Source organism: Talpa europaea (genome assembly GCF_964194135.1).
Source record: "Talpa europaea genome assembly, chromosome: 8".
NCBI classification, from domain to species: Eukaryota; Metazoa; Chordata; class Mammalia; order Eulipotyphla; family Talpidae; genus Talpa; species Talpa europaea.
Window position 1 is genome coordinate 51,180,911 of NC_140075.1, and position 72,089 is coordinate 51,252,999.

General features: G+C 42.8%; 3 protein-coding genes across 5 annotated transcripts in view; 1 reads left to right on the forward strand and 2 right to left on the reverse strand.

Moving 5' to 3' along the window:
• Positions 1-2,238: 2,238 nt before the first annotated feature.
• Positions 2,239-29,573, forward strand: ANKDD1A (ankyrin repeat and death domain containing 1A; the record flags this gene model as incomplete). The annotated part of the gene is made up of 14 exons (XM_084239902.1): positions 2,239-2,272; positions 6,354-6,457; positions 9,090-9,188; positions 12,736-12,834; positions 15,321-15,425; positions 16,079-16,177; positions 18,208-18,306; positions 18,851-18,949; positions 20,476-20,574; positions 23,953-24,051; positions 24,382-24,477; positions 26,589-26,793; positions 28,803-28,934; positions 29,512-29,573. The coding sequence occupies 14 exons, from the start codon at positions 2,239-2,241 to the stop codon at positions 29,571-29,573; spliced, it is 1,431 nt and encodes a 476-aa protein (XP_084096028.1).
• A 6,100-nt stretch (positions 29,574-35,673) lies between these two features.
• SPG21 (SPG21 abhydrolase domain containing, maspardin) lies at positions 35,674-48,272 on the reverse strand (the record flags this gene model as incomplete). Of its 3 annotated transcripts, XM_084239661.1 has the most annotated exons (8): positions 35,674-35,790; positions 37,201-37,341; positions 39,661-39,768; positions 40,488-40,596; positions 42,591-42,736; positions 43,703-43,783; positions 44,919-45,080; positions 48,210-48,272. In XM_084239661.1, the coding sequence occupies 8 exons, from the start codon at positions 48,270-48,272 to the stop codon at positions 35,674-35,676; spliced, it is 927 nt and encodes a 308-aa protein (XP_084095787.1). The 3 variants fall into 3 exon arrangements, with proteins under 3 accessions (XP_084095787.1, XP_084095788.1, XP_084095789.1); XM_084239662.1 differs by lacking the exon at positions 43,703-43,783; XM_084239663.1 differs by lacking the exon at positions 37,201-37,341.
• Positions 48,273-59,541: 11,269 nt separating this feature from the next.
• Positions 59,542-72,089, reverse strand: part of MTFMT (mitochondrial methionyl-tRNA formyltransferase) — a gene marked incomplete at both ends in the record, with an annotated part of 16,423 nt that continues 3,875 nt past the window's right edge. The window contains 6 exons of the mRNA XM_084239490.1: positions 59,542-59,742; positions 60,875-60,957; positions 61,779-61,857; positions 65,995-66,086; positions 68,861-68,936; positions 70,143-70,245. Of these exons, the coding sequence (XP_084095616.1) occupies positions 59,542-59,742; positions 60,875-60,957; positions 61,779-61,857; positions 65,995-66,086; positions 68,861-68,936; positions 70,143-70,245 (634 nt within the window). The remainder of the gene's footprint in view (positions 59,743-60,874; positions 60,958-61,778; positions 61,858-65,994; positions 66,087-68,860; positions 68,937-70,142; positions 70,246-72,089) is intronic.

Below are 72,089 nucleotides of genomic sequence, written 5' to 3' on the forward strand. Positions count from 1 at the left end.
ATGCTACTTTGGCGCATCTTGGGGTGGCCTGATCTGGGACCTAAGAGTGGGCAGTTCTACAGAGGGGTGCTCCTTTTCACTCACAAATGGGCACCTCTCCAGTGGCTGCCACCGGCCACTCCCATCCCCACTTGGCCAGACCTACTGCCCGCTTCCCACTCCAGACCTCTCTCCCCTCACACAGCTGATGTTCTCAGCAGAAGCGTCCGGTGCAGCCTCTGGCTCCCAAGTGCTGGCACAAGACCAGCAGATATTTTACCACTCTGTGTACATTTTTTTCTTTTGTTGAAAGGGACTAGCAAGTGATTCCAGTGTCATCTTTGGGGAGATAAATTATGGGTATTTTTTTCTTGTGTGTATTTTAAATTTTCTTTGGTAATGAGCAAACATTATTAATAAGACAAGAAATAATAATTGTTTTAACATTCGTTTAAGGCAACAATCACAAAGTATGAGTTGGATAAAAATGGATTGTTCCTAGGAAGAAAACGAAAGTGGTTATTAAACAAAGAAAAAGAATACCAGCTTTGCTTGTGCTGATAGAAATGCAAATTAAAATTACACTGGTTTGTCATTTCTTACCTAGCATGTTGGCCAGAATCCACGTTTGACAGCCTGTTCTGTTGGGAAGGCTGTGAACAAACACGCTTTTTCATATGTGCCACATGGGAGTGCAAAACAGCCCCTATGGGGGGGAATAGGTAATAGCTAGCAAAACTACACATGCATTTGTTTGCCCTTTGAGACACCAATCCCACTTCTAAAAATTGATCCCCTAGAGGCATGGTAAAAATGATCAAACAATACATGCTTGAGATTGTCCACGGTAACTATCGTGATAGCAAAAGACTGGAAACAGGCCCATGTCCATCAGAAAGGACTAGACTGGGGGCCTCCCCGGTGGCGCAGCGGTTGAGCGCTGGGTTGCGAAGCTGCCCGCGGCCTCTGCGGTTCCGGTTCGATCCCCGGCTGCTCCCCGAGGGTCCCACATGGCGCGCAGAACTCTCCTGCCGCCCGCTGCTCCCCTCAGCAGTGTACTTCGGTCCTTCTGCCTGCTCTGCTCCCCGCTCTGGCTCTGGTGAATTCTCTCACCCTCCCGCGCTTCTGCGTGTGCCCAGTGCTTGTATAAACAAAACAAATAAAATAAATAAATAAATAAAACATGCCTCTATAAAAAAAAAAAGAAAAAAAAAAGAAAGGAGTAGACTGGTTGAAGAAGCCTCATTATGAACCACTCTGAGATTGCAAAAAGAACGTATGACACCTCGACAGACATACAATTTTTATTGGTATCATGTTAGTGGTCTTACTTAATTGGTTCATTTTTTCCCTCTCAGCAGTAGGTGTTTAAATCATGCTGCTGTGAATACCTCTGGTCCCCTGCCCGGCTAGTGGCATAGTACCACATTTTATCCATCCACTACCCCAGCGTGGACGCTAAGGTTGTCTCCAATTCCTGGCAACCACAAATCAACGACAGGGCCGCAGACATCCTCTGACACGTCCCTGCCTGAGCTTGTAAGAGCAGAGCTGGATTTCAGGACCACCATTCTCTTCGTTGACTTCCTTCATCACCGCCAGGCTGTTTTCCAGACCAGCTGCCCCAGGCTACTCCCACCAGCGGGGCACTGGCTGTGAGAGCCCCACATCCCCCCAGCATTTGACATTATTCAGCTCTCTGTTTTTGCTAGTCTAGTTGGTGTGAGAGCTCACTGCCACTTTAATTAGTATTTTTCTTATCACGAATAATGTGATCTTCCTTTCTCATGCTTTCAAGCCGAATGGGGTTTCTCTTCCTTAAACGCCTGCTCAAGTCCTTGGGGTCTGATTTTGGGTGCCTGGGGGCGGCCTGACCAAGGTCCTGAGCCCTCCGGGAGGCCTTGAACGCCACGCCAAGGCCGAGAGAAGGACCAGGTCCCAGACCCCGCTCATCCACGTGGCCTCGACCTCGGGACTCTGGCGTAAAAGCTCGAGCAGGTCGAACGAGCCAGAAGGAATCTGCAGCCGCTCGGCGGTGCCGGGAGGCCGCCTCGGCTCCCCCACAGCTGTCGGGAGGCCGGGCCGCGGGCGAGGGGTCTGCCAGGGCAGCCCCTAGGAAATCCCCTAGCGCTCTCGGGAGCCTCCCACCGCCCCGCCCCCAGCTTAGCGCCCCCTCCCCAGGGCCCCCCCAGCCCTGCACGGGCTGCAGCTGCAGTCGCGGCGGGTAGACGCGCGCTTTGGGGCTGCGGAGCCGGCGGGATGGAGGAGACGCTGGCGGGGGAGACCGATGGCCGTGAGTGCGCGGGGTCTCGGGGCCGAAAGGGCTGGAGGTGGCCGGCAGAGGCTGTTAGAAGGTCGCCCGCCATTCTCTGGGGGCGATCAACGCTGCGGATGGCGCGGCCCCTTGGCTACCTCCGTTTTGGGCTTTTTTCGTGTGTGGCGCCGAGAGGGACGCGCACCGGGCGGAGGGGACCTTGGTTTCTCGAGTGGGGCTCGGGGGGCGCCACCCGCACCGAGAGCTGGGAGCTGTGGCGGCAGAGGCTTTAGCTATAAATTAGGGAGCAATGTGACCCTTTATCATGCTCTTACTTTGTACTCTGTGAGCGGGCCGAGCCTATACAAGCACGGATTTTGATTTTCTCAGCAGCCCTGTTGGCGCCATTTTGCAGAAGAGAAAGCTGAGGCATAGGATGGTTAAATAAATTGCTCAAGGTCACACAGCCATTAAGTGGTAGAAACGATGAAGGCCCCAACTCCTACAGAATGTTGGGGCTCAACAGGGAATAGAGACCTTGTCAAATGGGGAGACTGGAACCCAGTGGAGGAGCTGCGGTAGTGAAGGTGGGTGAGGGCACCCTAGGGCATGCCTCAATGAGTGTACCCAGTGCCAGGGCTCCAGGCCGAGCAGCAGCATCTGTGTGCACACAGTCGGCATTGGCCTACTGCCGGCATTGGCCCCACTGACTGGGAGAAGGCAGAGAAGGATTGTCCTCATTGGGGTGCAGGTGGAGGTGGGGATGGGGACTCTATGGAGATGCTATTTCAGAAGGTACAGGGTTCTACCTGGGACAGTGGGTCCCTTTAGCTGTCCCTTAAAGAATGTGCAGCAGTGGGGTTTAGGGGTGTGTGAGAATTCTGGGCAAAGGCTCAGAGATAAGAATGTAGTGAGTATTTGATGTGGCAGGAAAGAAGGTGGATGTTGAGATGGAGGGAGGAGATGAGACTGGACTTGATTTCTTGAGCATTATGCGGGGTGGGTTTGCTTCCATTTTGTTTCTTGGCTATTCTTGCCAGGCACTGCTCCTGGTCTTCAGCTGAGATAAATGGTGTCAGAGCTGGAAGGGATCTGTGCAAATTACTTTCTTCACCCTCCCTCACTTTTATAACAGAAGAAATGGAGACCCCCCCCCAAGGGGTGACCAGTCCAGAATCCTGATGCTGGAAAGTGGCTGAGTGGACCCTGGAAGCCAGGCTTCTCTGAGCTCACACTGAAGCAGCAGCCCTTTTCTGGAAACTGGATCTTGGTGGGTTAAGGAAAGAAAAGAGGTTAGGAAAAGAAAAGTTAGGGACACAGATGTTTGGATTTGAAAGTATTACAGCGCAACCCCAATGTGAAATGGGTTGGCCTGAGTGTGGGTCCTCACCTGCATGCTTAAAAAGAACATACAATGAGACTCAACTGCAAATACACACAAAAAGGCAAATAAAGGGTTTATTCACAAAAAGGGAAATGAAGAGAGGAATAACCCAGTGAGAAAGAGAGAGAGCGGTAAGTTGGTGAATGTGTCCTACCAGTTCCAATGAGCTGGGATCCCAATAGTACGCTGAAGGCCAGTGAAAAACCAACAACTCCAAGGCCCACACATCTGGTTATATACCAGGCCTGGCTGCTTAACTCCACCCTCAGTTCCCAGCAATACTCCCTTCGTTGGTGATGACATTATAGGATTCGCAGTCCCTGGTGTCTCGGATCTCTTTGGTCTGGGGTGGGGGTGGGATACATAAAACCTGAGTTTGTGGAGTTCACTCAGGACACCCTCTCCCTCCCACAAAAGGGACTCGTCAATATCCTATTATGTTATCTTGAGAAGGGCTCTCTCTTTACCTACAAGAAGGGCAGACCTCTTTGGGTTTTGGGGAGGGTAGAGCATCTGTAGGTACCACACTTGGAAGATGGTGTTTTCCTCCTTCCCCTGAGTATTGTCCTGAAGCTGCCTCCCTCTCTGAGCTTTGATTTTCCAGGAGAAAAATTAATTTCAATTGGGACAGCATCTTACAGTTCAAAGAGATTTAATGATTTGTATGTCACTCTTTTATTCCACTAATAGGTGCTAGTGCCTGAATTTGGAGATAGAGCAGTTAAAAAATCAGACAAAAACTGGGCCTCCCTGGTGGCGCAGGGGTTAAAGTCTCAGTGCTATCAAACTATTCCCCAGCCACTGCGACATGGGTTTGATCCCTAGCCAGGGAGCTAACCCACATGGCACAGCAGACCTCTCCTGTCTACCCGCTGCTCCCCCGGTAGATTTACCTGTTCTGCTCCCCACTCTGTCTCTGGTGAATCCTCCCACCCCCCCACCTCTGGCTTACACCCCTGTTCTTGTATGCATAAATAAATAAAGTAAATCTTTTTTTTAAAGCAGGCAAAAGTCTCTTCTCTCGTGGACTTATAATGGGGGAAGCAGACAACAAACCTAATAAATATGTAAGTGTAGCCATGCCTTTGGCGAGTGGTATTATGGAGAATAACAATGCAGAGAGGTGTGTAGGGAGGGTGCTTCCCTTGATTGGGCTTCACTTACTCAAAAGGTCCTGAATGAAGGAACCACCTCCAGGTCTTTGATCTTCAGAATCTATTCTCTGCCCCTGTGGTATAACAGTGGAGGGCTGCCTGGGAGGAATAATAGCGACAGTGACAATGATGACGGCACTGATGACCCTTTTTCCAGATACCATGCTAAGGGGTCTTCTATCTTACTTCTAATCATCACAATGACCCTGCAGGGCAGCTCATATCCCCATTTTGCAGATGAGGAATTGAGGCATGAGGTAATTAAGTAACTTAAGTCACAAAGCCGGGAAGTGGCTCAACAGAGCTGAACAGCACACAGATTGTGTGCTGAGCTCCACAGATTGTATCTAGGAAGCCCTAGAAGGCTATATGGAATTATCTGAAAAAACAAACTGCCTGCAGTTATCTTAGTGCATCCTAGCCTTCCCTGCCAAGACACTGGCCACCTGGACCTGGCTGCAAGGAGGGACTGGGTCCAGACATTCACTAAACATTCAGGATGTGGCTTTGGTAACAATAAAATCACAAGATTACCTGTCATGTGATGACTTTGCAAAGGGTCAACAAATATTTTTTCTTTGTGCTAGTGTATCTAAGGCTTTCTGGAGGAGGCAAGGGTAGCCATTACTGTGAGGATTGTTAGTGTCACTCATGGAAGCAGTTTTGCTACTTATGCCCACTTGGGCCCACTGCAAGCTGTGGGTAAATCAGGAAGGGTCAGGGTGCCAAATCCCCCCTGACCAATAATAGTGACAGTGACAATGATGATGACAATGATGACCCTCATCAGCCAAGGAGACCTGACATCTTCATAAAGCAAGAGCTGTCAGGATGGTGGTGGCTTGGGGGCAGGGGAGCTGCCCACCCTGGGCCACATCAGCAGAATCTTCCTGGCTTGACTACCAACCCCCTGAACCCACCTGCGGCAGGGGGCCAGTGGGGGAGGCTCTGAGGTTCCCTCTAGTCTGTGAGATAAAGGAGCCAGGTGAGGGTGAGAGGAGCACAGAAAGGGAGCACAGCGAAGGCAGATCAGGGTGCACCCAAAGCTGGGAGGCAAAAGCTGGCTAGAATTTGGGGATGAGGAGAGAGGTGAGGGTATAAAGACATCAAAGCTGGTTAAACAAGCTTACCTGGGCCTGACATGACAGGCAGTCCTATGGAGCCTTGCTGCCTTCTACACAGAGCTGTGGAAGAGGTCATATTGACTCCAGTGGGAATGAATCCATTCCCATGCCCAAGAGCACCTCCTGGGCCTCGAGAATTGGATGACTGGGGGGAATTGGATCTCTGAGGGGGCGAGGGGCACACACCTGGCTCCTGTGGATGGTCTTGCTCATGCTCTCCTCTCTTTATGGTTTTGCCAAGCCCTGGTTGTGTGGTGAGTTAGAAGGAAAAGCAGCTGTTTGGGGATGACCCCAATATTAAGAGGGCTGAGAGGCATCCCCCACCCCCAGCCACTGTTCCTAGCTGGGAGAGTCCTGCTTGGGAAACACTCAGGGTCAGAGAGGGGCTGTTTGCCTCTTCTCTCTACACAGTGTGGGGAGCCCTCCCCTCTCATTCCACATCCCTTTTCTCCCCCCAGTGCTTCCCTTGGAGAGGCAGCTCCATGAGGCCGCCCGCCGGAATAACGTCGGCAGGATGAAGGAGCTGATCGGGAGGAGAGTCAATGTCAGGGCCAGAAACCACGTGTGTAAACGCGCTTCTCCAAGTTGGGGTCCCGGGATAGAGACAGTGCCACAGTGACGCCTCCACACTTCAGGGACAGATCATGGGGCCTGCATTTGCATGTGCTAACTTGGGGGGCACTTCGTTGTCTACATTGTTGCAAGGTCTCTGGGACCTTAACCCCTGGGATCCATTCAAAAACTGGGGGTTGGGGGGGTCAATGGTCAGGAGTTAGAGGTGACAGATAGGCAGCCTGGTACAGACACCTGGAGGAACAGCGATGGAGTGGTGCTTGTGGTCAGAAGCCCAGGTGTTCAGATCAAGAAAGGCTACGCATGAGTGAGGCAGCAACTGTGTTCTGGTCTCAGGTCTTGCCTTGCCCGCTGAGTACATAAGGCTGCTGTAGGCCCAGGCTTGCCTCAGGGGCTCAAAGACCAGGTCGAGAGGCAGACACAGTCCTCAGATCCGGCCTCAGGGAAGGTCACACATGTGTGGGCACAGCCCTGCTAGAGAAGTGGACAGAGGGAAAGTCTTGGCGCTTCTTGCTATCAGGAGTCTCTTAGAAAAGACGCCCCTGCCTCTGTGACAAGACGGTGGATGCTGAAAGGATTGGATGCAGGATTCCTGACCACAGCAGAGGCTGCTCTGTCTAAAGTGACAGGGTATGATCTGGGTCTTCAGAGTCTGCCTGGGGCTCAGAAATAGTAGCAGGAATTCTAGGGTGTCTCTGGTGCATTTGGTTTTCCTGGTGTTCCTCAATCACCCTGGAGAGGTGAGGGGGCAGGAGATATTAGTCCTGTTTATAGATCAAAGCAGGCACAGAGGAGGGGCAGCAGTCACCTTAGGTGACCGGGCATGTTATTGGTGAGGGGCATCCATCTAAACTCCTAGATAAGCACTTGCAAGTAGCATGGACTTGTGGGACATGAGGATGCTAATGCCAGATTCATTCACTCATCCATTCATCGATAAGTATGTATGAAGGGCTTACCCCTCAGGCACTGTCCTAGGTGCTGGGGACAGAGCAGGACCCAGAGCAGATGGGAGAGGACAGATTTTAGACAGAGTGTCTCACAAACAGTTCACTTCCACTGCGATGAGTTGAGAGGGCGTGTGGTGGGAGAGGACCTGCCTTGCCTTCAGGGTTAGAGAAGGCTCCCTGAGGAGGTGGCATTTTTGTTGGTGCCTCAAGCAGAAGGGAAGGTTCCAGGCAGGGAGATGCATGGGCCCAAGCCCTGAGGATGAAGGAACAGCTGGTTCCCAGAGAGACCACACAGAAAACTAGTGTTTCCTCTTGTTGTTTCCTCACAAGTAAAAATCTATGAAGGCAAGAGGGTTCATGGGAGGGAGGCTGGCTCCCTCCAGGCCTACTCAGATGTTCTGAGAGTGGGAGACCATGATGAACTGCCAGGGGGGTTGACAATGAAGTGCGGGATTGGGAGGCTTCATCCCCATTCTGAGTGAAGGAGGGAACAGAACCCAGGTACTCAGGGCCTTCAGGGACTTGGTGAACAGGCCACATGTAGCTTTCCAGCAGAAGGAGTGTTACAGGGCAGGGAGAAGGGCAGCCCAGACCCCACAAACCTGCCTGCTCTAATAGGTTCTGCCATCTGCCATATCAACACAAAACACATGAGACTTTAATGGGAAGGAACTTTAATACATTAGGAGACAATACAGGAAAGGCAAAGCATCTAGTTTCTAAATCAAGTTCCCAAAGTTACCCAATCCCTCGTGGGTAAAAGTCCACCCAAATGGGATTGGCCCAGAGCAAGTCCCCAAAACCTGCCACAGGTCTAAAGCATCTTTCAGAGAGGAGACTGAGGAAGGAAAGAAGCAGGATGGAGCCAGAAGGAGAACTGGAGGAGGCACATGGAGCCGAGAGACACGTGAAGAAACTGCGCTTACCTTTTGGTCGTGGACTGGGTGACACAGACGTGGGTGAGACCCGTGGGGAGGTGACAATGGCGGTTTTTGTCTTGATTTTGATTTTGCTCTTTTCCTCCCAGACTTGTCTGGTTGTTTCTGATCCTTTTCTGTGGGTCCCCACTGGAAAGTACTTTAGACTTGTGGCAGGCTTTGGGGCCTTGCCCTGGGCCAATCCCATTTGGATGGAGTTTTACCCACAAGGGGACGGGTAACTTTGGGTGCTTCATTTAGAAACAATATTCTTTGCCTTTCCGGTATTGTTTCTTAATTGTGTTAAAGTTCCTTCCCATTAAAGTCTCATGTGTTTTGTGTTGATGCGGCAGATGGCAGAACCTATTTAGAGCAGGCAGGTTTGCAGGGTCTGGGGTGTCCCTCTCCCGGTCCTGTAACAGGAGCAGCAGGAACAAAGACTTAGAGAGGGAAATAGTTTGGCACTTCTGAGAAGTGGTGGGAAGTGCCCGGCCTCACAACTCTACAATTATGAGTTTGTCCTAAGAGCGGTGGAAGCTGTGAAGTGTTTGGGGAAGGGTCAATGGATGTGGACATTGTGTTTTATTGCCTTCATTTCCTTTGCTGTAGAGGAGGAGGGAGCCAGTGCAGGGCCAGGGGCCCAGCTAATAGTGACCAGAGCAGTAAGACCCCTTGACCCTGCAGACCAGCTGTTCCAGCAGGGAGGTAGGCCTGGCAGCCAGCCAGTCCTCACAGGCCCCTCTCCCTCTGGCAGGTGGGCAGGGTGGCCTTGCACTGGGCCGCAGGCGCGGGGCACGAGCAGGCTGTGCGGCTGCTCCTGGAACACGAGGCTGCTGTGGACGAGGAGGACGCGGTAGGGACACCTCGTGGAGGCATGTCCATGTGTGCATGTCTGTCTGCCTGTCTCAGGATGGGGGCTCTCCCCTGGTCTGTGAGGTCTGAGGTTGCCTCATATACAGACACACAGGTGCAGAGTGAGCGTGGGTCCGTCTCCAGGGGCCAGTCAGGGATGCTGCCCTGATCCCACCCTCCCTGCACACTCATAAAGGCCATTCCCTTTTAAGGACCTCTGGGTCTCAGAGAGTCTTTTCTGTCCCTCGTGAGACCATGTGGTCAGGGAGAAATATGGGCCACAGAGCAGATAACTGGAGGGACTGATAACGGGCCCAGCAGGAGGCAGGTCTCTCGTGGAATGGCCACTGGGCTCTGTCCTGATGAACACTTGGACCAACTGCTTGGATGAAAACTAAGTCTTACTTAACAAGTCAATAGGCAGCACGTTGCAGAGAGCGCACTGAAGAAGAATAAGATCTACAAAATTATCTCTACAAGTTTGGGGAAAGGACTGAGTGACAATAACATTTGACAGGAATACATTTAAGAGTCTAAATTTAAATTTTGTAAAAAGAAAAAAAAACCCACAAACTTCCCTGCAGAGACTTAGCTTCCATGGCAATGCTCTGTCCTGGTTCTTCTCTGCTTCTAGGCCCAGCATGAGGGACTTGATGACAAATGGGGCTAGGAGTGAAGCAACAACACCTACTCCCGCCTCTGCACCCCTGAATCTGCCCTTTGTACCTGCTTAGGTCTCATTTAGAAGAATTTCTGGGATCTTTTGTCGAAGCTTCTCACTAGAACACTGGAATCTCTTGCACTGTCATCACTGCGTTCTATTATTTCTTCCTTGAGGGACCAAGTGAGAAAAGAAAACATGAGAATAACGAGACAGCAAATTTATACATTTTCTGTTTCCTTTGCAAGTAGCAAAAAATAATTTTGAAAAATAAGAAGGGATACTGTCGTTCAAAATAAAATTTAAAAAGTAGACGATTTATCCAAAAAGAAAAAGGAGAAAGAAAAGCAAAATCTGTTGGGGATGCCTCTGTTAGTTCCGGGAGGGTGGGGGAGACACTGGAGGCTGCAGTCCTGCTGTTGGGAAGGTCTCTAGTGACAGGCCCCAGGCATTTCCTGGACCAGCACTCCTGTAGCCCTGGGTCTCCTGCTAGCTGGAGGCTCTGGCTCCCCTGACCTCCCAATGCCCTGAAACTTGACCCTTTTCATTCCTAGGCTCTGTGGCTTCTCCCCTTGGACTATGCCCTGTGCTTATTCTCCCCCGCATCCACCCAGCCCACAGTTACTGATGTGCTACTGGGGGTAGAGCTCTGAGCCAGTGCTGGGCCCAGACCAGCTCTAGTTCTACAGACTGGATTTCAGGAGGAAGGACTTAAGTTCTCATGGTCCTTGCTGGCTCTTCTTTGCAGTTTCTGCTCAGCCTGTCTTTTTACTGTCTTCTTGACATTTTGCAAACAGTCCTTTGTCTTTATCCTGGCTTCAGCCCTAACATGGTTCTTTCCCCAGTTTCCAGAAAGGACCCATTCACACGAGGTTTTTGAAATCACATGAAAACAACATAAAATTTCTAAAACTCTATCTTTGACATTCTATTCTTTAAAGTCCTTTGGCTTTCTCCTTGTTTTGGCCTCAGTCTTTTGCCCCTCCCCCTTCAATACTGCCCTTGCCTGTATCCCCTCCCTGACCAAATTCCTGTCCATTTCTAAAGCAGGGCTGTCAAACTCTTGGGAGGCTCAGGTGCCTGCCCATCAGTCAGCTCTTTCTGGGTTTCCCCTCTCACCCCAACCACTTGTCAGAGCTTTAACCCAAATGTAGTTCTGTTCCTCAGAGGAATCCTGATGCCAATCACTGAGACCCTCTTCCTGACTTCCTCACAGAAGCTCTTCAAGGAGCCATTGGGAGGTGGGCATGAACTAGATGTTCCATGCAGTCATGGGGTTGAGGGCCCCTGACCAGGTCCAGGCTGTGAAACTGAGTCAGATTCAGAACTAGAAACCCACCCATTCCTAGGACCCAGGCAGTTTGGAGGTGCTGAGGATGGGACAGGTTAGGGAAACACTGACCCTTTGCCTCATCTTGAGGTGGATTCTGCATTTCTGCTCTCAGCTGGGATAAGGAGCATTTGCCCAAAGCAGGTCTGCTTCTTATTTCTGTGGGAAGATTCTCTGGCTGCCAGAATGAGGCCATACTGTGGGCACCTTGTGTCTCTGTCAGGCCTCACCCAGGGACCTGGAATCACACATGACCCTGTTTCTGCAGAAAGTATGTTCTGGCCTAATGAACACCTGACTTATACTCATTGAGGGTGCCCCAGACTGGGCGAGGACAGCACAGCCACTAGGCCAAAGGGGGTGATGTTTCCCCAGGCCTCTGTTCTACTCAAGCCTGTACCACCTGATACCACCACATCCAAGGCAAGAAGGCAGGAAACCATGCCCAGGAGGGCACCTGGCTGGCATTGCATCCAGGGAAGGGAATTTGGAATCTTGAGGGTGCTCTTCACAGGGAAGGGAGGAATCAGGGGAAGTGGGAGCAATGTCTGCCCTCAGGATACAGAATCTCCTGAGAGCTGAGGTCAGTGAAGGGGCTGTAGTGACCCTGGAGTACTTCCCAGCTGTTGAGGAAGAGTGTCCTGCTGGGCCACCACAGCAGGAAGGCCTGCTCAAAGGGCATGTGGGTGGAGAAAGGGCAAAGGGCTGCCAATTTCAGCGCTGCCCAAGGAGGGACTTTCCAAGGGTGAGCTGAGCGGTGTCTGACTGTGCAGGGCGCTGTCATGAGGCCGAGGCGAGAGGTCCTGCAGTGCAGACATAAGCCATCTCCCTGGGGGCTGTTCTGTAAGGAATCAAACAGTTGTTTCTCAAACACCAGCCTGAGACGAGGTCTTCACCAGCCTTGGAAAATCAGAACAATGTAGTGTGCTTTTCACCAAGCTGTACTTGGAAGGGTCATATTCTGAGATTCCTCATTTGTGTGTGTTAAAATGACCTTTTTTCATGAAATGATGGTGAGAGTAGATGGCAGCTAAGTCATTTTTTAATTTTATTTTGCAAAAAAAGTTTGCAATACTGTTACATATGGTATATATTGATATATTATTTATTAATTAAATAGATCTTTTCCATTAACCTGTAATTCTACCTCTGAAAATACTGTTTCCCAGATACATGGGTCTGTGTCAGGACTCTGCTGCATGGCTTTATTTGTTGTGCTGTGATGTATTTCTTTCTTTTCCCCCCTCATCACCATCCCCTAGACACTTTCTCCCCTTTGACACATCCTTTAACACTTTCTCCCCTCCCATTTCATCCTAACCTCAAAAACCTCTCTTCATTTATTAATGATCTCCAGTTTTTATAAATATTTCATTTTGTTGATATCAGCTATTTTTAAGATAGTGCTGGCCTTTAAATTCCTGAATTTAAAGGCTTCCCAAGCTCCCTGGACTGGGTGGCCCCAACAGTCTGTATGATGTTACTATGCAGGTGCGGGCCTGGGCCCAGGCCCACCTTCTCATGTTCCCCTACCTCCTCCCTCCGCCTCTCCTCCAGTTTGGGATGAACGCGCTTCTCCTCTCTGCCTGGTTTGGCCACCTGCAGATCCTCCAGATCCTGGTAAACTCTGGGGCCAAGATCCACTGTGAGAACAAGGTAAGGCCTCAGCGGGCACACTTATTCCCCACCTTGGTTGATGCTCTGGGTTCCCTTTCCATAACTACACAAGGCCGTCTCCACCTCTGCCGCCTGCTCCCCAGCCTCCGAGTACCTCTGCCTGCTCAGCGTGCCTTAGCCCTCTGAGAACCCTCTTGAAAACCCAGCTGATCTCAGCCTTGTGTAGCTGGTATCCTCACTGCTTCCACGGGTGCTGGCAGAAGGGTCTAGGGGTGCCTTTACCATCAGCATCAAAAGCCTCCTTCTTCTGATGCCCCCCCCGCCCCCGCACCCCATCCTTTACAGTTCTGCAACACTGAGATAATCCCGGCCCTCTGGCCAGGCTTTTTTTTTTTTTTTTTTTTTAAAAAAAACATAAGAGAAGCCAAAGTAGCATAAAGATTTAAAGAGAGGGAGGTGGGCCTTCTCCTCCCTCCAGCCGTGCCCTGCCTCCCTCCTGGCTGTGTGGTGGGTAGGAGCAGAGCACCATTTACCAAACTCCTCCTTCACCATCTTGAGCCTGGGTTATGGAATTTGGGGACTAAGACCCCAAAGGGCATGCGGCCTTTTCATTGCCTCCTGTCAGGGGCATGAGACCAACATGACTTGTCTGGTGATGTTACCTTCATCCAGTTGTGACACCAGTTCCAATATGTATGTGTTTTATTCACACACCAAGCAACCAACCCAGCTGTCCCTGGGTAGTGACCAGGAGATAGTATCGGATCCTCTAGGTTAAAGGCTCAGACCCCGTCAGATGCGAACTGCAAGTCTAGGTTGTTACCTCTGCTGTGACCCATTAGGTCTGATTAATTTGCTAGAGTGGTTCTCAGAACCCACGAAGCCAGTTTACTTCTAGATTATTGGTTATTATAAAGGATATTAAAGGATACAAATCAACCCAGATGAAGAAATACACAGGCCCAGGTCCTGAACAAAGAGCTTCTGTCTCCGTGGGGTCTGGGGCCCCTGGCACATTGGTTGTGCTCTTGTTTCCTTTTTAAGGAGGTCTCATTACATAGACACAGTTAATGAAATCCTCGCCATTTAGTGATTGATTCAAACTCCTGCCCTTCTTCCCTTGCTGGAGGTCCGGGGGTGGGACTGAAAGCTCCAAGCCTCTAATCCTGAGTTGGTCCCCCTAGCAACCAGCCTCCATCCTTACTTACCTGGGGGCAGCCCACGTCACTTTATTAGCATAACAAAAGACACCTCTACCGAGAAGAGCTCTACCACAGGGATGGGATGAAGATGAAACATAATCTCTTTCTATAATATATCACAGTATCACACTTGATCATCTGGGTAGAGTGGTGTGAGCCAGCTGTGTCCACTGGCTTGGTAGCATTTTTCCCTTTCAAACTCAATTGTTAGAAACATTGTGGTTTTTAGGGTGTATCTCCACGATGACGTCAGATAGCTTTTGTCATCCATATAGATATCTTATTTGGGATTCAAATTATATCTTAATTGGGTCATTTAATTTCTCATTGATGAGTTTTTAGAATTGTTTATAAATTTGTATTTTCAACTTAGTGATGTATTTCAAAATAAATCACAGACATCAGCATGCTGTTCTTCAGCATATGCATGTTGGCTGGAGTTGAATTTCTTTACATACAGTGAAATACACAGATTTCACATATATATTCACTGAGATTTGACAGGTGCTACTCTGGGGTAACCCAAACCACTGCCAAGATGTACATTATTCTTTTGCTCTTTATGACTCATTGGCAGTGAAATCTAATTGGAAATCAGTGCTGCAATCTAACTCGGGTACAAAGTCAAGGTAGGAGCCCTGGGCAGTAAACATAGGATTTACTACCTTCCCCAGTTAAATGTTGCTTCTGGACCCAGAGACCTTCTTTCTGCCTCTCTCTCTCACCCAGGCTACTTCTCTCCTAGTCCATCCAGAGCACACTGCTCTCTGCTCTCCTCCCAGGTCAGGAGGTCACCTTCTGGTGACAGACAGTGGGCTCTGCCATTTCCTTTCTCATTTGCAGCTGTATCAGGAAAGCAGAGGCTAGAACCTTCGCAACAATGTTCTATGGGGCATGTTCTGGGAGAGATTAGTGCTGTATAAACTCATCTTAAATCCTTCCACCCTACTTTAGTTTATAAGATACTTTCCTGCAGGCAAAGACGTCCAGTCCTCTTGGTCACCCAGCAATAGGATAATAGTCAGGGATTATAATCTAACTTGGCCTATGAGAAAATGGAGGCTTAAAGGTACAGATAACATTCCCAAGATCATAGGCGATAAATTCCGGGCTAGGGTTTGAACTCTGGCGTCCTGATCCCTGCCAGCACCTGTGAGGCTGAGTGGGCACCTGCCATTATCCCAGGAGCCCACCCCCATTTTTCAGTTTCCATGGGAAAGCTATGTCCCAAAACACTGGATCCCAAACACTCACTTTCGGGAGACCGGCAGAGTTGAGAAGGGCCTCCCCTCACTGCAGGGGCCACCCTGGGCTTGTTTCCAGGATGGCCTGACCATACTGCATTGTGCAGCCCAAAAAGGCCACGTGCCCATGCTGGCGTTCATCATGGAGGACCTGGAGGATGTGGCCCTGGACCGCACGGACCAGGTGAGGATGCCTCAAGGCTCTTTGACCACCCCATTGGGCCTGGTGTTCCCCCTGCCCATTCTGGGAGTGACTCTTGGAACTGAGAGTGCAGACTGGACCCTGCTTTAGGGAGCTGCCTGGCCAGAGGGGCATTAGGGTCCTAGCGAGCTGGACACAGGCAGAGAGAAGCTAAGGTGAGGCCTAGACTGGTTGGAGTAGGGAGCCACTGCTTTCTGCTTCCTGGAGGAGGTGATATTTGGTGACTGTATTTGATTTGGCTGCGAATGTTGGGAAGGGGGTGGGGGTGTGCATTCCAAATGGAGGAGAGAACATCACTAGAACCTTAGAGGTGTGAGTTCTGGTGGATTGAAATCTTAGGAGTAAGGGCCAGAGGGACAGCTGGAGGCCCCTCACGGAGACCCTAACCCCCAGTTCTAAGGGATCTGTTGTACATTCGTCAGGCAGCATGGGACTATAAAAGGGTTTCAGTGCGGGGAGGGACCCCACCAAGTGGCTCTGGTTGGGAAGTCGGGTCTGAGCTTTTCCAGAGAGGGTGTGTGGGGCGAGGTGAGGGGACAGTGTCTGAAGCAGGAGAGACCACTGCAAGCCCAGAAGGTTGGGGAACAGAAGCCAGGTAGGCAGCACGTGGAAGTTCACTCTCTTCTCCCCGTCAGCTGGGAAGGACGGCGTTCCACCGGGCTGCTGAGCACGGGCAGCTGGATGCTCTTGACTTCCTTGTGGGCTCTGGCTGTGACCATGGTGCCAAGGACAAGGTACTGTGAGTGGGGCTCCCAGAGGAAGACCGGGCTCTGGGCTCCTGACCAGGGTGGACACTGGCAGCTCACCTATGCCTACTTCTGACTCCAGCGTGCTAGAAGGGCAGGGGACTGAAAGTCCAGAGTGTCGGCTATTGATCCAGCAGGCGATTTTCAAGCACAAGCCATAGGTTGTCTCATGATGCCCAAGACACAGTTTCTTATTCAAGGATCTCAATGGCGCAGTGCTCGTAAAGAGCTCTGATCTGATGAGGTGGTGGGCGGGGGGTGGGGAGGTGGGGTGGGGGGGTGGGGGGCGGTGTACTTTGGCTGAGGCCACACAGCAAGACAAAGGTCAAGCTGGGTTTGGAACCTGCATCCTGATGCCTCCTCCTCTCTCCTCCCCCTCTCCAGGCTCCCTCCTGGGGCCCTGAGCCCTTGGAGTCTGTGCTGAATTTGTCCACACTTATCCTTTCAGTTGAAAAGGTTGAATTGGGTCCTGAGAATCACATCAGGCTCATTTGCTTTGTACTGTAATTGGGCTGAGCAGGTTGTGCTCTGAGCCAGCACAGAGTGAGGACAGAGGGGTAAAGAGCAGCCCCTGCCAGGACACAACTACTCAGGAAGCAGAAGTGATTGTACTCAGGACCCCAGGGGATCAGGAGCACCAAGAATTGCCCAGCTTTGATGCTCTTGCCCAGAATCTTGCAATCAGAAATTCTAGAGAGATGCTTCTAAATTTGTGCGTTTTTGTTGAGTTTTGTATTTTCAGACAAAGTATTTTCACTTGAATTGCACGTGAGGTAGGGCACAGTTAGCTTTTTGAGGCTCTGGGCCACTGAAGGTGGTGTGACTCCTGCCCCCTCACCCTCTCATCCCCGCCTGCTAAGGTGGCAGACCTGTCAGAACCGGTGACAACACATGTCAAGCCAGAGGGGCTACAGTGGTGGGGAGGCTTTGGGAGCCCAGAGCGATTAATTCCACTGGGAATGTCAAGATGCAGCAGGGCCTTACAGAGGGGGAGAGTTTGGGAATGCCCGTAGATGGAGGGAAGAGGCTTTCTGCCCAGCTCTCCTGCCCTTGAGCCCTCTGCCTGCCTAGGCAGAGTTCAAGGGCCCACATTGGGGTCTGTGCCATCTGCTGCTTCAAAGGGCAGGATGTGGATATTTGTAGGCCAGAAGGAAGATAGCCTACCTTGTCTCTATAGCCCTGCTAGTCGGGGGCATGTGCTGCCCCCCCCCGCCATGTTCACGTACTTCCTTCATGTCTCTGTGGTCACAGAGACTTCATGCTTCCATCACTTCATTGACTCACTGAGCAAATGTCATTGAGTGCCTGTCTCATGTCCTGGGCCCTATTCTAGGCTCCTGGAGAAACTTCAAAGAACGAAAGAGACAGATATCCCTGCCTTGTGGTGCTTAAGTTCTCCAAAAGGGGTCAGATGACAAACAATAAGCACAGCAGACAAGCAGGTTAGAGTGTGTCAGGTGATCAGTGCTAGGGGAGGAAAGAAAAAGAGAAGTCTAGCAATATAAGAGGGCCAGGAGTACAGGGAATAGTTTCAGTTTGAAGTAACATGGTCAGGCTGGACCTCACTGTTCAGTGAGAAGCTAACACTTGGGACAAAGATTAAGGAGGCTAGCAGTGGAGCTGTGCAGCTGCCTGGGAACAAGGGAGCCCAGGGAGCGTCCCTGGGACCATAGCCATGAACAGTGGAGGGGGTGCAGGGGATGGATCTGGGATCTCTGAGGAAGGACTGGCATTGGGAAGTAGGAATTTTTGCTTGTTGTTTGTTTGCTGTGTCTGCCTTTAATTGTAAGGAAAAAGAGACCAGCACTTGTGGTTTCTGCCACATTCTCAGGGCTAGGGTGGTCTTGGCCCAGCCTGCAGGCTGCAGCTCATCACCAACTTACTGTGTGACCCTGGGCATGCTGCTTCCTCTCTGGACTTCAGCTTCCATGTCCAAAATGGGGAATGTCTCCATTGGTTCCTGGTGTCCGTGAGGATCTGTGACTCTGCCAGCCTCTCAAGAGCCTGTCTCCCTGCAGGAGGGGAACACAGCCCTTCACCTGGCTGCCAGCCAGGGCCACCTGGCTGTGCTGCAGCGACTTGTGGACATCGGGCTGGAACTGGAGGAACAGAACGCAGTGAGTCACCACCTGGGGGATGCAGAGATGAGTGGCCCTCACTAGCTCCCTGTCTCCAAGGACCTGCAGCCTGATTTGCTCCTGCTAGAGACCCTGAAGCCAGGAAGCTGAGGACATGTCCCTGGACTAACAGTCCACCAGGAAAAGATAAGCAGCAACACCAAACTCCAGGCTTAGAGGGGGTCTTGGCATGATGGATTGCCAAGAAGTCAAGCACAGGAAATCATGTATGCGGTGTATGTTCAAAGAAGGGTGACCAGGATGGTCAAGGATGACTTCCTGGAGCAGGAGGGAATACACAGAGAGCAGGGGTGAAGGTGCTTGGAGGGCCAGGAAAACATGAGCAGAGTGGGGAGGAGGGAGTGAATGTACCATGTGCCCCACAAAGTGATTCAGGGAACCACACACATCCAAGGTCATGGTCCTTGCAGCAGGCAGTGGAGAGCTCATAGAGCCCTGCAGCTGTGGCACAAGAGGGGTCTTCTCGCCTGGGTTCTCACTTCTGCCTTCCCGAATCCTTGTACCTCTCCCCGTGTGTTTTCAGGAAGGCCTGACTGCCCTTCACATGGCTGCTGAAGAGATCCACCCTGAGTGTGTGCAGCTTCTCCTCAGGGCTGGGAGCAGCGTGAATGCCCTCACCCAGGTAGCCAGGCCCCCCCACATTTGACATCTGTTCTTGTCAGTTGGCTGCTGAGCCACAGCCACATTGCAACAGTCACAGTGGCTCCTGAATGTTTTGTGAACAAGGGCCATGAGACACAGGCCCATATTTAGGTCTTGGGTTTTCCGCTGCTAAGCTCTGTGACCATAGGCAAGTTGCTTAACCTCTCTGAGCCTTTTTCCCAATTATAAAATGGGAATGATGTATACCTACCTTTTTACATTGCTATGAGAATTAAATACTTAGCACAAATGCCAGGACATAATAAGAGCTCAGTACTTACTAGTGCTTCATATTTTTGGGTACTTAATAGTTCACAAACCCCTTTAGAGTCATACTTCAGAGAAATATGACCTATTTTACACATGAGGAAACCGTCACTTAGAGAGGTTTGGTGATTTCCCCAAGTCACAAGCTGGTAAGAAGCAAAACCGAGTCTATTCCCCTGAATCCAGAACTCATGGCCTGGAGGGTTTGCCCAGAGAGTAGGGCCCACCCCCCCTCCTGACATGGAAGCCACCTGTGCAGGGGCCACACCAGTCCTCAGAGTTGGGGCTGCGTGGGACTCTGGGACAGGCCTCTTTCTCTCTTACCATTGTGCTCCTTGTTTGGCCATTGAAATTTCTGTGTCCTGGGAAAAGGGTTCATGACCTTTCTTTAGGCCGTTTGTTTTGCTTTTAATTTTCAGACAGTGACAAACAATCTTGGCTGGTTGGATGCTTTCAGGATCTGATATCCTCTATGTGTTCCGTATTTTAGTATTATAACACAAATTTTATAAAAAGCGAAAACATAGTTAAAAAGGCAGATGAATTAAAATGGACTGCTGCAAGTATTTAACACAAAAGGAGTCCAGGAGAAGACGAATAAAGACGGCAGACTTAGAGAAAGTGCATAGCAAGATGACAAATACAAATCTACTAGAACCACCATCAAGCTCTCTTAAATGTGAATGATGCCTTAGAGCCACAAAGCACTTCATTTGCTGACTTCCCCTGGAAGGTGGGGACTACAACCCAGGCCTGGGGCGACAGCAAGGCCTGGAGAGGGAAGGAGCTGCCCAGGGGTCCAGTGTCCTTCTGTTGCATGGGCTTGCTCTTTGCTCCCTTTCTCCTGGGCACACCCAGGCCAGCTCCAGAGGGTGGGCATGCACGTGGGCTTTGGCCTGCACTGGCAAATCTCATCTGCCTCTTTTTGAAAACTATCTCCTTAGTCTGTACCTTTGTGGCTTTACCAGCGAGGAACTGTGCGGGCTTTGGTCTCTATTCCGGAGTTTGTGACAGGAGATGAGGAAAAGCCTGAGGTCATAGTGAGCCCCTTTTACTAGTCACCAGGCTTGGGCAAGTGACTGGTTTCTCCAGCTTCAGAATTTAACGGGGATGATAGTCCAGGGGTAGGGCTGGTGTGTGGGGCTATGAGGGGGAGTTGGAATAACCAATCCCAAAGTGCTTTGTAAATTCCATTTTGAGGGATCTTTAGGGCATTGCAGTAATGCCTGTTTCCTTTAGAAAAAGCAGAGCTGCCTCCACTATGCAGCCCTCAGTGGTTCAGAGGACGTGGCCCGGGCCCTTATCCATGCAGGAGGCCGCACCAATGTGGCTGACCATGTAAGTGTGGGGACCTGTAATGAAGGGGGTCTCCACTGCAGTCTTCCATGACCTCACTGATGAAGCACAGTAGGGAGAGATGGGGTGGGCTGGGGTCAGGACCAGGGTTGCTGGAGCAACCTGGAGCAAGTAGGAGAGTTAAGTAAGTTTCAGTGGAACAGAATTAGAAATCCAGCTTGTATTTCCTCCCAGATTACTGCAAGGCATGAGTCACACATATAACAAGTTTCTTTGTCTATTTATCTTTCTTTTGAACAATTGAAATTCAAAATAACCAGGAACACCATGAAAGAGGAAAGTGGGGTAGAGGAGGTTGGCCTAAACCCATCTACCAGAAAAGATCAATAAATTTGATTATATAAAAAATAAAGGACATTTTATCTAGCAAAAGGACTAAAAGCAAGGTCAAAAGACAAATGATAAAGTAGATTCAAGGATAAAGGACAGAATCTTTCTAATATATAAAGAGTGCTTACAAATAATTATAAAATTCAAAATAACCCAAGAGAAAATGACTGAAGCATATACAGGGGGCCTCTCTAGTGACATAGGGGTTAAGTTGCAATGCTATCAAGCTATCACTGCAGTGGCCTGAGTTCAATCCCCAGCCAGGGGGCTAACCCACATGGCACAGCAGACCTCTCCTGTCTCTCCTGCTGCTCTCCTTAGCAGTGTATTTCAGTAAATCTGCCTGTTCTGCTCCCTACTCTGTCTCTGGTGAATCCTCTTACCCCCCCCCACACCTCTGGCTTACACCCCAGTTCTTCTGTGAATCAATCAATCAATCAATTAATCAATCTTTTAAAAAAGAGAGAAATACAAACTAATACTTCTTGGAGATACAATTAATCACTCAGCAGACTGAAGTTTTGCCCATCCAGAAGTTTTGCCAATATGTCGATAAAGCCTTAGGGAAGTAGGCAACATCATATATTACTGGAATAAGTATAAATTGGCATTGTTCTCATAGATAGCAATTTGCAATGTGTATAATAACTGCAAATACATGTGCCCTTTGACACCAAAAGTGCAAATATATGTGCCCTTCTAGGAATTTATTCTACATTTATACTTCCACATGTGGAATTATCAATATTTATACATATTATAAATATAGGGGATCCCCCTGGTGGCACAAGGGGTTAAGTCGCAGCACTATGGAGCTATCTGCAGCCACTGCAGCACAAGTTTGATCCCCAGCCAGGGAGCTACCCACATGGCGCAGCAGACCTCTCCTGACTCACCTGCTGCTCCCCTCAGCAGTGTATTTCAGTCATTCCGCCTGTTCTGTTCCCCACTCTGTCTCTGGCGAATCCTTCCCCGCCACACCTCTGGCCTGTACCCCTGTTCTTGATTGCACAAATAAATAAATCTTTAAAAAAATAAATATATATAACATATAATTTATATAGCAATATTATCTTATATATGTATAATATATAAATACAATAGTTGTATCATATATGCATGTATGTATATATATAAAATATATAAATAGTTCCACATTTGGAATTTTTTTAAAGATTTATTTATTTATGCATACAAGAATTGGGGTATAATCCAGAGGTGCAGGGGGTAAGTGGATTCACCAGAGAAAGAGTAGGGAGCAGAACAGGCAGATCTATGAAATACACTGCTGAGGGGACCGGTGGGAGAGACAGGAGAGGTCTGCTGTGCCATGTGGGTCAGCTTCCTGGCCAGGGATCAAACTCATGCCCCAGTGGCTGGTGATATCTTGATAGTGCTGAGACTTAACCACTTGTGCCACCAGGGAGGCCCGGAATTTTTTTTTTTACACGCATATATACATACACATACATACATATGGTGGAAAGCAGTCTGGCAGCACATAGCAGATACTTTTAAAATACTCAGTTTTTGCAAATCTGAGAGTTGAACCTCAAGAAATATATGGAAGTTCATACACAAGAGATATATATATATATATATATATATATATATATATATATATATATATATACTTCCCTGAAATCACACACTGAGTTCCTGGCATAGCAAGCCCTCAAGCTTAAGTCTCCAGGCCCCTGCCTACCTTGAACATCAGTTTTTGGCTCCCAGGTTTCAGGCTTGGTGTTGGTAAATGCCTCAGGCCACTCATGACAACTGAGAATCAAGAAGAACCAAACCCAGAACTCTTTCAACCTCTTCCTCCCCAGTACCAGCCTACAGCTGGACAGTCCTAAGATGCCCCAGTGACTGACCTGTGCGGCTCCCCTCCCAGCAGGGCGCCTCTCCTATGCACCTGGCAGTGAGGCACAACTTCCCTGCCCTGGTGGAGCTCCTCATCGATGCTGGCAGTGACCTGGATGCCACCGACAATGTAAGTGGTTGCAGAAACCACCTGGGGCCTCCTGGAGTCCTTTGGGCACCCTTTTAGAACTGGCAGGACTTTTGGGTTTTAGCTTATCAAAAGCTTTTTGAATATCTGTTGAAGATAGTTTTCATTGTATTAACCGTGCCTCTATTTTGAATATTTGGGTCATTTCCAAGTGTTTGCCGTGGTATATAGAGCACTGAGGTAAACATCTTCCTACATTCCACCTTGCCTTTCATGGATTTTGTTTCTCCTTAGGGAAGATTTTCAGGGTAGTGATAACTGGGACAGTCTCGTGTAACAAGAGATCTCTGAGGCCTGAAGTTATGATCAGTCAGGAGTCCTTTTAAACCCTGTCCCCACAACCATCCCCACCAGGTGGGATTCAGTGCTGGCACATGCACAGACACAAGCGGTGGAAAGCAGTCTGGCAGAACATAGCAGATACCTTTAAAATGATCAATCTTTGCAGATCTGAGAATTGAACCTCAAGAAATATACAGAAGCTCATAAACAAAGATATTCACTGCAGCATTGTTTATCAGTCTTCAGTTTGAAAATGGCCCAGATATTTAATAATAAAGAAGTGATTAGGTAAATGACAGTGCAGAAACTATTATGGAGCTAATTAAAAATGGGTTTATCAGAGTTGACAATATGTAGAAAATAATACGTTAGGTAGAAAAATAGAGACAGAGGTATATATATATGAAGATCTCAAATACGTAAAGCCAACAAACTAAAAACATTTTGCATTAAAGAAAAAACTAGAAGAAATATACCTGAATCATTATGGAGGTTGAATTAGATGGGCTAACTAGTGGTATTTTGTTGTTTCTCTTTCTACTTTTTTATTTTTATCAAGTTTTCTCTGTTGAGTATTATGTTTATTATTAAACACAGCTAACCCTCCCCCATAACTTCTTAAGAGAAACTTTAAGTCCCGGTTGGGAATGTGCCCACCTTGGTCCTGTCCTGGCTTGGAGCCATGGGTCCCCTTTACAAGCTTTTCTGCTTACCTATCTCCTTGGCTTCTTCTCCAGAGGCAGCAGACGCCCCTCCATCTTGCTGCAGAACACGCCTGGCAGGACATAGCAGAGATACTCCTCGTCGCTGGCGTTAACTTAAGCCTGAAAGATAAGGTGCAATCAACCTCCCTTTTGAACTTTCATGGCTCTCTCTTTGCCAGAGACCCTGATCCAAATGCCTCCTGCTCTTCAATTGCCTCCTGCTCTTAAAGTGTTCAAAACCGCCTATTCTTTATAAACCAGTTCAAATGCAGCCTCTTCCACGAAGCTTTCATGACCCTCCACCACTTTACCCTGCCTCCTCCAAGGTCCTTCAAACCTTAGCCCACCCCAATCCTAGTCTAGGGCTGTGATGTGGTTGTCTTCTGTTTCATGGTTTGTAGTAAGTGTTAAAAACCACGCTTCATTCCTCCTGTAGAAACTCTGGCTAACCTTCTCTTACAGCAAGGGAAAACTGCCCTGGCAGTGGCCGCCCGCAGCAACCATGTCAGCCTGGTGGACATGATCATAAAAGCTGATCGATTCTACAGATGGGAGAAGGTACCTTGCACTGGGTCTTTCCGTTTTGGAAGGGAAGTGACCTTGGATCCTGGAGAAGCTAGTTTTGAGGCCCAACCCTAATCAATTCAGCTGCCCCTCCCTTTTCAAGGGAGTGATACTCCCTCCCTCCCTAGCACCAGGGTTGTTTGTGAGGATCTGGAGATGGTCAGTGCCCTAAGCACACTGAAGCCTTTGGAGACACTGCTGTCGTTCCTAGTTGATGGATGAGTGCATGCATGCATGCGAGAGTGAATAAAGAAATGTTAACTTGGTTCTATTTCACTGCCATCTCCAGGTGATTGGAAATGCTGCTTGAGGTGTAGTGTTCAGGCAACTTTTTCAATCTGGGAAGAAAGCTGCAGGGATTGATTAGTTTTACCTGCTGTAGAACTGGAAAGAGGAGTAGCAGAATGTTAGACCAGCATTTTGCTGATCTAATTGTCAGCAAATGTGGGTAGGTAGGGACATTTTTACTGTCTTTGAGAGGTTTTTTATTTTACATTTTAAAAGGACAGTTTATTAGGAAAAGGAGAAAAAGAGAGGCACCTGCTTAGTCATAGGTGAGCAGGAGAGCAACTGCTCCTGATTTGCAAAGGAGTAAGGCTTGTAAAAAGAAACACGTGCATAGTCAGAGGTGGGCAGGAGAGCTGCTTTGAGAGATTTTTTTTTTTATATACAGAAAATAGTTTTCACCTTCAGCTGTAAAAAGTAACATTGAGTTTATTAAATTATAAATTAAAAATCTAGTTTTCCTTAAACTTTGAAATTCATATTATTTGTCTATAAATCTTGATCATAAAATCTATTTATATACTAGTAAATTTTAACAGTCACTGCCAAGGAAGCCTTTTGATTAATGTTTGTTTCCATGTCTGAAACGATATTAAACTTTTTAAACTGTGTGAATAAATTTCATATAATTTAATTTTTAGCATCTAAAATATTTCCTGAATCCTTAAATTATCTTAGTGAGTGCAAAAAATTAAATCTGTAGATAAAATGAGTCTCAGATATCTTAAACATTCCAATGTTGTTTACAACCTTAGTAAATTCTCTTATACATCTCCAAAAAAAATCACTTTTCCAGAATCAATTGAAAACAAATTTCAATAGGAATCATAATCAAAGCTATTCTCTTTCACTGATATACTAGATTCTTGTAAGCTTTACAACCCCTTGGCATACAGCAGGTTACTCCTAAATGTAACCCCAAAATATTAATATCAAGGTTTGATGAACTGATTCATCTCTGTGTTTGATTCTAAACCACCTCAGGCTTAGAAAGTTCTCAACATTAAAGGCAGGGGTGCATATTAGAATCACAAATCCTCTTTCCCCATCCTTAGACCAATACAGTCAGAAGGGTTAGGGCTAAGCATTAGCAGTTCTTAAAGCCCCGGGATGATCCCAAAGTACAGACAAGGCTGAGAACACTGCTCTAGGGAAGTGGTTTTTACCAGCCCAGGTGACAGCCAAGCTCCCCGGTCATCTCACAGGACTGACTTGGCACTGTTGACCCCGATATCAGAATCAGAGCTGTAAGGCCATAGCGATTTTTCTCAGCCTGCGCTTTCTAACCATCAGAATTGCACCCACATCTTCTAGAGGGGCTCACTTAATCTTCTGTGGGTTTGATTTACGCTATTACATAATTATTTCATAACTTCTCATTTTAGCACCTGCTTTGTATAGAAAAATTCTGTCAACTGCCCTTCACTATTTGTTTGGATCCAGCAAATTCAGTGCCTGGTTCTTGCCTTGCCTGATTTTAGCCATAGCTGCTGAGTCATTCTGACACCTATGCTGGGATTGGTACACAGAGAAAGGAGAGGAATTGGGAAGGCTTCCTGGAAGTGGTGGCGTGTAAGTGGTCTTTGGACTGTGGCAATGGGGTTGAGGGGCAGGGAAGCAAGAGAAGGCATTCTGGATGGAAGAACAGAGTGAGCAGCTCAGGTTCCAGAGGTCAGTCTAGTCACAGAGTCAGAAACCAGAGTAGTGGACACTAAGTCCCAGGCCCAGGATGATACTAGTTCCTGGTCCAGGCTCACAGGGGAGAGCCTGGCAGGGATTTTCCCCAGGCAGTTCTATACTTGTTGGCATCTGCCCCACAGGACCACCCCATGTGCAGAGACCCCAGTGACCCTTCTGGGCAGAGTTTGACCTTTAAGCAGGACCACCAGCAGGAAACACAGCAGCTCCGCTCTGTGCTGTGGCGACTGGCCTCCAGGTACCTGCGGTCCCATGAGTGGAAGAAGCTGGCATATTGCTGGGAGTTCACCGAGGCCCACGTCCATGCCATTGAGCAACAGTGGACAGGTACAGCCTTGCCTCTCCCACCCCAGAGCAACCAGCAGCTGGAGGGATGGGAGCACTTGTTCATACCTGTGTTTCCAGGAAAAAGTCTTGTGTAGCCCACAGCCCAGCCTCACCAAACATGTGCCATTTCCAACACACTGTGTGCTCCTTTGGGGCTCAACCTTTGCACATGCTGTGCCCTTTGCCTGTCCCTTCCCTTTGACCTGTGAACTTCACATTCTTTATGAGTCAGTCTATGCTGATACCCACCATCCACACACTAAAGTAAAGGAATCCCCTGTAAAAAAGGAGGTGCAGCTGTTTCCACTATTATTTAACATCTATTTAGAAAAGTCCATCCTGCCCCTCAGGAGTGAAGTAGAAATAGAAATAAGAAGTATAAATATTGAATAGGAAAAGAGATTTATTAATTTCAGGTGTTATAATTAATATATAGATGTCCAAAAGAAACTGGAAAACTCTTAGAATAAAATAATTCAATGAAATGGATAACTATATGATAAAATATACAAACACCATAGTATTCCTATGCATCAGCAATAAGTGGACAAGATATACAGAGGGGCATTTTACACACTGTTTACAACAGTGTGTGTCTCTCCTGGAAAATCTTAAAAAGGAAATATGAATGATGCATATGAGTAAAATAATAAGAATTAGTTGACCTATGAAAAAAGACTTGGGTAAGTAAAATGACATTTTGTATTCCTGGCTAGAAAAGTATTATATAAGATAGTGATTTTTTCCAAATGAGATTAAAACTTTGATCCAGTTTTAAACAAATCAAAGAAAGAAGTGTTTGAAACTTGACTAGAGGATCCTACAGTTCATCTGAAAGAATAAATAGGGATAGAGAAGGTTCTCATAGAACATTGTTTTGTTCAACATCGATTCATTACCATGTTGATGACAAAAAATGAATCCCAACCTATGTTGAACTAAACAATGTCACTTGATGGCTTTTGTTATACAGCTTTTCACTTAGTCATAATTTCCAAGAACCTATCAAGGATGTTAAGTGAGGACTTAATATAAAAGCATGAACATTCTGGGAAAAAACAGTGGAAGGGAGTCTAACCCAAACAGACTCGACCTTTCATAAAGCTAAAATAATTAACACAGAGAGATAACTGATACAAAAATATGCAGACTAATTAGTGGACTAGAGCAGGGAGTCCCAAAGTAAACTCCATGACAGATAAGCATGTTCATAGATGATAGGAGAGGGCAAAGTCTACGGAATAAATGGGGTCAAGACACCTCAGTCCCAAGAAGCTGTGATACCAAGGGCAACACTGTGAGGAAGTGCCTGAGAGGCCCAAGAGGGACAGAAAGTCAGGGACTGTTGCGAACAGACTGCCCTGGCCCTGTGGCTGTGCCTGCATGCATGTCTCCAGCTGGGAGAGCTGACCTAGTCACAGAGCTTAATAAGGGGTTAACCCACCACCCGCTCTAAAGGTGGGGCACTTCCAAACAGCTGTACCTTGGAATCACCAGGCAAGCTTTAAGACTGTTCTGTGTCCAGGCTCCACCCAAACCTGAGTATATGGGGAACCCTGGGGTGGGACCCAAGTGTCAGTAGTTGCTAAAGTTTCCCAGGTGTTTCCTGGGCTGAGAACCGCTGGAGCAGGAGCAGGAACATGGCCAGCTGCTCTAAGTCGTGTTCTCATCTGTAAACCAGGCCACTAGCAGCCAGAGAGATGAATGCACATGGTATGAAACATGGGACACCAACAGCATGTTGTGTTGAAAGCCTGGGACTGGGGAGGGTCTAGGGTCCCTGACACAAGAACCCCACCCCTTCCTATTTGAGGCTGCTGCTCCCATACTCTCCCTGTCTCTGGTCTGTGCTTAGCTGGAGCATAGAGCGGGGCCTGCTGAGACTCTGCTGGTCTCTTTGCCACCTGGGCATGTTCACACAGGGCGTGCACAGATACTTGCTCAGGGCTGGCTCTGCTAAACTGATCTAGGTTGGCTTCTTCTTCCTTCCTCTCCCTCGTGGGCCTCAGGCACCAAGAGCTACCGGGAACATGGCCATCGGATGCTGCTCATCTGGTTGCATGGTGTGGCCACAGCCAGCGAAAACCCCAGCAAGGCACTGTTCGAGGGCCTCGTGGCCATTGGCCGGAGGGACCTGGCTGGTAAGGGTCTCCTGCCCATCTCCTGTTCAGCACATTGTGGCCCCCCGGGTCAGAGTTTCAAGGAGCTGCTGGGATGTAGCAGGGCCCTCCATGGGCTCCTTGGACCTCCATGCCATGGAGCTGGCTCTGAGCCTTCCAGAATCCTGATCCTGGCTCTGCCTCTTGGAACTCTGGCAGAACCTTGGGTAAATCACAGAGCCTCCTGGCTCCAGTTTCCCCATTTGTTTTGACCTTGAGGATCCCTATGACCTTCACAGTCCTAAAGCCACTGCTACCCTTATCTTTATCATGTCTGCCTTTTATACTTTGATTTTCCCCTCTCAGTTTGGAATAAGACTAGATTTCTTTTTCACAGACATTATTAATACATATAGGACAGAACTGGCTTCATATGAGCTGAACCAGTTAGATTTGGTTAATTAAAATTTCTGAGGCCATCACACCCTATTTGAGTCTGTCAACCCCCAAAGCTGTAACTTCTTTAAACACAATCTCTGGTAGGCAATTAAAACATAAAACTGGCCCTATGGGGCAGAGCTCAGGCAACATAAGGCTGTGGAATTCTTGTCTTTTGCAGAAAGCATCAGGAAGAAAGCAAATGTCAACCCGAATGTCCCCAGGAGATGCATAGCCATGTAACTGGATTGCGGGGCGTCGGGGTAGGGGAAGGAACCTCTGGACATTTGGGACCTCATGCCGGGGCCACTGAACAGAAGAGAACCACCATTTAAGTGCTTTTAAAAAATTACTGTTAGCAGACTTCTGGCTGCCTCTACTGAAACATATAGCCATGTAGGTCCAGCAGACAGAGGCTTGTGATCTTCCCACAAGGATCATCGGGAAGCCTTTTTCAGGTTTTGTGGAGAATCCCTTCCCACAGGCCTGCCTCTTGCAGCCCTCCTGTCACTTTCATCTCCCTGGAGCCTCTCAGCAGTCCCCTGAGCACAGGGGCACCATTTCAGAGAGGACACTGGGGCTCAGGAAGCTTAAGCAGTTAATTGGGTGGTTAATCAGGTACCAAACCCAGCATCCCTGAAAGTAACTTATGAAAGTAACTTATGAAAATAAAAAGAGGTTTTGAAACCAACCCGTTTTACAGGCAATAACCTGATGGTCTGAGAGGTGTATGTGCCTGAGGCCTCACAGCTGGCAGTGAGATTCAGAGACCCCCTCAAAACTCCCCCCACAAAAGGTGGCCTTGTGCACGTGACACCTGTCTCTGCAGGTGCTGTGCTGAAGTGGGAAAACCCCCTCTTCCCTCTACTCTATAGGGAAAGGTATTTTGTATCACGTGGCACTCAACTCTTCTACAGGATGAATTTTACAAAGCGAATTTTATATTTGTTTCAAGACAGAAAAGCAAGTTCTTAAAATAAAAATATTGTACCATATCTGTCAAACTCAATACTTGTTTTTTTTTCCATTGGTGAACTCGACAGCAAAATTTCAAATCAGACAAACTGCTGTGGGCTAGTTCTGTGTAAGCACAACTGCTCAACTCACCACCCCCAGCCAGTAGTTACTCAGTGTCTTCCGTGTCGGGCAGTCTGCTAGGAGCTGGGGTGCAGAGCTCAGTGCCCATAGTTCCTGCCCTCCGGAAGCTGTGGTGCCGTGAGCATGGGGGTGCGAACAATAATGTAGTAAATGTGACTGTGCTGTAATGGGTGTGGGCAAAGGACTATGAAATTTATTCCTTCTTGGGGAAGGGAAGGCAGGGAGGGAAGTCTCAGAAGTTCATGGAGAAGACAGAAGTGTGGAAACACATCTCAAGCAAAGGGCACAGTCTGCGTGGTGAGGAAACGTGGAGAGGAGCACAGAGATCTGTGTGGGGAACACTGTGGCTGGCTACAGGGAGAGTGGAAGGAGGGGCGGGATGACATGAACTGGAGGGGCAGGAAGACGGTAAGGGCCCTGGATAGTGCTCCCCAGCCTACAATACAACCTTTACGTTGTGTATTGTACTGAACCAAAAAGACTCCTCTTTGGAGACACACACCTGCCTATCTTTTTTTTTGTCTTTGCCAATAATTTATTTGCAGGTCACTCCAGGAATTATAATTTATAATAATAACACAAACTAGTCACATACAACATGATGTCTCTTAAGTCAATAAAGAATTAATATACTCCAAACTAATGATGACTAATTGCACTGTTGTTTCAGGCAATGGACAAATGAAAGACATGAAGTTCAAGTTTAATTGACACATACTTCTCTATGAGCTGGCTCTCTGTAGAGTCCAACTAAAAACTAGGCAGCAGCGGCCAGCTCAGGGCATGTAGCTAGTGGGCAATAGCATAGGTATTGGCAGATAGGGTGGGCTTCTCCAAAGATTATTATTTTTTTTATAATAAATTTTATTTTTATATTCCCCATACAATTGCAACCCCCCATTTTGACCCCAATCCCTCCCCTCCCGCCCCCCACCCCTAAAAAAGTGTCTCTGGTTCATAGTTTTTTTGTTGATTTTGATTTTCACTTTCTTATAGTTATTCATTTTCCTTGTCCCTTATTTAAGTTTTCTAGATTCCTGCTATGAGTGAGACCATCCGGTATTTTTCTTTCTCTTTCTGGCGTATTTCGCTATGCATGATCCCTTCCAGCGCCATCCATGTTGCTGCAAATTGCATGTGTTTATCTTTTTTGAATGCTGAGTAATATTCCATGGTGTATATGTACCACATCTTCTTGATCCAGTCATCTATTTTTGGGCATTTGGGCTGTTTCCAAAGCTTAGCTATTGTAAACAGTGCTGCTATAAACATAGGGGTGCAGGTGTTCTTTGGAATTGATGTTTCTGTGTCCTTTGGGTAAATACCTAGGAGTGGAATTGCTGGATCATATGGAAGCTCTATGTTTAGTAGGTCCAGAAATCTCCACACAGCTCTCCATAGTGGTTGGACCAGTTTGCACTCCCACCAGCACACCTGCCTATCTTTGCAGAGTGCTTTCCCCGCCTAATTGTGACTGTTCATGTATATTTAAGTTGTTTTTCAAAGTACATTTACTTTTTTACTATTACTCCCTTTTCAAGATGCATACTTAAAAAATTCATTCAAGAAATATAAACTTTAAGATATTTACTATAAGTCCACATACTTACAGTATAAGGTCTTTCTCCTGTGGATCCCAAGGCAATTTGTGGAAAGACTGGGCAGCCCCTGGGGTTATATAACGTGTCAAAACCAACCCGCGCGGCTGGTATGAGAGTCACCTCTCATAGGTGAAGTTTGCTCCCCTCATTTCTTCTTGCATGCAGCTCTTCAGAAAATGGTAAAAGTTCTACTTCAGAATTTCCTAAACTGTGGTCTAATTTCCAAAGAGAGGTCCCCAAAGGTTCATACACTGGTAAGTGACCAAGTCAGACCTATTTGTGGACAACTCGGAAATGGAAGGGGGTGGGTCAGGGCAGTGGTAGTCTGTGAGTAGTCACTGAAGTCTTGGGCAGGAGATGCCATAGTCTGGCCTACAGCTTGGAAGAGTTTTCAGGAATGTTGGCAGATCTCTGCGAGGGTGTATGGGGTATGGAAGATGTGGAAATTCACTGTTCAGATCCCCCTTCAAGGAAGGCCTTACTGCCTGCTAATAGCTATCAGCCTCTCAGGTTGGCCTCAGCTGCAGAGAGCTGCCTCACCCCTCACCATTCCCTCCCTAATGCAGCCTATATTGGGAGCTGAGCAAGATGGAAGCATAAAGGCCCAATTTCAGCCCAGGAGACCATTCCAATGGGCCCTGCTGGCTCTGATCTCCCCACCTGGTTGGCCACTACTTGGTTGGGCCTGCATTACAGCTCATCTTCTCTCTCTGCCCAACCCACCCTCCTTCCACAACCTTCCTTCCTTTGATCCTTAATAAGCATTCTGTACCCAAAGTTTCATCTCCACATCTGCTTCAGCTTGTGACATGGTATGGGTGGGGGTCCAAGATGGCTGCATTTCTAGCTGGGGAGTCTGAGGAACAGTGATGCTAGGAACTGAGATTATGAAACCTAAGAGAGAAGGGGCAGGTTTGGGCCATGGAAACATGTGTGTGGTGCTGCCAGGTAGAGTCTGGGATGCCTGCAGAAGGCTGACCAGATAGGCCTGAAATGATGTTCAAGGGCCAACACTGGAAACAGCACGTTGTAGTGATCAGGGTATAGAGCAGGGAGTAGTGAAAGCTGTTAGAGGGCATAGGCCCATGTGGGAAGAATCAGAAAAGTGGAGGATGGTGAGCCCCATAGCTCGTCACTACATCAGGTGAGGCCAAGCAGCTCCTGCCTACGGGAGCTCCCTGTGCATTGAGAAGTCAAGACACATAATGCAAATGGCAGCCTCAAAGGAGCCACAGAGGCTAACATCAAGCCCCTGCCTTCACGGTTTGCCAAGGGCTTCCATCTAGCCATCACTACAGCCATCTAGCCTCAAGGTAGAGAAGACATTGTGGTCTCCGTGGAAAGATCCCTGGCTCAGGGGTAGAGGGGCAGTCAGACTCAAGATGGCCTTCCATCTCTGCTCCCTACTGTGATGCTGAGCAAGTCTCTTAACTTCTCCCTGTCTGTGACTACTCCTGTAAAATTAGTTTCATTGAGGTTGTGGTGGACATGAAATCTGAAAAGTACGACTAACTCAATATTCAAAGACTTTAACGGGAAAATCAGTGCTGATTTTCTTGTCTACGCTGTACCTCAGGGAAACCAAATAGCTGATGAGGGAAAGCTGTCTAATTTCTTAATCAGCAACTCCAGTTAATAAATGCACAAGGAGGGCCTCCCCAGTGGCGCAGCGGTTGAGCGCTGGGTTGCGAAGCTGCCCGCGGCCTCTGCGGCGCCGGTTCGATCCCCGGCTGCTCCCCGGCCACCTGAGGAGGGTCCCACATGGCGCGCAGACCTCTCCTGCTGCCCGCTGCTCCCCTCAGCAGTGTACTTCGGTCCTTCTGCCTGCTCTGCTCCCCGCTCTGGCTCTGGTGAATTCTCTCACCCTCCCGCACTTCTGACTGTACCCAGTGCATGTATAAACAAACAAACAAATAAATAAATAAAAACATGCCTCTATTAAAAAAAAAATGAGACTTGAAGGTGAAACCAAGAAATATTTAAAAAAAAATAAATGCACAAGGAATGACAACTATTAGAGTGTTGTCACTGTAGCAGTACTAAATGAGAGAATGCAGGGGTGTAGCGCTCACCCGTGGCAGCTGAGTCATTAGGAGAATTTTCTAACTGGCTCAGGTTGACGACGCCTGAACCCACCAAGCAATTTTGACAACTTAGAGACAAACAGACACTATGTGCCTCCTGAAGTGACACAATGGGAAGCACACAGCACCAGATGAAGTGTTCCTGCCAGATAGTGAGCTTAAACTCCATCAAGTCTTTAGATGTAAACTAGTTTATCAGAAATACCAGGGGCAGAGAAACGAGTAAAAATACACCCTGAGGCTACAATCAGTCAAATCCAGACTGTGAGGAATTCCATAGGGAAAATGAACCTGTGTCTTCAATAAATAGATAAATGGCATGAAAAAGAAATAGATGGAGGAAGAACTTATAGTTCAAAAGAAATTTGAGATAATTTTAATCAAATACAAAGTGTGAGCTTTGTAGGGAAGCTGATTAGAGAACAAGTCAGCTGTAAAAGACCTGGGTCAATCATAAATGGGAACACTGATGATGTTATGTTCAGTAGATGATAAGAAGAAATTACTGGTGAATTCTTAAGTGTGATGATGCATTTTGGTTAATTCATCTCTTGAAGGTACACACAGAAATATTTATACATGAAACAATATGTCAGAAATTGTTTTAAAATAATCCAGTGATGGGAAAATATGTGGACGAAGTGATGATGGGTAAAAGATGGAACAAGACAGGATACAAGAGGATCATTTTTGAAGCTAGGCGATGGGGACATTATTTGTCATACTATTTTCTCTATGTGTGCTTAAAGTTTTCCATGGGGGGAATGCAGTTATGAAAAGCATCTGGCATGGAATAGGAGCTCAATAAACGAAGGTAGTTATTTAACAAAAAAACTGCACTTTAGAGAATAATTCATCTAGCACTTTAGAGAATAATTCATCTAAATAGTGTGAAACAACTGTTTTTCACCAAGTCCTATGTCTGTGAGCCCAACTGGAGAGATGCTCAAAAATCACAAATGCTACTCACTGAAGGTGAATTTTTATTCCAAATGACTGTAATGTCTAAAAAGACAACAGCTAAAAACAGAAAACAAATCGCTTAACTGGAAATTAGAAGATGATTTGTAAGAGAGCAGAGTGGGGAAGCAGCCTTGGCACTCTGACAACGGTTATAACCAAGAAAGCATAAAAATAATCAATATCTTTCTGACACACAATCTGAATGTGCAGCATTTACAACAAACAACATAAAAAACAAAGGAAGGAAGAAAGGAAAAGGATAGAAAAAAAATAAAACCCATAAAATCCCAAACCTCAGAAATTAACATTCACTTCAAAACACAGTGGTGGAGACTTCCGGTAGCAAAAGTTTCACAATTCTTAAAATGGGAGTCTTCAAAAGTACATCTTCAAATCCAAAAGCTAAAAAAAACGAAGAGGGAGCAGTTACACTGGCTTAGAAGAGCTGCATCTGTGAGGAAGAAAACCATTAGTCCTTCTTCCAAACACAGTGATAGCTGGCCGGCCCGACAAAGCAGACAGAGGCCAACTGACGGGCATGTTACTGATTGTACGAGGACACGCGGGGCCACTCCGCAGCAGCAGCCAAAGCCACAGCTACTGCTCCTCCTCGCTGATGCCGAGATTGCTTTTCTGCACCTCGAGTTCCTCAGCACTGACCATTGACGGGTCAATGGCTGCATATTTGGTTCCATGGAATTGCAGCAAATGTATCTGCAGAAACACAGAAACTTTATTTTAATGAAGGCATGTAAATGTTTTATACTTGTAAAGTTACAGACTGGTATATGAGAAAAATTGGCAAACAGAGAAAAGCCAAAGGAAAAAAAAGTTTAAATGACAATTTGGGACCTTCATTCCTCACTTAATATAGACTTCTCCAAGTCCTTACAACTCTTCATGAGCACGAACATGGCGTCAAGCTGCTCCTTGAGAGGTATTTACCTTTTTGTCTGCTGCTTCCTATCTTTTGCTGTTCTAATACTGTAGGGAATGTCTTTACATCAAGTCTTTCTATATTTAGTTTACGTTTTTTTGTCACACGTGCATGGCAGGATCAAAGGATGTGACAGGTTTTTTAAGATTCTTGATACTTCTTGCCAAACTGCCAAAACAACCATGTCTATGCTACTATTCTAATATATATTGAAGTAGAGATTGAGGAGGCATTGCGTGTTTGGGTGTTGTTTTTTTTTTAGTGCGTTAGAATTAGATTAAGAAGTCATTTCCGGGGCCCTCGCTGGTGGCACAAGGGGTTAAGATGCAAGCTATGAAGCTATCTGCAGTCACTGCAACATGAGTTCGATCCCCAGGCAAGGGAGATACCCACATGGCGCAGCAGACCTCTCCTGACTCGCCCAACTGCTCCCCTCAGCAGTGTATTTCAGTCGATCTGCCTGTTCTGTTCTCCACTCTGTTTCTGGTGAACCTCTCACCCCTCAAACCTCTGGCCTGTACCCCAGCTCTTGTATGTATAAATAAATAAATCTTAAAAAAAAAAAAAAAGAAGTCACTTCCTGGGATTCAGATGGACCCCACTTGGGTTTTATGTCCTACTCTGATTTATTTTTACTGTGTCCAGGAGGTAAGGCCACATCACACCAATGGTATACAGTAGTGTGTGGCTGAGGGTCTGCATTTCTTAGAAAAGGGAGACTGTGCAGTCACTCGGGTATCTGTAATATGTCTGCTTGACTTGTCCTATGAATTATCAATGTAAACCACTTTTATAAAGTCAGTGCCTCCTTCTTAAAGAGAATTCTGTAGTTCTCTTACTCTGTCATTAAAAATAAAAAAGGTTATGGATCTCCCTGGTAGCACAGGGGTTAAAGTCTCAGGGCTATTAAGCTATGGCCAGCCACTGTGACATGAGTTTGATGGCACAGCAGACCTCTCCTGTCTTGCTGCTGCTCCCCTCAGCAGTCTATTTCAGTCGATCTGGCTGTTCTGCTCTGCATTCTGTCTCTGGTGAATCTTCTCACCCCCAAACCTCTGGCCTACACCCCAGTTCTTGTATGCATAAATAAATAAAAATAAAACCTTAAAACAAAACAAAACAAAACATTGTACACGTCTAACCACACACTTTGGGTAAAGTATTCTGGGGTCCATGCTCGGACTTACCTGTACATAAAGATTTACCTCTGCACTTCTACACAGGTATGGGAAATTGCCTCCTGTTTTAAGGTGAGCCCTCCGGGCATTAGGATACAGTTTGTACATTTCTTCTTTAGCTTCCATTGAAAGTGCACTCTGGTCAAACACCTTTTAAAAAACAATGTGTCAGCAGTCTGGAGTTAAGGATTTGGGACATCTTTCAATGCCCATGCAAATTTATGTTTATACACTCTTGCAAAAGGTTTTTCAGAAAGTATTTTAAATCAAGAAGCAAAAACAAACATATAAGTAATGCATAATATATGTCCAATTTGCTAAAGCTTATGGACAGCTTCCAGCGACCACATATCCATGTGGTGAGCACAACTTTGAAAGAAGGGCAGACAAAGCAAATGTAGTGTCTTGGGGACGAAATATTTCACCCAGACTATTGAAAAGCTTGCTCTGGATCATGGTAAATGTTGGACTGTACCAGCAATTATGGTGGTAAATTGTAAGAAATTACAGTTTATATGCTTGTAATGGATTATTTCTTGGCAAAAATCAATTCTTAAAAATACCACATTAGAGCCTCCCCGGTGGTGCAGCCTTTGAGCGCTGGGTTGCAAAGCTGCCCGCAGCCTCTGCGGCGCCAGTTCGATCCCCAGCTGCTCCCCGGCCACCGGAGGAGGGTCCCACATGGTGCGCAGACCTCTCCTGCCACCCGCTGCTCCCCTCAGCAGTGTACTTCGGTCCTTCTGCCTGCTCTGCTCCCCGCTCTGGCTCTAGTGAATTCTCTCACCCTCCTGCATTTCTGACTGTATCCAGTGCTTGTATAAATAAATAAATAAATAAATAAATAAATAAATAAATAAATCTTAAAACAAAACAAAACAAACCCTCTCATTAAAAAAAAAAAAAAAACCACATTAGTTGAATTTAGAAATAACTCCAAGGCAAAATAAAGTAGTTATGTGATTAAAATAAAAAGTATTTCACATCCCTTAGGATAATCAGTATTTAAAAATAACCAAACCAGGAAACAACAAGTGTTGGTGAGGGTATGGAGACAGTGGAGCACTGCACATACCTGGTGGGTATGTGGGAATTTAAAATGGTACAGCCACTATGGAAGACTATTTGGCAGCTCCTCAAAAAGTTAAACATAGAGTGCCTCCTTGGTGGTGCAAGGGGTTGAGATGCAACCTATGAAGCTATCTACAGCCTCTGCAGCACAAGTTTGATCACCGGCCATGTGGGAGCTACCCACATGGCTCAGCAGACCTCTCCTGACTTGCCCGCTGCTCCCCTCAGCAGTGCATTTCAGTCAATCTGCCTGTTTTGTTCCCCACTCTGTCTGGTGAATCCTCTCACCACCCACACCTCTGGCCTGTACCCCAGCTCTTGTATGCATAAATAAATAAATCTTTAAAAAAAAAGTTAAACATTGAATTACTCTGTGACCCAACAACTCCACTAGTGGGTATACACTACTCCAAAGAAAGAAAGAAGGACCTCAAACTCAAGAATTGAAAGCAGGCATTTGCCTCTCTATGCTCACAGCAGCACTATTCACAAGCTGGAAACAATCCCAAGTGTCCATCAACAGATGAATGGATAAGCAAAATACGGTGTATACACCAATGGAATATTATTCAGTCTTAAAAGGAAATGACATTTTAACATGCTATAACATGCATGAACCTTAAAAATATACCCTAAGCAAGACAAGCCAGAGACAAAAGGATACATATTGTATGATTTCCCTTATTGAGGAATAAAATAGGCAACTTCATAGGGGCAAAAAGTAGAACAGAGCTGACAGGGGCTGAGGGGAGAAGGAAAGGGGAATTGTTGCTTAAAGGGTATGGAGTTTCAGTTTTGGATGATGAAAAGTTCTATAAATGGACAATGGTTGCACTACACTGTAAATGTACTTCATGCTATCGAACTGTGAATTTAAAAACAGTTAAAATGGTGAATTGGCAAAAATTGAGGTAACATTGATTTATAACATTATCTAAGTTTCAGGTGTACTACATTATAATTTGATATCTTTACTATAGCATGCTAAAATGGTGTTTTTTATTATGTATATTTTATCACAATTAAAAATTGTACTGATTAGACTTTGTGGAAGTCTTGCTTCTCTGATTCATAAGGCACTTTCTCTTTGGTGCCTAGATAAGTCATAGCTAAGTGCAATATTTGTTGGTGAAAACAGCCAAAAATACACCAGAAGGATAGAACCACTGTGTTGGTTTTAAATTTATTTTGATTTTAATGGTGTTATTCCTGTGAGGAAGAATACAGGATAAGCAATAAGGATATTTTGGAATTGAGAAAGCTGGTAAATTAAAAAAAAAAAAAAAACATTCAAGACCGCATTTAAAAAGACACTGAAAAATTATAAAATAATTATGAGGAAGGTCCTGCCATATACATTTAAAAAGGCAAAGCATCTATTTTACTTAAAAGGAAGCTTACATCCATAATGGTTACAGGGATGTCCCGAATTTTATGAGGTTCCACATAAGAATTCTGACAATTTAGGGTAAGTCTTGAAGCCAGTTCACTCTGACCCAAACTTTCAAGCTGCAGAAAGAAATACAGGTAAAGTATTTGAATCAATTTATATTAAATTTAATTTACATTAAATTTAATTTACATTAAATCCACAGATTTACAAAGATGCTTATAAAGGTGATATCATGTATGGTATGGCCAGAAAGGACACCGATGAGGAAACAGTGTATTTGAGAGACCATAAATTGTGCCTCTCCAGTGATGACATTGTTATATTCTGGGAACTTGACCTTCTGACGGAGGTGCCTCTGCAACCAGGTGCCTGTGGACAATGAGCCAATTCCTGAAGCTTGAAGGTGATGTATAAGCATTTACAAGATCTTCGGTGAAAGAGATCTCAGAAAAATCATCTAGCTCCACAGTTCCTATATGTATGTCCATAGTCCTATTGTATGAGAATCACCTTAGGGAGCTTCAAAAGGGGTGAGGCAAAAAATATAGATTCCTATGCCCCAAGCCCAGGAATTCCAGTCCATGGTCTGGTGTGAGGGATCTATATTTTTAAAAGTTTCCCCAAGGGATTGTGATGAATGGCTGTTTTGGGAAGCACTAAAGCAGTCACGCATTTACCAGCAAGGTGTCTATTTGGATTTATTAAATTAATATAGGAGACTGCTTAAGCAAACACCTCTAGTACATACTTGATGAGGCAGATATATCTCCAGGAATCAAGCAGACATGAACATTCTAAGCACAAGGTGTCCCCACCCCAATGTTATGATCCTTACCCTGTCCACCATGAAATCAATGGCATCAGCCATCATAGGGTCCACTGGGCCAGAAGAAAAGTTTCCAAGAACTATTTTTTTTAGCATAAATGATGGCATCAGCCAAAAGCTGTAAAACAAAAACTTAATAAATTTAAACTTCCAAGACTACACACAAATGGCAAATATTCATTCAGTGTGGAAGCTGTGTATTAGCTTGGTAGTTGGGACCTAGAGATTAAAGGTCCCTTTCTTCAAAAAGCTAGTTTTGAAGACTTTAGTTTTAATATACACTTTCCCAAGTTTCAAAAATGTTTTCATGTAATATGATCAAACTTTTATTTAAGGATATGGAATAATTATAAGTGATATTTGAAAATACCTTTACTAAAGCAGACATTCTGATGATTCAAGATTTCATTTTTTCTAATTTGCCTTATTCCCAGAGTTAAGTTATTTCCCTTGAAAAACTGACACGTCAGAAGTCAGCCTGTAGTTTTAAATTACCTTTTGATTGATATTCCAAACAGATTTCAAAATGAGTTTTTGTACCTCCCTAAGTTTGCTATTCTTAGATTCGATTGGGCTAAGTCATGGGAATTCAGTCTTTATGGATGTGACCTTTAGTTGACAATCATTCCATTAATCATGAGTGTTAATTTTCCTCACAAGACCAACCACTTTTTATTTACCTCTCTATATTCTCATCCTGCCCCCCATAGCTTTCTTATCATCTAAAGGTGATGAAGTCTGTTTGCTCTGTGAGGGGTGGGCCCTGCTGGCTTTGTTTGTTCCTGCAGTCTCAGTGTGTGGCACACAGTAAGCAATCAGACATTTGATAAAAAGTAGCTGATAATCAAGAACACAAAAAAAGTGGGGACAGTGTTGGCTTCTGATGACTGAAACAGCATTTAAAATCATCAAAAATAATCAATGAGCTTTAGTGCATCATCTGGACACAAAGTATTTGATGCTAATGTATTGAAAAATTGCTACCTAAATGCTCAGTAAACTACTGAGATAATATCAGCACAGGTTTTAAAAAATATCAGAATGCAATCTTAAGTAGATGTGGAAACAATGCTTACCTATAACATTATTTGAAAACCAACCTGACCAGACAGGTATGCTTAATGACTGGATTTTTTTAGGGTAAAACCTAGCCTTGCTAGCAATGAAAGAAATGCATGTTTTATCAGCTTTAAGTACAATGAGATACCTATCAAGCAAATTGAAATGGTAAAATCACAAAGAGATGGCTCAGAGGTAGCATCTAGTTGTCCCACAAAGCATTCCACCACTTCCATCGTTCTGAAAAGCAGACTAACATTAAGTGTCATGATGTCAGAACACCTGCTGACAGACTAAATGCCCTAGTCTTTTCTATTTGGGGGGAAATACTTCAAGGGAAAAACCCAGAAACAAAGTAAAAAAGTAATCTGTACATGATTACAGAACACAATGAAAAATGGGGACATGTCGTGACCTCCCTGGTGGGTCAGGGGTTAAAGTCTCAGCACTGTCAAGCTATCTCCAGTCACTGCAGCCATGAATTTGATCCCCCATCAGGGAGTTGACCCATAGCAGACCTCTCCTGTCTTGCCGGCTGCTCCCCTCAGGAGTGTATTTTAGTAGATTTGCCTGTTCTGCTCCTCACTCTGTCTCTGGTGAATCCTCTCACTCCACACACCTATGGCCTACACCCCAGTCCTTGTATACATAAATAAATAAAAATAAATCTTTTAAAAAAGGGGGGAAATGTCAAATGCCTAAAGAAACTGTCAGGTAATACACACAACTGTACATACAAAATAAGAAGTGGAACAGGCAGAGTGCTTTATTAGTTGTATATGCACTGTAAACACACATGAATGTATATTGAACAAAGCTAAACAATAATTTAGAGTAATAGAAACAGCTGGACTCTGAGTTTATGTGATTCTTTTCTTTTGAAAGGTGACTGTTTCTAATTTTAAAAGCAGGGTGGTTTCAGAAGACAGAAGTAGATATTGACCCCACCCCATCCTACTGCACTGAAAAAAAAAAAAAACCCAAAAGCCAATGTTTTAAAATTCCACTGTATAAAAATAAGAAGAATTTTGGTCAAATTGTTTATGTTCTTACCTGTTTGCAGTCCAAGTTTGGTTGAAGATTGAGGTGTCACTGAAGGAATTGCAGAGGATGAGGGACTGAACTCTGGGAGATTTGTGAGTATATTCAGCAAATTTCTGGGCCAAAAAGCCTCCCAAAGAAGCCCCAAAAAGATGAACCTAGAGGTAACAAACACAAGGAGGATGCTAAAACAATGCTCATACCTGAATGTAAGTATTAAAAAATTGTTTTTAATATCATTAAACACAGAATATCATGTCATCACCGGCCAATAGACTAAAATCTCTACAACAATTAGAGATTTAAGAAATATGGTACTTAGGTGCAATTTATACACCCTCCAAAGAAAGCAATACAATTGTGCATATAAATTATACAAGTTGAAAAATATTATTTACAGAAAATGAAACCACTAGGCAGTTTATGTTTAAGAAAAATATGCTGCAATAAGTCTATTCCCAGGCACGTATACTTGGATTCATACATTTTAATGAAAACATATGTCCACACAAAAACTTGAATGTTCATGTTCAGGCAGCGTTATTCAAATAGCCAGATAATGGAAACAATCCAGATGTGCTCCACTGATGAATGGATAAATAAAATGCGATCTAGCCATACAATGGATATAATTTGACAATAAGAATGACGTGCTATCCATGGTGTGACACAGGATGACCCTTAAAAGACAACACTAAGGGTGGAGGGCAGGGAAAGAAGGGATTGGGGTCAAAATAAGGGGGTTGTAATTGTATGGGGAATATAAAAATAAAATTTAAATAAAAAAAAAAGAACACTAAGTGAAAGAAGCCACAAAAGACCACATCTTGTATGATTCTAGTTATAAAAACAAGTCCGAATAAGCAGATCCCCTGAGACAGAAAGTAGATTAGGTTACCCAGGAAGGGCGACTGCTAAGAGGTATAAAGTTTCCTTCTGGGATGAAAAAACATTCTAAAATTTATATATCTATGAATATATTAAGAGCCATAAGTTATATGCTTTAAAAGACTGAATTGCATGGTAAGTGAATTGCATGAAAAAATTTGAAGATGGACAACAGCAGGCTTTACAATGTAAATGTATTAAAATCACATATAAGGAAGCAGTTTCAGGGTACTCACTTTATCTAATTGTAAATGATCTAAAAGTTTCCTGAATCCATCACAGAATTCAAGATGGTCCCAATAAACTGGATATTGCAGCTGAAATAATAACAATTATTTTATTATTTTAAAACCTATAAAATTAAATGCAACTCATAACAGCTGAAAACATTTGGACTCACATAACAGCATTTCTCATTTGTTCAAGCTCTGCTCCTTATTCAAAATATGTGAAGATAAGTTCTTACCTCTCCTAAATGTCATAATTCACATTTTACCTAACAGACCAATTGAAAAAGAATAAAAAGCCCTTTGTAGTCATAGTATATGAATACCAATTTCTTTTCCAAATAGCTGAGAAACTCTGAGGCTCCAGGGTAAACAGAGGAGAAGCCACCCAAGACAAGAAGAAATGTTTTCCCTTAAATTCAATTTCATCCTGAATTATGGCTCAGGAGAACTAGAAATAACACCTGTTCTAAGGAGAACTTCCTCTTTTTTTGGTAGCATTTCTTTAAGGGAGTAGTCAATAAAATTGTTCCTCTCCTTTTAATTGACTTAGTCATTCTAACTGATTTCTTGTACTTTTATTGGTGGCCAAAAAAGTCAGGTGCTTCACTCGTAAGTGGCCCATTAATGTTGACAATGATGAGGAAAAAAGAAATACAAGTCATTACCTCATTTCCAAGGAACTCAGGCTGGTCACCTAAGAATTACTTTAATATATGTACTCTTCAAATTCTTGAAGAATGTAATTCTTGAGAATGAAAGAATTCTTTAATATGTATAAGACCTATCTGACAGATTTGTTTTAAGTACTTAGGTTCATTTTGACCTTGACAAATTATTGGAATAAGTATTACCAATGTAAATTTCTTTTGTTTGCTTTTACATATAAATTACAGCATAATTCCAGATTTGATGTAATGTGTTACTTTTACCATCAAAATTTCCATTTTTGGATAAGATTTCACTATTTTGACACAGGATGGGGAACAGTCACCCTAGCAAAATAAATTTGAGGATTTGAGTCAGATGATAGCGTAATGGAAAGAAGATATTTTAATAAGAATCTTACTTTCATTTAAAATATCTGTGACTCACACATTAAAAAAAGGAAAACAATACCTTACTGCAAGAAAAAAATGTACCCATTACTATAATTGATCAGAAACAGATGCACAAAAAACAAAAATGTGAGCCTGAATTTCAATGTTCACTCAGTTATACTTACAGCTATAACCCGGTAACCCCATCCAGTCAGAGCCAAAATCTGCCGGAAAAATACATCTGCAGTTCCGCTGACAGGGGGAAGAAATATGAGTGGGCACCTGATATTTCTGGGGCCTGCATCATAGAGTGACCATATCTTACTATCATCATCATCCACGATAATCTGGAGGGAAAGTTGTAAGAAAAAAAATAGAAATGGATTTGGTTTTCACATTGTTACTTCACACTATAATCTCACCAATAACTTGAACACCACTGGCTGGTTTGTTACAAGGTATAAACCTTGGGAATAAACCTACACTAGTAGATATAATAAACTGCCTTGGTCTCAGTGCTAAGAAAGTATTTCACAGAATTGCTTTATGTTCCTCCAAAGAACTGCTTTTTCTATTAGTTTTACATTTTCCTTTCCATCCATGATTATATGAGGTCTATTTTATTTACCATTAAACACTGAACTCTGTACTTGGCATTTTCTTTCGTGTGTGTGTGCACACGCATGTGGGCAGTTTGCAGTCATTCCCCAGTGAGGGCCCAGAGGACTGGCTGGGGTTGGCAGGGTCAGAGTATTCAGGACTCTAGGGGGAAGGAAGGCAAGAGGCTCTAGAGAGAAACTGCATACAGATGGTGTCACTCAGGAGATGCTGCAGGCATCTGACAGAAACCAAGCCTCTGAGGGGAAGCTGTGGACTAGAGAGGAGGAATGAGGCAGGTGTGGGTATCCCAATCCCAAGAGAATTCTTCTTGGGTGTAGGGAGTTTGAACAGAGAAAAATTGGCTTTTGGGGCAGAAAGGTGTAAGAGGAGTAATATCATCAGAAATCTGCCTAATTCAGTTATCCAACACGGGATAAAGAGGAGCATTAAATGCACTGAGGCAGTCAAGTGCTCAGCACAGGGTCTGGCAGATATTCAGGGTTCAGTAAGTGCTAGTTATTAGTATTGTTCACTGAGTGATAGTTTAATTTTTATTTTCTTTGACTAACTTTGATGGTATTTAGAAAAGTACATTAACTGCTTGAAATTTTTCCAATGCAAATTAATATCTATGCTATTTTTATATTAAAAGGTTATTTTCCCAGAGGGCTGACTGGCAGTACTGTGACCATTGGTATCACAATGGGTGGCAGCACCCCAACCAGGTCACTGGTGTCACCAGGAACATCTGGGGCAAGGCAAAGTCCAGAGGGCCCAGCAATTCCCTTCTGGCCTTCCCCAGGTTATTATTATTGTCACAGTGGTGATAATAATATCCCATGTTCATGTTCTGACCCACCTACATTTTTGCTTTTCATGGTTTTTTTTGTATCATTATGCTAAAAATCTCTTAATGGCCTTTGACAGTGAACACAATAAATTCCAGTCTTGTAGCTAATATAGTTCCTCTGAGATAAGATGTTCAGATCGTAAATTTTCTAGGAAATGATTTCAATAATCCATTGTGGAAGAAAAGTAATTAAAAATGCTATGTTCTGAATAGAAACCATAAATACTTAGAAAGGTTTATCACAGCAACTTTCTCAGAGTTCTTTGAATGGCAATTTTGTCAGAATTCCTTCAGAAGACACACTCTGGTTGACAATTTAAAATCTAGCATCACAAAATTTCAAGAAACTTATGACCGTGGAAGAAACTGGCTTGGAGAAAATCACACCAATGAAACTACTTCCTGTAACTACTTCTAGGAATATTTAGATAAATTTGAGTTGTTTGGATTGGTGATCAGCTTGCTAAGAGAATGAATCCATCAGGAGTAGCTCACATGAGTTACTGAGGGGGTGAGACAAGACAGAGGGGCCCCAGTGGCCAATTCTCCTTTAGGCATGGTCAGTGAGGGGCAGTGAGGAGCAAGGAAGGCTCCCTTTGCAAGAGCCAAACACTCCTGACTTGGAAGCCACAGTGATTTGATTTTAATCCATGTTAACTTTCATGACCTTTGACTTTTTCATCTGTGAAATGGCCACACCACTACACACTTAAACTGTTGAAAGAATGAAATAAGGTATCTGGGAACTTGCTATAACAGTATCAGGTATACTGCAGGTATTTTGTTTATACTAGGAGAATTGTGTCCCAAATTCTTTGTGGAGAAGATTTTGTTATTTATTCAAACTTGCATGATACTTCCGCAACTGTCCACCCGGACAAAAATGATTATAAGAGAGATACAGGTGGTCTCATATTGTAGTACTCTAATACTTCCCGGAGAGGGTCAGCAAAGACCTTACTCTGTGATTTAACAATCTTTGTCTAGAATGCTCCACAAACATTTGGCATTAACATGGGACTCAGAGTCAGTAGTCACACTTCAATATAAGAGCTGTTTTTAGACATTCCTAATTCCCTGAATTGGACAATAGCAGAGTAAGTATATTTTTGCAAAAAGAGAACCTATAATGTGATCCACTGTAAATCTTAAATCTGAGGAACAGAAAAATGCTTTACAGTGGGTATAAATGTTGAACCTTTTTAGGCTGGCTTATTTGCAAGAGATCTGGTCAATGTCAACATTGGAAGTCTCATCTGCAATGTAGGGGCTGGTGGACCTGCCCCTACAGGTGGTCCTGCTCCTTCTACTGCTGCTACTCCAGCTGAGGATGAGAAAGAAGAAGCAAAGAAAGAAGAATCTGAGGATGAATCTGATGATGACATGGGCTTTGGTCTTTTTGACGAAACCTGTTATAACAGGTTCAATGAAAAGCTGAACTCTTAAGAGAAAATGAAAAAAGTTTTATGATGGAATCTGACTGCACACACACACAAACACACACATATACATACATGTGTGCAGTCAAATTCCAGTATAAAGATTCTATTTTTTTAAAGATTTATTTATTTATGTATACAAGAACTGGGGTGTAAGCCAGAGGTACAGGAGGTGAAAGGATTCAACAGAGACAGAATAGGGAGCAGAATAAACAGATCTACTGAAATACACTGCTGAGGGGAGCAGCGGGTGAGACAGGAGAGGTCTGCTGCACCATGTGGGTTGCTCCTTGGCCTATTATATGTATTTATGTCTCTATATGTTTCTTGTAAGTATAGAGAGGAAGTACATATTCCTGCTTGCTTGACTATGTAAAAGCAATGGTCATCATATTGGCCTTACTCTTGAATGAGTCTCAGAAGTTGACTGCACTTGACAGGGACAGGGTGAACTTTTATCATCTGTAACCTACGGTCATGTACTTGGCAGTTTACTCTCAAAGACTACTAAGGCATAACATTTAAGTCACACACAAAAAAACAATACAAGCTTTAGCAAATAAGAGGTGCAGTAAGAGCATACATACCTTTTTAAGGGGAACTGTACTTCTAAACCAGTTATAATCAGGAGAGACTTTAATCTCTCCCATGATTAGCTGAAATGGAGGTTAACCCTGAAATAAAAGCATGTGATGTTTCACGTCAAGAACTTATGTTTACATCAGAACTAAAGGTAGAGTCTGGTCTAGTTACACAAACAATATTTTATAGAGTAAAACCAAAGAAATGGTTTTTAAATTCTACCTTGGGTTATTTTACCTTATCTACTTAAACCACAGAAAACAATTTGGTGCAATCCTATAGTTGTAGAGCAGAAAGGGGCCCTGAGAGGTAATTATTGCAAACCCCGTAGTTCCTCCAGAAGAGGAATCTGGTCTAGAAAATTTAAATGACTTACCCGAGACCCCAAGGCTAGTGCAGAGCTAGGAGCAGTCACAGGACAGTTTTCTCTGACTTCAGACTGCCTGCCCTACTTAAATGATTCCAAACTGCTATACCATCACCTTCTTTTGACAGAATCTTAAAAATCTATTTGAATAAAGAAGTTCCCATCTGACAGAATTAGAAGGAATCGCCCACACTAGAGAAAGGAGTTAATGTAAGCCTGCGTCCTGGCCAATTCACAAAATGGCCCAAGTCTAACTCCAATAGAACTTAACTCCAGGTCCTCACACATAGTTATTAATGCAAAATACAGGAAAACTTGCTGTTCGTACCAATGTGATTAAAGGCTAACTAATGTCCTCTGAAAGATCTATAAGATGCTTGAGTAGACTTAAAGGCACCACAAACAGTAAGCAAACAAAACATGTGCCTTTAGAAAAAAGTGTGTAGTTTTCTATTGTGAGATTAGAGATTTTTAACTTTTATAGCTCTGTGACCTTGGGAAAGTTACTGACCTGATTTGGGATTGCTTTCTCATCTATGACTATTTCACTACTGTATGTTCAAAGTCTAGTACACAACAGACATTATCTGTGGCTTAAATGAATGGTTATGTCCTAGGGAGACTGAATTAGGCAATCTCTCTAACCCTGGCATCTATAAGTGCTGAACTGGTTGAGCATCTTCAATGTAAAAGCTCTCTTTGCTCAGGCATCTATGTTATATCATAACAGGAACCTGAAATTATAGTTCCTTGTTGCAGATTCTTATTGACAAATGAGGAACTTTCACCCACTGGGTTGCAAGGATTCAATATAGTCCTCCACCCAACCTTGGATTTCCAAGCAAGACTAGATGAATTTGAGACTCTAGGACTTAACTCCTGGGAAACTAAACTGTCCTGTTAGAGGGGGTTCTCTGGACTAACCAGGAGCAGAAGATGGAACACTACATCACTAGAACACTTTTTTGACCCTTCAGATCTGCTCCCTACGAATACAGGGCACTCAGCAGTGTCAACTGTTACATCACCCTTGGGGGGTTACTAAACTAAAACCTTGATCTTTTACAAGGCTAAAATGATACTTTTAGAAAAGTTTGTTAAAATCATAAGTTGCTTTAAAGTATCAAGAAAATCATCAGCCAGTATAATGCTGATAATCAATGTGCACAAATGTAGTTATTATTTGCATTGAAATCAAGAAAATCACCCTTTGTACGTCTATTTTCTCTTAACAAATATTAAAAAGCTAAAAAAAAAATCTAAGCCATCTGAACTGTACAGCCCTTTTCTAAGCTGGTTATTACTTTTAATGAAAAACAACTAGCACATACGGTTAATTCTGGAACATTTTTTACCTAGACATACTTGAAATATTCCTTATCATCTAAATACTTTATGATGGAAACATTTATTTTCTAGGTTTACATTACTATAAACAATTATTCCATAGGAGGAAATATCAAAAACATGTTTAGCAAATAACATTTCAACAAATTTATAAAACATCTTGGCTAAAGTCAGAAAGTCTGCTCCTAGATTCGCCAAATTTAGGATAAAATTATTCATGGTTTTAGAATCAGTTGCAATGTACAAACCAAACTACCATACACATTCACATCATACACAAACACACACATTCAGAGTTATCCACTTCTTCCCACAGCAGTAAGTAGAAAGAGGTTTCTTACCACAGTCCTCAGTATTAGTCACAACTATCTTATAACATTTTATAACTAATCTTGCTGGATGGAGAGATTCCACCCAACTGTGGAATTTTTGTGGAGACAAGTGATTTTAACACTTGTGCTAGTTTGGCAGTACATAAAAGGTAGAACAGACAGCAAATGTTGCATCTGACCAACTGACGTCTATGTGGGGGGAAAAAAAAGCTCGTTGCAGCAAAGGGGAAGCAGCTGTGAGTGGCATGAAAAGGAAATTTGTTCTCTTAGCTCTTTCATCCACGAAAGGGGTATACTTTTCTAAGTCACAAGAGAAACATTCTCTATGTGGCCAAGGTGAACTGAGATTGTGACTAAACCAGTCAGAATTAGCTAAGAATGTGGACCATGAGCTCAAATCAACACTGATTTGATCTCTCATGATTCAACTCTTCGTAAAACAAAAGTACCTGTTCATGCTGGTGGGAAAAGGACCACAGAGATCAGACTTAATCTTGCCTAAAAAAAAACTCCCCCTTGGGGCATGCTTCAGAAATCTAGTCCTGCTAGGTTTCTGGTTCATGTATTGCTTAACAATAAAACTGCCAGCTGTGAGTGTGCACCAAGAGTTACTTGCACTCATCTCTTGAGGTTTCAACAGAAATTGCCAGTTTACATTGAATGTAAACTTTACAGATGTTTAAGTGGCAAAACCAGCTTAACTAGTCAGAGATTTCTGACCCTCTATCACAATCTATAGTTGATGAACATATGGACAGTCTGTGATTATTATTAATACCAGCAATAACAAATTATCAGAACCTAAGAGTCTCTAAGTGATGACTGGCTTTTAAATGCAAGTTCCCATACCATATCACACCAGAACATAGCTGTCCTTTTTTTTCAGATCTCTTCAGGGGAAGTCCCTTTTTTCTTCAAGAACTTATTCCATTATGTTCTAAACCTCCTGGGAGGAAAAGCTGCCTACTTGACATTTCTCCGGTGACACCTCATCATGTACTCTGCCTCAGTATAAAAGCTTTTGGAAATTTGCACACAGCTATTAAGTTTTTCTCCAGTCTCTTGAATCTTTGTGCCATCAGGAGCTGAAATATTGTAGGTGGAGACAAAGCAGCAGCTTAAATGCAGAACTTTTAACTCCCTACGAAAAGGAGAAGAGGATAAGCGAGACAGTCTAGTCCTGCTACTTCCTCACCTCCCCATTCATAAGTCTCACACTTGGTGGGTACTCGGCAATGACAAAGACATCTGCCACTTTCGGGCTGAGATGCAATCTCCAAAATGACTGGCCTTTGCCCAGAGTTCTTAAAAGTTTACTGAAAACCATGTTCCTGAGATACAGTTGTGGGATTACAGGAGGATGTCCTAATCAACACCTCCTACCGGTGGTGACACACACACTGTCCCCACCCTCACCAATCTCACCGGTTGTGACAGTCTCATAAGGCAGGGTCACAGGCACTGGCCATTCCCATGAATATAGATCCGAACACACACACACACACACACACACACACACGCGCGCGCGGTCATGTGATCACGTGCACGGTCACATGGATCGGCCCACTCGGGGCCACACCGACAAAGTGGCACAGAGAGAGGCAGCCGCGCACACTACTTACACACCCACCTGCAACTCCAGACACCTCACACATCCGCACCGCTGCGTCTTAGGGCCTGACACACCCCTACCTGCCGTGGCCGCCCCCTTGTCCCTTCCTTTCTCCCCTGGGCGGCTCTTCCCTCCAGTAGAGGCGCGGGCCAGGGAGGCTGCAGGGCCGGGGTCTGGCTGGCGGCCGCCGCGCTCAGGACCGGCAGGCGCCGCGGGCCGGGGGGGCGCGCTGGAGGGCCGGCCTCCGAGGGGCGGGGCGCGCGGCCAAGCGAGCCGGGGCCGCCGCGCTCCCTCCTCCAGAACCGTCTGTGCAGCGGGCACGAGCCTCGCGCTTCCGGGTTCAGAAGGGGCGGGGTCACGTCATGAGGAAGGGGCGGGGCTGCGTGAGTCGAGCGGTCACCATGGTGACGGGGCGAGTTGGAGGCCAGGACAAGGGACTCCCCGCGCTCTCGCTTCTTGGTGTGGGATGGGGAGCCTTCGTCTGCCTTGGAGGTGGCGGCGGGGTCTTGGAATTGTCTCTAGATCAGCTGTAGGTCACCTGTCTGACGTGGGTACCGAGGAAAGGTGGTAGGGTTGGAAGGAGGGGCCTCCTCGCCCCTGGGAACCTGCCTCTGCCACTAGTCCGTATCCTCTTGAGAAAAGTTGGTGCCTGTGGTTTTCAGCAGTGTCACGTTTTGAGGGGACCCCCCTGGGTTCCATGTTTTGGTGAACAGGATTTTGTATACTCTCTTTTCTTGGCATGATGTTTTCCTTTTGTTACAACCACAGACGCGCCCCATAGTCCTGCTCTGCAATACTCCCACCTCCCTCGTGCTGTGTGGATGTTCTGAGGATCTCTCCCAGGGAACCTGCGGAGCAACTTCATCACTTTCACTTAAGGAAATAGAGAGTGGCAATAAACTTACAATCTATATTTTTAGCAAGCTGTTGCAGAGGTGACGACATTCTCTTTCAGTGAAATATTTGCAGGTTGAATAATGTAATAAGGTTGAATGACTTGGAAATCCCCTTGTTTAAAGTTTTTTAGTGATCTTGCAACTGGGTCCTGATGAAAGTGACTCTCCCTAATCCGTCTGAGGAAGACTTGTATCCTGTTTAAAGGCCTTTGTATTTTGCCCTTACCTAGGTAACTGTGGGATTAAGGTCAAAGAGGAATCTGAGTAAGTTGCAGTTATGATCTCTGCCCTTCTGCCTAGGAAACATGAGTCCCAGTTTAGATTTTGGACAAATCCCAAAAACATTTCCCATGAGCATAGTAAAACGCTGGCCTTTTTCCTCCCAAGTCACTGGGAATTCATGTCAGTCACAGGGAATAATTTTTTATTATAGGCACTACATAAGTATTTAGGGAATGTTTCCACAGAAGAGTTTTAACTTTTGGGCTTTCCCCCCCACGTTTGAAAGTTTAATGAATGGAATAGTTGGTAAGTCATTGACTGTATGTAAAAAACCATTGTGGGTCTACACATTACATTATTTATCCATCTCCTAGGCTGGGCACTTTCACGTAAAGGAGGAGGAAGAGAGTAATCCAGCCAGTGCTTTAGCAATGATCTGATTTTAATAGGTACTAAGTATATAGTGAATGAATTAATGAGTAAGTTATTCTATCCACATGTATTCCTAAAGTTTTATTCCTCAGATCTCACATTCCCAGACCTCTCTATTAACAACCCTAGTGAGACTTAAGTATGGATGTGTTCAAATATATTAAAAGTTCTTATTCTGTTAGTTTGCTAATAATTTTTAACTTGACGATTAAAGATGAAAAATGATCTCACTATATATATATATATATATATATATATATATTTTGCTACATTGATAGATTACATTGTAAAAGAACAAACCCCAAAAACCAAATGTTTTGTTTCCCTTAGAAGGGACCTCAGGGCCATGTGTGGCTCCTCAGTTGTTCTGTAACACATGACAAGCATATTGTCCATACTTTGAACAAGGAACATTTAATATCTGTGAATTCCAGCTGTCCTGTAATTGCACAACTGTAGGGAGCCAACGTTTGACCCATGGCAGGCCACAATGGAGCAGACCTGGTAGAGAGGCTGTGAGGGTCTGCAGCTGTCATCATGGGGGTCTGCCAAGTGGTTCCCACAGCACCAATCCCTGTGTGAGACTCTCACTTAAAAATTGGAATGTTCACAAAATAGTCTAAACACTAAGCAAAGTAAACTGATGGCAGCTGGTTTTCAGAATTGTCTGAACCCATGCTCTATCCCTCAAAATGATCTTTTGACAGGTTAGTACTTGTTTTGAAGCAAACATGAAAAATAACCCTAGCTATAGTTTTTATGAATGTATACACACCAAACAGAATAGTGTTTACCTCTGGAGAGGAACTGGGGGGAAGGGGCGGTGAAGGAGAATTTTGCCTTTATATTTGATATTTGAATTTATGTAATTACATGTTGATATATGATCTTTAAAAGAGTAACTATATTTATGCTCTAAATCCTGCTCTAAACTTCACTGTAAATCCTTCAATAACTCTCCACTGCATTTAAGCTAAAGTTCAAGGTGTATAGGCTAGAGCAGGTCTGGTTCTCTCAAAGGGCCCCAGACTCCCTATGAGGTCTGAAACCTTTAAGTGTTTGTATATGCGCTCCCCTGTGCTTAGAATGCCTTCCTCCACTTCACCCACTGGAGTGAGTTATCCCTCTTTTACTCTGAAGAACCGTGGATTTGGGAAAAAGTGAAAGAGGAGTAAAATACTTAGTTATTCTGTGCTAATACTTTTTCTTGGAATAACATCCTTTGAAAGCTTCCCAGAGTGCACTGACTACAGTGTTACATATCAAATCATGCTGAGACCCAAGACTGAAATAAAATGTTGTTCCCTCATTGCTAGACCCTGGCTGTGTCAAACACATACTATACTGGATTACAGGGATCAGACAGGAGTGGGATTCTGGAACTGCCCAAGAAAGATGCTGATATGGTTGTTTATAGCTTGCTACCTAATGTCCTGTCAAGCGAGTAATATACAGCTATTATAGTTAACATTTCATTATTTATCATCCAGATATTAGGAAACCTAAATTTTCTTCTTGGGCAAGATATTTCCTCTTTTGGGCATCATTTGCTTCTCTGCAAAATGTGTCCAAATTTGGACTAAATGGTCTCAAAATTCTTTCCAAGTCTAAGATTTTAGATTCTATGTATTTATAAGAGATACATTACAGAATCTTTACAGTAGTCCTTCCTGAAAGATGCTCTTCTCTGATAGTTGCCCCCACTGCCTCTCCTTCCCATCAAACTTTTAAAAAAGTAGCCTGCACACAAAAATCCTTCTTTAATGGAGATAGTATTTGAACTTCTTAGGTAAGTTAATATTTGTCCATGATTAAGTGTTAACTTAAAAACATAAGTCTCTAAGCCAAGGTACCACATCTGTTGTATCATCTACCAACTAAAATATCATTAATGTTTCTTCCATAAACAATATGACAATCTACCTTCTGAAAGAAGAGACACAATAAAAAATCCTGGAAAACAAGAGCAGCACTATTATACCACAAAATAAATATTTAGGGTTCTGGAAAATTTTATCCCTAGAGATAGTAAAGACAGTGATTAATTAGTAGCTAAAATGAGAAAATCTTTGAGACTGTCTAACTAATCACAGCTATGCATCATGGGTGCTCAGCATGCTCTTCCATTTCTTTGTTTCTGAGCACCAGAGCCTAATACACTAAATTTCCTGGATCAAGGAAAACACTTTTGCAAATATAGGCAAGGTATAGAGTGGTTAAGGCCAACAGATCAGTCAGACTACTAGAGTGTGAACTCTACCATTCACCAGCTAACCAACACTCTGGAAAAACATGGATTTAGAACAGTACCTGCCTCACAGGATTACTGTCAAGATAAAATGAGATCGTTCAGGTCAAGTCCTTAGACACACCGCCAGCACTCAATAATGGTTAGCTAATAATAGTAATAATAATGGTATTGAGAACCTGTTGTGTTCCAGGCACATGTAGATGCATTGCATGTATTATTTCTATTCCTATAACAACTCTTGCAAAGTAGGTACAATTTTCATTCCACAGCTAAAGAAACAAATTCAGAGAGGGTGAGTAATCAGCCTGGGCTATGATTAGTGATAGGGACGGGGCTCACACCAAGTTTGTTGAATCTAACACACTGCCTCTCAGAATTGTTTGATGAATATAAAGAAAAATTGTGAAATAGGTTGTATTGCCTTAAGCACAAAGTGTGTATGTGTATATATATATATATATAAAATACACATACATTATATATATATATATATATATAATATATCCTTCTGGCAGCCATTCTCAAGAGCTCCATTGTATGCTCAGAAACATTTTTGAACCAAACCAAGAGTACCTTTTTCCCCCTCAAATCTTCTGTAGTCTTCAGGTTCTAATCTTAGTATGGTCCTTAGCTAGCTGGGACTGCACCTCTCTTTCATCATCTCTAAAATAAAAATCTGAATTACAAGTCATAGGTCTTTCCCACTCTGGAATTTTTTTCCTCCTGTTGTAAAGGCATTGCTGCAAGCCGTTGCTGCCATCCAGAGGAGGCCCAGAGAAGGCATTACAGTGCTATTAATTGTGGTGACAACAGCTACCATTTATTGAGTGTCTACTACGAGCCCAGCACTTCCCTGGGCATATTTCATATGTATTTCTATTCTGCAAGGCAGGATGTTTTAAAACAGAAATAAGAATTTAAAAAATTTAAGTAATGTGTCCTGGATCATTCAATGAGTAACAAGTAACTGAATTTTGTTTTGAGTTTGATTTTTTTTTTCAGCGATGACAAGAACCAAAATACAAGTATCGTGCTTAAGGAGGCAATATGTTTGCAAATTCATCCTTTCAGCCAGAACCCAGTATATGCTGCTCTACCTCCCTGGGAGGACCCTGAGTTCAGGGCCTTGCATATGGCTCTTCAGCAAGTGACACCTATTAAGCAATTAAAACTGTTACCTCTCAGGTATAACCATTATTTGTCAAGTGTAAAAAAATGCAGAGACCCAAATCTAGAGATTCTGATTTAGGGTCTGGAGTAAGGTCCATTTTAAACAAGCCCTCCAGATGATTTTGTTCATTGAGAAACCCTGTTCAATTGTGGTTTCTATAGGGCCCAGAACACAGAGTGGGTAATAGTTTCCTGACATGCATCTGGGACGTACACTAGTTACTTTTTCAAAGAATGGGCTGCCAACTTGAAGACAATATTTCTAAGCTTTACAATGTCCTTCAGTTCCAGGATGGCTTGAGGCTCCTGGATGGGAAGCTACTTTCTAGGGCAGGGGCCTTGCACTCTTATCTCAAGATTTCATATGTTGGAAAGGTATTTTACATCACTCTGAGTATACCAACCATGCCAATCATGTTGAATGGCTTCAGCTTCCACCTCACACTGGCTCACCCACACCTCCTATTCAGTATTAGGCTGTTTATATGCAGGTAAGCTCACTGGACTATGATGGGCCTAGACTCACTAGTCTTGCCAAGGACTAGGACAAGTGGTTGTCACACAAGATTCTGCCTGGCAAAGACAATGGTAATTGGCTAAACAGCCAAACAGGTTCCACCCAGAATGTGGGATGGAAGACCTGAGACTGTTACCTACTAGGTAGTAAGAGATCAGAACTGATGGATTTCCTCACTCCTAGTTGCTCACACCACTGAGTGGTGCTTCCTTAGGTCCTCTGCAGAAATCACCACTATTGTACACATACAATCTTCTAGAAGATACTGCTGCTCATTCTCTCTGAATTCCATAACTTGAGCTTAAGCCTGGAAGGAATGGCAAGTGCCTAATACCTAGTAGCTGAAAAAATGATAGAAAGGTGCACACACAGTCTCCTATTGATTCTCAAAGCTCTTCTGACAGTGTTTTTATCTTCAGTTCCTTTTTGCATATGAGGAAACTAAAGTTCAGTAAAATGACTTGTTAGAGATCAAGGAACTAAGCAGAGGTGGAACTAAAACTTTCGATAAAAATATAACACCCAACTAGTAAATAACCCAAGTCCTCACTTCTATGGCAAAAATCCTTTAAATCATTTCCGCCCACCCCATAACATAGAGTTCAGAGCCTCACATTTCTAACTTCCTGACAGATCTTCTTGCCCCAGATTTTACCTCCAACCTACCTTCCACATCACTATCAAATTTATCTTTGCAAAATGCAAATCTGGTCACACTACTTCCCCAAGTAAGCCTAGTACATATGTGACAAAGATCCAAATGCTTAAGGTTTCAAAGCCCTCTGTGATGTGAACTTCTACTCTTGCTCTTCCAAGTCTCATCTGCATCATCAAATTCCATTCCTATCAAAAGTTTTTCCTTCCCTCACCCCATGTTTAATTTCATTATCCACTGTTAGTTTTTCCCCAGCCATGTATGCATGTATGTAAATATATACCTAGCTAATACATTGACGTGAACACATAACACCATTTATGGTTTAAGGAATAATTAAGCAATCATACTCTTGGAACCCAGTTTAAGAACCACATTACCAAACCCCCGTTACTGTTCCTTTCAGCCTTTGTGCCTCTACACGTGCTGGAATACCCTTCTAGGCTTTAGTCAGCATAGTAAATAAATCATTTAGAACCTCAGATTCAGCTTACCTCCTCTGGAAAGGTTCCACTTACTACCTTGAGGAACACGAAAGGCTTCTGTTATACCTTCAATATGAAATTTATGTTTGCTCACATATTTGCCTTCCTGGTAAATTGAAGACAACAAATATTAAGTACATTTCATCTCCAGCAACCAGAACAAATGTTAATTATACAGTAAATATATAATTTATGAGAAAGCTCAAAAAATAGGGTGTTCATACAGCCCAGTGAGCCTGGGAGTCCTGGCTTATGCCTGTTGTCAGGAGTTATTATGGTAATGAATGTGTCCTGATTTACATGGCCAATTATATGATCACCCTATCAATAAATGTTGAATGAATTAATGGAGATTTTAACTGATAAAATCTAGACAGGAAAAGTTGATATATAAAAATTCTCAAAAATTCAACTGAACACTACACCTCCTTCCTCCTCCAAAGTGCTTGAAACTTCTTGGGGACAGAGAAGGTGAGTTTGCACAAACCAGATGTCAATAACCTTTATTGCATAAATATGCTGAAACATGTTAGCATATTCCTACTTCAAGAAAACCTAAAGTATGAATTTATAGATCAGTGTGACAGAGATGATCATCTATGTTTACTACTTGATGGGAACTAGATAGTAGAGAAATTTAAAGAGCTGACTTTACCACTTGTTCAAAATTAGAAATGTAGATTAAATACTCCTCCTAAAATAACACAATCAATGGTAACATGATTTAAAAAAATTCAACAGATGCAATTTCTAAAAGAACCTCTCTTCAGTATACACATGCATACCACCTACTTACCCCTGCTCTTAGGGAAAAATACAATCTCTTTGAGTTTGATATTATAAATAAAATTTTTATTTAAATCTTTAATTATTCAAGTAGAAAAGGTTGTTTTTAACTACAATTAAACAAAAAAAGGGAAGTGAGGTAATTTCTTGATAATAATCTTGTCTTCCTCCAACAGTATCATCTTCTTTAAAAGTAAAGGTAATTCCTTGTAAATAAGGCTTTTAATAAATTACAAATATGTAATAGGTCTTGTCCATCCTCTTCCTAACTACTTAATGCACTGTTGCATAGCAACAATTTTTTTTTCTGCTTCTTCTTTGTTGGAAGTCTGAGAGTCTGAAATCTGCATTGGCTTGGATGAGCTTGGGAATTTTTCTGGTACCAGGGGTGCAAATATCCATTGTAGAAATCAGTAGCTGTTAGTGTTTTCTTGAGCATCACTGACTGAACACCAATCCAGCCATCCTAAAGGGCAAAAGGTAAATACTGAGTAGGCAGTCGGGGCAAAACTAAGGAAATTTTAGTTTATAAAATGTTTATTGTGAAAACAAGCCAACCAACAAATCACTGCTAAATGTCTAGCTACAAATAGCACTATACTAAGCAACATATGATACTTAGACTTTAAAATTCTATTACCAGGAATGATAACAAATACATCAAACTGTTAAGTCTGTCTGAGCCTAGAGAGCAGAAATTAAAAGGTACATCATATTTGCATGGTGCTTTATAGTTTTTAGAGTACGTCCATGCATTTTATTATAACTGGCTGTCAAAACATAACCACTCTAAAAGGCAGGGAGATCCAATATCACCTCCATTATAGAAAACTGATGCCCAGAGAAGATTAGTGATTTTGTGCGGTAACACAATTGGTGGGACTCAAACTCACATGCTCAGACAATCCCAACTTCCTCTATAACAGCAAACTACAGACTTGCAATTCAGATATATAGACCCCAACAAGCACAGCAAGACATAGGCATCAGTACTCTTCTAGGGCAGCTTGATGCAGGGGTTTTGTATCTAGAGTCTGTGTGTGTCAGATCAATCTATCATATACTTTAAGCACCATTCTTGAACATGAGACAGGTTACATAAACACCTTATGAAGGAAAATACCCACAAAATGGAAGGAATGTGGAACACTTTTCAGGAATATGCCATTGTCTTTTAAAATAATAATGATTCCAAAGTCATTTTAAATAGTCAAGAAATCTTTCTAACCATGACTGAACAGTATAAGCAAGTAAGATACATGAACTGTAGTAGCTGAACCAGATTTTCAACAAAGCTATCTTGTGATAGTCCTATTAAGAAGATGACTTATTAAACATGAAAACAAGTAAATTTTCTTTTAAGAAAGCACTAAAGTTACTAAATCTTCTTGCATTGTTTCAATAATAATGCCTTGGCAAAACTTCATTACTTTTAAAAAGTTATGCTAGAGATTCTATTTCCTAAGATAATTAAACTGTGCACAGGCTCAATCTGATGCCCAAGAGGTTGAGTAAAATCCTAACTGAAAATGATAAATAATACAAACTATAAACTCAGTAAAGCAAATATGATACTTTGAAATTTAAGGAAATGGTACCTTGCAACAAACCAGCAGCATTTGTGACTGTTTGTGGTATATTACTGATCCTGGAAAAACAGCCTGTCCTATTAATTTCTGATCTAAAGAATGGAGGAAGAAATGATATGTGAGAGAGAATAAATAATTATGCAATGTTGTGATGTTTCTAAAAATTCAAAATGCATCTTGGGAGGCAGTACACAGGCAGATGTGGCGAGGACACATCTGCTGATGCCTTGACTTATAATCCAAAGCTTATGATGGAACCATGGTGCTGTGTCTATCTTGAATCCAAAAGAGTAGCTTTCCATGTTCATAAAAAGCTATGAGTCATTTACTCAGTCTCTCTGAAATCGACCTGAAATGTTGAGTCTAGACGTTTTGACTGCTTTTGGGACCATTCTGGGAATCTACCAATGGAAAGAGATGAGGGGCTCAGGATCTAAGCTGGCCCTTTCACCCCCCGCCAGAGTCTTAATTCTGACTCTCTCTGAATCAGACCAACTCCCTCTGTGGTTCATAACCTTCAGGCCACCACTTTGGGAGGGTACTGATGGTCCTGGAAAAGACCTGTGTGGTGAAATGCTACACCCTGGCCTAAGATGCTCCTGGGTTTTCATTGTTATTCACCAGAATCACATCAACAAAGTCATTTTGCACTCCTTGAAAACCTTAACGCAGGAAATCACAGAGCTTAAAAAGGAACAGTAACACTGCTTTGCCTACCTCCCAGGTTTTTATGATGATTAAACAAGAAAATATATTAGTGGACACTGCAAAAAAGAGAATAAATTAATTCTTGAACTGAAACAAACCAAAAGAATCTCTATTTTTAGTAAATGTGACCTATGGTAAAAGGGACATATTTTCAAATGGTCTATAGTGAAAATATTTTCATTGTCATCTATTCAAAAGTTCATACCAGTGAGGACTGAACCACTAACTTCTACTAAATCCAGAAGTTTAATGGTATTATCCATCCAGAGTGCCTGCAATGGAATCTGCCAAAAAAAAAAAAAAAAAAAAATTAAAGAAGATATGATAAAGGAATACACTCAGTGCCAGACCCATTTAACTATGATTTTGTGTCAATCTTTAAATTATTTTGCCCACCTGTATCCCTTGCAGGCCCTTGTCCCTCTCCCTCCCATCCTCAGAGCCCTAAGTATTTATTATTATCTGCTAGTTTTTTTTGTACATTTTTTACTTTATCAAGTCACCTACTACACGAATGTCCACTATTTTATTGTTGTAACTTGCTTTACTACACATAATTCTTTCAGACTCCCTCCATTTTGATGAATATGGCTGAATTCCACCTTTACTTATGCCTGAATAGTATTCCACAGTGTGTAGATACACCATATCTTCTTGAGCCAATTGTCTACCCCAGCTCTTGTATTTATAAATAAATCTTTAAAAAAAAATTTAAACACTATTTGAAGAACAATGTTTAGATCTTTGTTAATATTTCTAATTAAAAATTTAGTTTCATAATACCGGATGGTCTCACTCATAGCAGGAATCTAGAAAACTTAAATAAGGGACCAGGAAAAAGAATAACTATAAGAAAGTAAAAATCAAAATCAACAAAAAACTATGAACCAGAGACACTTTTTGGGGGGTGGGGTTGGGAGGGGAGGGATTGGGCTCAAAATGGGGGGGTTGCAATTGTATGGGAAATATAAAAATAAAATCTATTATTTAAAAAATAAATAAATAAAAATAAACCTTTAAAAAAATTTAGTTTCATTATAAAAAGTACAAGCATTAGAACAATTATATCCATGTTACTGAGAGGTAACCACTGTTAACAGATGTGTATTTCCCTGCATTTCTTTTTCAACAAATATTACTACAAAAATCTAGAACACCTAGTTTTCTCATTTTCAGGTCAGAGCTCTTTTTATAACATTCCTTAAAGAGGACATTTAATTTTTAGAGGAGTCAGATTGTGTAGAAGGTTTGAACACTGAATCTATGAACTAAATAAATTTGAAGTTCATAGGTGTTCATTAGCTCACATTTTGACACTATCCTTTTTTTTTTTTTAATAGAGGCATGTTTTATTTATTTATTTGTTTGTTTTGTTTATACATGCACTGGGTACAGTCAGAGGCGCGGGAGGGTGAGAGAATTCACCAGAGCCAGAGCGGGGAGCAGAGCAGGCAGAAGGACCGAAGTACACTGCTGAGGGGAGCAGCGGGCGGCAGGAGAGGTCTGCGCGCCATGTGGGACCCTCCTCTGGTGGCCGGGGAGCAGCCGGGGATCGAACCGGCGCCACAGAGGCCGCGGGCAGCTTCGCAACCCAGCACTCAACCGCTGCGCCACCAGGGAGGCCCCTTTTTGACTAAAAAAGATTTACTGAATTATAAAAATGCAAGGTATATAATCAGAGTCATCAGAGCACTGCAGAAAAGAGGATGGATAAGAAGATAGTTATTTCGGTATCCTCCATCATTAGTGTCAAAATCATATGTTTACACTGATTTAAATTCCGTTTTTTGATTTTGAAAGATAGTAACATGGTCATTAACCCCATTTTAGAGGTGAAAAAAAAAAACAGAAGCTCAGAGAGAAGATAAGGGTCTTATTCTTGGTTAGTAAATGGCAGCTCTAGGAATCAGATCTTATCTTCTGGCTCCAAGATAAGTATTTATTCACTTGTTCTGTGTTACAAGTTTTTTGCAGTGGAGAGGAAAAGTGAATTGTGTAAGATAAGAATCATTGTGTAAGTGATAACGTAATCAGTTTAATTTTCTGAGGAACTTTAAGCTTTCATAATGGCTATTCCAATTTACATTCCCACCAACAATATATGAGGGCTCCAAATTCTTTTTTTTTTAAAAAGATTTATTTTTATTTATGCATACAAGAACTGGGGTGTAGGCCAGAGGAACAGGGGTTGAGAGGACTCATCAGAGACAGAGTAGGGAGCAGAACAGGCAGATCTACTGAAATACACTGCTGAGGGGAGCAGTGGGCGAGGCAGGGGAGGTCTGCTGTGCCATGTGGGTTATCTCCCTGGCTGGGGAGCGAACTCATGCTGCAGTGGCTGGTGATAGTTTGATAGAGTTGAGACTTTAACCCCTCCACTACCAGGGAGGCCCTCCAAATTCTTTTGATTGTGAATATACAGTTGTCTAGCACCATGTGGTGAAAAGCTATTTTTTCCCCATCAAATTGTCTTAGTGATCTTATCAAAAATTAATTGACCATAAATGTATGGATTTATTTCTGGACTCCCAATTCTGTCCCATTGAACCCTGTATCTATGTTTGTGTTCATATCACACTGTCTTGATAACTATAGCTTTGTATTAGTTTTGAAATCAGAAAAAGTGAGTTCTCCAACTTTTTTTTTTTCTTAAGATTCTTTGGCTATTCTGGGCCTCTTGGGAGTCCATATACATTTCTAATCAGCTTGCCAATTTCTGCAAAGAAGTCAATGGGATTCTTTTTTTATATAGAAAATGAGTTGCATTTGAATATCAATTTGGAGAATAGTACCATTTAACAATACTAAGTCTTCCAATCCAATCCAAAGAACACAGAGGTCTTTTCATTTACTTAGATATTCTTTACTGTTTATTAGGTCCAATAGATTGGGGTGGGGGAGGTATTCTTTATGATTTTTCTCTATATAAGATTACACTGTCTGCAATTACAGTTTTATTTCTCCCTTTCAAATTTGGTTACCTTTTGTTTCCTTTACTTGCCCAAATGCCCTGGCTATTATCTCCAGTACAATGTTGAACAAATGTGGTGAGAACAGACACCTTTGTCTTGATTCTGATTTTAGGAGGAAGGCTTTCAGTCTTTCACCATTAAATATGATGTTAGCTATTGGGTTTTTACAGATACTTTATCAGGTTGAGGAAGTTTCCTTCACTTCTTAGTTCACTGAATATTTTTACCATGGATGGATGGTGGCTTTTGTCAAATGCTTTTTCTGCATCTATTGAGACAATTATATGGCTCTTGTCCTTTACTTTACTAATATTGTGTATGACACTGATTGATTTATTTTCATTATTTACTGATCAGACATCCCAAAATTAGTCACTTCATTTTCATTCCCCTCATCTATCAGATGGGATAATGTAACTTGGTAATGGACACTAAAAAATATATATTTGAAAGTGCTTTTAAATTCTATGGCCCTGGGCCTCCCCGGTGGCGCAGTGGTTGAGCGCTGGGTTGCAAAGCTGCCCGCAGCCTCTGCAGCACCGGTTTATTCCTTGGCCATCAGGCAAGGGTCCCACATGGCACACAGACCTCTCCTGCCGCCCACTGCTCCCCTCAACAGTGTACTTCGTCAGTCTGCCTGTTCTGCTCCCTGCTCTGGCTCTGGCAAATTCTCTCACCCTCCTGTGCTTCTGACTGTACCCAGTGCTTGTATAAATAAATAAATAAATCTTTCAAAATAAATAAATAAATAAATTCTATGGCCCTTATAGAAATGTTTGAAGAATATTTTAAAATTTTCAGATACAAAGAAGAACTGAGAACAGGGACTCAAATGGGTTTTTATACACTAATTTTCACAGCAGCACTATTCACAACAGTCAAAAGGTGGAAACATCCTAAACCTCTATCGAAAGATGAATGGGCAAGTGATGGTATAAACATGAGATGGAGTAGCACTTACAGAGGAATGACATTCCGATGCATGGTACAGTACAGATGAACCTTAGAGATACTATGCTTAGTGAGATAAGCAGAGACAAAAGGACAAGTATTGTGTGATACCATTTATATGAAATACCTAGAATAGGCAAATGTATACAAAAAACACAAAGCAGGATACAGACATTACCAGGGACCATGCAAGGGAGGCATAGGGGAGTTAGTGTTTGATGGGTACAGAGTTTCAATGTGAGATGATAAAAAGTTCTAGAGATGGTTAGTGGTAATGACTGCACAGTATTGTGAATGTACTTAATGCAAATGACCTATATACTTAAAGATGTCTAAGGTAAATTTTATATTATGTATATTTTACTACAATAAAAATTTTTAAAAATGATTTTTTGGATTCCGAGGCTTAATTTATGAGATTCATTCCTAAATAAAAATATTTTGAAAGTGACTTAGATGCATGTACTTAAGTAAAAGTGAAATTGATCTCCAACTTACTATATTTCCAATGGCACGATAAAGTCTCAGTATTTGCTCTGAAGTTTGTTCCTCCCACTTTATACAGCTGGTACCAGCAGAAATCTTAGGGGCTGCAAGACAAATGCAACAGCAAGAATGTCTACCAGGTTTAGTGTTCATGAAATGATAACTTGATGCTGAATGACAGATATAAGAGAATTCACTAAATTATTTTCTCAACTTGTGTAGGTTTGAAAATTTCCATAATTTAAGATAAAAATCAGTAAGTAGAAGAAAACATGGGTGAATTTCTTTATAACCTAGAAGTAGAAAAGTCCTTTTAACTATGATTCAAAATCCAGAGGCAATTAAAGAATGGTAAATATGACTATATAAAACTGTTTTGCAAGACAAAAAAGCCATAAGTAAAAAAACAAACAAGTGATAAACCAAAAGTATTTTCAATTTATATCATAGCACTTTATGTAGATAGTCTATATAAGATATAATAATTATATAATAAATTAAATAAGTGTATATATAATTATATATTTAACTATTATAAAAAAGACAAGGGACATTTCTTCCTATGGGCAGGAAATGATTTCCAGGATACACTGTTAAGTGAACAAAGAAAGGTACAGATAAGTTTATCTTTTATTGCACCTTTTGTGGGGGAGTGAGTAGGGGAAAGGGAAAAATTAATTAAAATATATGTATTTTGTTTACTTTGATCAAAGAAAACAACTGGAAAGCTAAATCAGAAACTAATTAAAAGTCACCTATAGAACACTGGTCCATGATTTGCGAGATTGGGATGTGAGATTTCTCTGAGTATCCTTTCAAAGAGTTTTAACTTTTGAATCATGAACATAACAGTCCAACTACATACCCATAGTAGGATATAGTCTAAGGACAAACAAAACTCTCAAATCTTATTTAATAGTCTTACTGTTTGTAGAAGTGTTGGTAGTATACATTTTGGAACTATTTTATGCATGGCAAACAGTTTAGTTTTTATTTAAAAAAATATATTCCGCATAAAAGAAAATAAAGGAAACCCCTGCAATTTAAAATTAGAATCAAAAAACAGTATGACCACGAGTGTTCTTTAAAGACACAATGCCTAGCCGCGTCCACTGTCACCTCATCTTAGAACCCATTGTTGTGCTGGATGGTTTCTAAAAACCAACCTCTACAATGAATGGGGTAGGGAGATGGCTGACTCCAATGTGGGGCAGAGGATTTACAAAGTGAGGCTGGGACATCTTTTTAAACAACAACAACAACAACAAAAAAAAAACCACAAGAAAAGCTGAACACCCTGCAAGGGAGAGCAGAGGGCGAGATGGGAGAGGTTATCTGCCAAGGTTGGGACATCTTGAGATGGAAAATAAGGAAGCACTCAAAAGCTAGTTGAGGAGTAGGGGGTAGTGTTAGAAGCATGCAGGAGCCAACTTTAAGGGGCTCCTAATGCCAAATTTGGGACAACTTGGGTAGCACAGAAATTTATAAATGTAATTAATGGTGAAGCACAATAAATAAAAATGTTTGAGTCAAATAATTAAAAAACCTGTTTGCCATCATAAGTGAAGGCAATTGTGGCATCAACTCCTTATAACAAAACTGTTAATCAGAGAAAGAATTAGGCTCTTCTCCTGCCATTCTAAGATGAATTAAAGTTCATCTAAATTAATGAGAAAAAGCTCATTATTTACAGAATAATGCCAAATATTAAATGTAAATGGATCTGGAAAAAATCACCATTTTTATAATCCCTATTGGAATAATTCATTCAGGGATAGGGAGTCAATTTGTCCTGAAATTGTTATGCGAAATGTGGCTAGAGAACCAGATATTTGCACAGAGTATTACCCCACAGATTACCTGCTAATTGCCAAAAAGAAAAATGAATTTTTACACTGGAAAAATCTGGTGGTTACCACCTCAACCAAGTGATCAAATTTCACATGGCTAGCCTGTATAGTACTGAAATGATGTCCCTAGACTGGTGGAGACAGAGGAGAGACTTCTCTGAGTTTATACTTTTGAATAGTTTTAGCTTTTGAATCATGTAAATGTCTTACATATTCAATAAATAAAATTAAATCACAAATAAAACTGAAAAACAATCCTTAAAATTAAAAACAAGCTAAACCAAATCTCATTGGTACACAGCATTACCTATGAATTTCTCTTTTCAAAAACTTGAACCTTGCATCTAATTGAGTTTTTATAAAAACTTCCAATTTACAGGAAAAGTAAAGGTTAGAAAATCAAGTTAAACAATACTGGAGGAAACAGATAAAAAGCCAATGACATGGAAGGAAAAAAAATAGTGGAGGAATTACTCTAGATTAAAGAGACTAAAAAGACATAAAAACTAAATATAATTGGGTCCTAGTTTGAGAAAATACGCAACTATAAAGTCAATTAGGAAAATTTAAATATGTGCTGGCTATTAGATGATACTAGAAAACTGTTCATTTTTCTTAGGCGATCTATGCTGAAGTATTTAGGGATGAGAGATCATGATGTCTACTCCCAAGTCGTTGAGCAGAAATTAAAGTATATATACTACAAAATACATATACATATATAAAGAAAGAAAAAAAATGAGGCCAAACGTTAATTTTTCACTCTGGGTTGAATAGGTAGTTACTATCTTTCAACTTATCTCTGTATTTAGTACTTTCCAAAATGAAAGAAAAAGGGGAAAAAATCCAACCTTTCATGAAGCTACATGTTAAGAGGGAAGGGAGATCTTACCAACCCTTCCTAAGAAAAGGACACACAAAGTGGGCACTCAATCTAGACAGAATTACAGTGAGGAAGTCAGAGTGCTCAGATGCCATCACAACAAACAAAACCTAATGAAAGATGTGAGTCTGCAGGCATCACTCACCATGTGTCACCCCCTCAGCTGGCTGTTGTCTTCCACTGTTCAAACTTTCAGGCAAATTTTTCAAAACTGAAATAAGCTTTTAAAAAAAGGGGAAAAAAAAAAGAGACAGAGCAATGTATTCAAGATGAACAGAACAAAAGCAGAAATATATTACAATTCACTGTCATGAAATTTATAGTTTTCAAAGAGCTGTAGGGCAGGTAAGGTAGTATGCTAATTGCCTTAAACTGCACAAGCTTCCAGTATGCAGACGGCAGATATTTAGATATCCACTCTCTCACTCTGCAGGTGGGAAGCAGTGGAGCCTCCCAGAAAGGAGAATATTTCTCAATTCACAATTCTGGGTTCAAATCCCAGTTCCACCACCTACAAGCTGTGTGTGTGTTAAGAGTCATTTTACTTGTCAGTGCCCTTCAGTGGTTTACAGTCACAGGTGTAAGACAAGTGACAGCAACAGCTACCTCAAGGTTTATTGGGAAGATTAAAAAAAACAATCAGTCTATAGAGTATCTAAAACAGATAGCCAGTATTCAATAAATGACAGTTACCATATAACAGTTTTTTTCCTGAGGTGAATGACCATTTATGTATTGAGGGAAAAAGTTTTCCTGTATACAGGGTGGTAGACTATGGGTTCTTTGGTGGTGGGTGCACCAAGGTAACAATACCTGAAGGGGCATTGTACACTTCTATTATGGAAACAACAATGTAAACCAATATGAACTCAATAAAACATATTTAAAAATCTTTCCTCTATAGAAAATTAATATTTCATATGAAAATAATTAATTTGGTCAGTGATCATTTACTCAGACTCTACTGTGTGCTGAATCAATGAGCTATACAAGACTATATAGTTCATTTATAGCTAGGAGGGTCAGCAGGATCCAGTGCTTATGGATGCAAATGACAGGAACTCAGGCACAGAAGTGGGAGCTAAGAATTACTTAGGAAATGCTGTTGGTTAGGCAAACTTTACATCAAGCTAGGGATGTAAGGAGAGTAACACTGCAGTCTAAAGTCTTTGTTGTGAAAAGCAGTGGCCCATATAATATCACATGCTTCATTTGAAAGCTTTCATTGAGTACCCACTTTATGTAAATTCTCAAAGATTTACATGAGATTATAAATGCCAAACTAATTTTTAGGAAGCCAGGGATAGAAGTCACTTTCTTTTTTTAAAAAAGCTTAAAATTATACATCATAAAAAAACCATTTCATCATAACCACTAAGGACACTGAGTAAATGAATAAAAAGCAGTGGGATATTGGAGCACTGTACCATGTTTGCACCCAGTCTTGACAGCACTGCTTCTAATTCCTTTGAGGTACTCTTGGGTGGCACAGGAACCATTTCCTGTTTGAGAATTGGGCCTACATCAAACCTACAAAAAATCATAAGCAAATAATATCATTACTATTTCTTAAGATCAATGTTTGTGCACATAGGTATCTCACACACACACACACACACACACACAGAGACACACACACAATTTGACTTTTAGTTACTAGCAAGGGAGAAAAATCAGCCTGAAAAAAATGGAGAGCAAAATTTGGCCTGTACTTAGATTTTAAATTTATTCTTTTCCTAGAGGAAAAAAGTACAAATAAATATATTGGGGATTTGACTGCAATTACAAATAATTCTATTATTAGTAATAAATAGTATAAAATTTTCCTATTTATATAATGAAAGCACACAGCAGACAATTTGTTTTCCAAGGAAGTATAAGTAGGAAATTCATAATTATTTCTTCCTACATTTCCTTTTTTCAAAGGACCAGACTTTTGCTTGGATTATAATCATTGCTGATTATAAGTAGGTACAAGTGTATTTATATTCCTACATGTCTAAAATTTTTACATCAATCTTTTTAAACACTGGCCATCAGCTATTGGCAGAAATATGCTTTGCTTTAAATATTTAACTTTGCAGTTTGTTAATTTTATTTTTATGCTATGAGCTTTAATAAAATTTTTATTAAGGAAAATTACATTAAAAAGAATGACCAGTTTAATGAATCACCATATAAACATCACCCAGATTTTTAGTTTTGCCACTCTTGGTTCATCTTGTACTTTTTTTCTGAAGTTAAAGCAAATCCCAGATATTGAGCTATTCCTATGCACTTGTGAATTATTCTTTTTATTAGAACCCCAGGTGATAACAGGCAGAGACAATATACTCCTGAAGCAATTTTAAATGTTTCTTAGTTTGTAGGTATACTTAAAAAAATTAAATGTCTGAGACAATTATATTATACATTGGTATACAATGTATTCTGTTTCTTTTTTTAAGGGCAGGAAATCTTTTTTTTTTTTTTTTAAGATTTATTTATTTATTTATACAAGCACTGGGTACAGTCAGAAGCGTGGGAGGGTGAGAGAATTCACCAGAGCCAGAGCAGGAACAGAACAGGCAGACTGATGAAGAAATACACTGCTGAGGGGAGCAGCAGGCGCAGCAGGCGAGGTCTGTCATGCCATGTGGGACTCTCGCCGGCGGCCAGGGATCGAACCGGCACTGCAGAAGCTGCGGGCAGAGCTTCGCAGCCCAGTGCTCAACCGCTGCACCACCAGGGGAGGCCCTACAATGTATTCTTACTTCAGGTCTCAAAAATTCACCATAGAAACTAGAGTTAGCAGAACCAAGATTCATGACAACTATGATGCAAAAATTCACCTCTCATTTACATAATATCTTTTTACTTATTTTATTTATTTATTTATTTATTTATTTATTTATTTATTTATTTATTTATTTAATTTATACAAAAGCTGGAGTATAGGCCAGAGGCGTGGGAGGGTGAGAGGATTCACCAGAGAAAGCAGGGTACAGAATAGGCAGACGATCAAAAACACTGTTGAGGGGCACAGCAGGCGAGACAGGAGAGGTCTGCTGCGCCACTGGTACCTCCCTGGCCACTGGGAATCGAACCCATGCTGCAGAGGTTGTGGACAGCCCCATAGCACTGTGCTCAACCTGCTGCACCACCAGGGAGGCCTACATACTATCTTTTATAGAAATCCAGTTGCTAGTTATCAAGTTAGTATAATCAACCAATTAAACATTTCACAAGGCTTTAGAAAGATGCATAAATACCAAAAACACAGAATTTTTATGTGAGAAACCAGGAAAACAGAGGGTACCATAGCAGAGGAAGCCCTTGGAGTCAGTTTCATTCATCCATTCTCAAACAGACTGATCTCAACATTCAAAATCATT